The sequence below is a fragment of the Malus domestica genome, chromosome 05 (assembly GCF_042453785.1).
Source record: "Malus domestica chromosome 05, GDT2T_hap1".
In the NCBI taxonomy this organism is placed as follows: domain Eukaryota; kingdom Viridiplantae; phylum Streptophyta; class Magnoliopsida; order Rosales; family Rosaceae; genus Malus; species Malus domestica.
Window position 1 is genome coordinate 19,245,139 of NC_091665.1, and position 72,089 is coordinate 19,317,227.

Genomic DNA, 72,089 nt, shown 5'->3' on the forward strand with positions numbered 1-72,089 from the left:
TCGCATATTTGACATTTATGCAGTGGTTTATAACTCTGTGGAGACATCATTTGTTGTTGTCCTGATGCTAAATAAGGTTGTGACTGTGGTGAAAACTGATTTCCACCATATGATAACTGTTGTGGAGACTGTCCTTGATTACCAGAAAAGAATTTCTTGCCTTTATCCTTTTGTTTGAAATTATTTCCTCTAAAATTATTTTATGTACCGGAACCACTTTGAGAAACAAAAGCCAATGGTCTAAGTAAATGAAGTTGTTGAAACTAAGGAAAGGGTAGTTGTTGAGGAAAAAATTGTTGCTGTGGAAAAGGTTGTGGAAATTGCATAGGTGAGAACGGAGGAACTTGCCGAAATTGCATAGTGGAATAGGATAACGGAGGACCAAAAGTGTGTCCAAAATAACCACTTAAGTCATTTCCAAAACAATCGGCCTTTGTACCAGATGTACCACTAGTGTCATATGTAGAAGTAGAACTATGAGCCATCATAGCAGACATAAGAGGAACTTGTTTAGTGACTTCATTCAATGTGTCTTCTTCAGCTTTTAATTGAGATCTTAGTTCCTTTAAAGACACCAAAGTTTCTCGTCCACGAATGACAGACTTGATAGTGTTATATTCAGAAGGTAAGCCCTACAATGTAACAATAGTAATGTCTTCATCAGAAATGACAACCCCAACAACAGCTAAATGATCCCTAGCATCTTTAATCCTCTGAAGATATGCATAAATTGATTCAGGCCTTTTTTTTAATATTCTAAAGATCAATCTTCAACTGAACAATACTAGTCCTTGTCATATTTGCAAACCTTTCCCGAAGACTAGTCCACATTTCTTTAGAACTTTTGCAACCAATAACGCAAGACAACGCAGCGGTTGACAAGGTAGTAGTAATGAGTGTCATTAATGCCTTATCATGTATCTTCCAAACAATATAGGCATCAAAATCCAACTCAGACTTATCAGGACATGGAATGGAACCATCAAGAAACCCAAAAATGCCATTTCCATCAAGTAGTAACTCCATTTGGAAATTCCAAGTCACATAGTTAGAGTCATCAAGTTTGACAGTAACAGTATTACCCACAGTAGGAATTAGAGATGAAATTGGCGATTGAGTGAGTGCCAATTGAGTAGAGGTAACCATTTTCAACAAGAAAATCACAATCCGTGCAACACAAATACAAAGAATTCACAAACGGAATCAATCCACATACTACAGTAGAGTAGAACAATCCACACCAAAAATTATGCTACAATCTTTCAATTAACAACGATTGTCAAGAGAATAAATTCCCAAACATTAGGGTTTCAGACAAGATTTTATCAAGAAATCAAGATCACAACAACAATCTGTGAGATATGAGGAAGAACAATATCACATTCTTGAAGCACAAAGATGAAAGAGCACAGTCGAAAACCAACTATGAAACGAAGAATCCCAAAAATTAGGGTTCGCGATGATCACTGACGAACGACAACATTGACAAACTTCAACCACTGACAACGATGATGAGCTCCAACACCAACACCGACAAATACAATCAATACAGAAAGATGCGGAAGCAGAGGATCGTCAACCAATGGTGTTACCCGTGATTGGCGATGATACCATGTCAACACTAGCTATGGAAGATGAAAGCTTAGAAATCTAGAGAGAGAGAGAGAGAGAGAGAGAGAGCTCGAAGAGAGAGAAAGAAAATCTGCAACAAAACTTTTCTTATTAGTATGAATGAATTACTACAAGAGTTTTTGTCCCTATAAATACATGTCAGCATAACTAACTCAACTTATACAATCCATTGACACCTGTCACAATCCTGACCACTTATATATTCTAACTAATATATGCTAACAATATCATCGTCAAGATTTAAGGTTAAATTCATCGTATTGATTTTTTTCCAATAAACATATCATTTATGACATTGAGTAATGATCATGTGACTGATCTACAGCCTACATAAAGAAAAGAAAAACACCAAACCCTGCAGTTGTAGCAAACTTTTTCTACTTTTTCCAGTAAGACATTCAATAGCCGGTATTGGCTGGAAAACTAGCCAGACCGAACGGATACCAGTTGTAGGGTAGAACCTAACCATAGCTATGGGAAATGGCTTATCAGAAATTGTATAATAAGGATAATAGCCTAAAGCAATCTCGATAGAACTAGGACTCTATTATCTGATATGTTTATTAGAGTTTTCACAATGATAAGATAGTTTGATAAGGATTAAATAATGGGAAGTGTCCTTACTGAACTCCATCGTTTATAGTATAAAGCTAGGGTCCCTACGCTCTCACAAAAACACAAGCTTTCAGATACTCAAGCCCCATTGATTGAGCCTTGTTTCGAGTAGTGTAGAGCTGCAGAAGAACCCTTTAACTCAAGCAATAATGTTTTCATCTAATGAATGGTTAAGTTGGTATCATGAATTAGTTTCTCATATGTTGTATACTTACAATCCCTTGGCCATGTATATATCAATAATATGTAAGAGTTCCTAAATAAACATTTATGTGAAAGTCATATATATTTGATTAATTGGTATCCCTAAATTTTCGATTTGGTTATGAACCCTCAATCTTTTTAAATGTGCAAATATGTCTTTGAACGTTAAACATATGTATCTATCAAATTAAGGTATTTCCGTTAATGCAAGTGCGCAAAACTGAAATAAAGCATTGATTAATTTGACAATTGGATCAAATTGACACATTATAAACGATTATGAGACCCGTAAGTCGTAACTAAATTGAAAGTTGAGGGTCAAATTAAGAACTTCGTAAATTGAAGGGCATTGCTAAATTTGCTCTTTAAAAATATCTAACAGTACCCGATGAATCGCTAAGAATCCAACGGTGAAAGACTGTCGTACAACTGCGCCACGCCATTCCTCACAAAGCAAAACCCTCACAAAGCCCTCTCTCGCCACTATCGGCAAACAGTAACTCGGAAAATGGCTTGGCGCTCAGCTGGTTCGCTGTCTCGGTCATTGGTGTCCAACGCAAGGGTTTCGTCGCTCCGCTCGGCGCCCCCTCTCCGTCGCCTCCGCCCACCGTCGCTCTCCACTCCTCGTCGCCTCTTCGCTTCTCCCAGGTTCCCCTTTCAATTTCTCCTCTTTATTTTTTCTAGTTTTCTCGTTCACCTTTTCGTTGATTTCTGATTGATTTCTGGAAATTGGAGAAAAGTGAATGCGAATCAATGAATTGTTATTTTCCTATGGTTTCTGTTGATTTATTGATTTGTAATTCACAAATTTAGTGACTTAATTGTACTGGATTTATTTATGTTGGTGATTTGGGGTTTTTAATCTACAGTATGGGAAAAACAAGCGCATTTTTGGCTCACAATTAGTAAAAGAAATGAAATTTAAATGCAAAATCTTGTCTTTCTTTTAATTTTCACTGTTTGGAGTTGATGGGAAGAGAAAATCTTATCTATCCGTTCTTCTTTTTTAGCAATCACCTGGATCATTATTTCTGTGGTTACATTTGCCTTCTCCGATCTCAAGAAGTGGGTTCTTAGGTTCCCAAAAAGAAAATAGCGGTTTCTTACATTTTTCCGGCGCAAAAATGTGTCTTAATTCCTTTCATACTTATTTGTGGTATAGGTATAACAGAAAAATCTTCTCATTTTACTGGCTTTCTTTTGTTTCTTTTAGGAACTTGGGTGAACTGGGATGCATACAATCGCTTTTGCCAATGCACCGCATGACGGCTACAACCTGCCTCACATCTCACCTGGCTGCCAACGTGCGGGGTTGTTGCGAGTTGTCACACGGTACCTTCTGCCGCACTTGTCAGGATCGCTAGTAGTCCCTTTGTGAGTCTTGCTGTTTCTAGGACACATGACAAAAATGAAAGAAATGTTGTTTTTTTACCATTTTGTTTTGAATCCTTCTGCCTATTCCCCAGGAGTGCCTTAGAGTAGAATAAATGTCTTTGCCTCATTTACCTCTAAACAGAGTGCCGTTGAATGATAGAATGATTCATAAACTAGGTAGGATTTGTAAGTATGTTAAGATTGATTAATAAGAACAAATTGGGGTTGGGATTGATAGGGAGGAATGGAAAAGATGGGTGACGCACAAGGACGTCCAATCATCCCATGGCAGAAGAATGATCAATTGGTGTAGGTCTTCTTTCAATCCCTTTTTTGGACATCATAGATATTGAACTTTTCAATTGTGAATTTGAGTAAAAAGAGGGCTGTTTGGTCAAAATAATGCGCTTCAGTAACAGGTTTTAATATTTCTTTTCCTTTTTCAGGCTATTCTAAATAAGCTTTGATCATTTTTTTCCATATTAAGTAGGAAACAGAGTTGTCAATTTAGCAAGCTTTCCTGTGCATAATTTGATTGCTAGTATGAAGAGAGGAGTGGGAATGACTCATTGATTGGACCTATGTATTTGTTTTTTCTTCTCTTGTTTATCAGTTGGAACACCAGCTTTTACTTATTTAATTTTGGTGCTTCATGTTTTATATTTCTGATGCATTCTTAGAGAAGACATATTTATTGTGACCGTTGGATTTTATAGTGACCATTGGATTTTATAGCTGGCACCTTGAACCTTGCTTGCTGGTTTTACTTGTTTATTTATTACCAAATATTTGATTATCGTTGGTGTATGATTTCTTCTGTTGCTCTCACAAATTCAATAATAGAGCAGGAATGTTTTTTGTTGAACTAAAGGAAATGGCAGTGTTTGATATAAGCTTATATGGTTTCATCTTCAATCTGTTAGATGCAACTTTTTAATCTGATACTTTATGTTAAACATAAATGCTTTGCTGCACTCAAGTTATGTTATGGTGCACAAATGATTTTGACATTTGTTATCTGTTTGATTGTTAAAACTTTTAATTTGGAAGAATATCATCCTCACATGGTGAACGTACAGTGGATGGATATAATTTTTTTTTAAGAATGTTATTCGTTTTTAAATTTTAGCATGAAGTTGGGGAATAACCAAGTATGTGTTTGCATATGTTGAATTCTTACACAGTTGTGCACCTCTGCTATTCCATTGCAGGGACTTGAAGGGACTTTTGGATCAGCATAGTTGAGTGCAACTCAACATTGTGGGTGATCGTAGAGTTTGGATGTATCCCGTAGGAACAAGTGCTTTTGGATTAGGAAAACTTAGTAGGAGCACGTCTTTTTGAAAATATCTTCGTAATAAGAAACATGGTAGTTCATCTGATTTGATGACGGTTCCTAGGTGTCCGGACTTCATTACTTGTACGTGGTAAATTTCTTTGTCTCGTAAGCTGTGATTAAATGTTTCAACGTTAATATGTTGATTATCAACCTATTTTAGTCTTTGCTCTTTTGAATAATAATGTCAGTTCTGATAAATTGCAGCATTTGTTATTACTTATTCGATGATAAATTTTTTGATGATACCTCACAGTAATTTTTTTGGTGCAATGGCAAGTGCCTTCGCCCATGAGCGGTAGGTCTCGGGTTCGAGACTTGGGAGCAGCCTCTCCATAAATGGGGGTAAGGCTAGCCGACATTCACCTCTCTCAGACCCTGCGTAAAGCGGGAGCTTTGTGCACTGGGTACGACCTCACAGTAAAGTTGTGCGTGAATATGTTTCAGAGTGGAACATTTTCTGACTATTGATTGCTCTTCCAATCTAAATTGTTTGTTAGATTGAAGAGTTTTATGTCATTTTAAAAGATCTTGCATAGCTCTTACGTATCTGTAACTCGTGATTCTGCTTGCATACTGAAATTATGTTGGGTGGTGAGTGTCATAGACTAGAAAGCACATGGGATCCATAAGTTGTGAGGGAAGAGCACAAGTGGTGCTGTTAGTTTGTGCAAGCATATGGCCCCATTGCATCGACCTGTTTGTGGGAGCTGTAGAAGCTCCAACCTGGAGAAGCAGATTCATGAAACATGTGCTGAAGTTGGTCTTATATTTGGTTTTAGTGGCCAATGTGTAGGCAGGCCTACTGCCAAATTTGGTTATCTTGTGTTGGGCACGACCCGAAACAGTCCATTTTTTCGCGCATTTAGAAGAACTTGGAAGCTTGCTTGAGCTGTAAATGGATGAAGTCAGTGCCCCCTACTCCCACCTGGTTTGGTCTAACTGCTTTACAGGTCAAGATGTTCAAAGCATTGATTAGTGTCTTAAGACCCATTTGAGAATGCTTCTGTAGCACTTCTGCTCTCGAGCGCTTTTGTTAGAATCTATTTGGGAATGCTTTTATAATCTAGAGGTGCTTTTACGATATTTGAAAGCAACTCTAAATGCGGTGTCAAACGAGTCCTTAACGCAACACTTAAAAAGTTTCACGTGTATTTACCAAAAGAAAATAGGTCTTACATACGAACTCTACCAGCTATAATTAAGGGTCAAGTTTTTCTTCTGCTTGTAGCTTTCCTGTCCTTATTTTGATTCAGAAGGGAGGGAGGGAGGGAGGGAGGAAGGCGAGAGTCGAACTTTTGTGTGTTAGTGTTATAAACTAAAACGTTGTTGCTAATGATTGAGTAATGAGTCTAATGACATTTGCACAAATGAAATTGAAACGCCGAGGCACAACAAAACAAAACAATCACGTTGATCTGGCCCAAGCCATGACTTAATGAAGTTTATTACTTGTTTAACTGACTTCATGTACTCACACTCCTCTTTACCCAATCAACTAATCTAACTCACGTTTGGTTACGCTAGTGCATGATCAACTAATGGAAAACACATCTTTGTTGTTCTTATCTGCACTCAGGCCAAATGTTGAAAAAATAAAAAAGTTGAAAGCCGAGAGTCAATGTCAGCAGAGGATACAATTCTGTTAGCATTTGGGGCTACACGAAAGTTGCAACTTGCAGCTCCTTGAGACGTATAATCCAAGCAGGATATAATTATAAAGTACAATTGAACACCAAGAAGTTCTTCCCATTCCCACTTTCTCCATGTTAGATGTGGTCCACTGTTCACAAGGAGCTATTCACCTGGCCCGCCAGCTTTAGCACCAACTACGTTTTGTATAGCTGCATTTAACTCCAAAGACATCGTGACTATGTTTGGGTGAGAGATCTTAGAGTATCAAGGGATTGATGCAAGTTAGAGATGAATGAACAACAAAATGTCAGATAGCAGGGATTAGAAATGAACTTCGCAAGCACATTGCAAATGCCTGTGCGAAGAATTTGTAAATAACTTCTTTCAAGTAGTGGTTTGCCAATTCCTTTCATATGCATTTGTAATGCTCATGAAATACATTTTTAATTCCTCTATCAAACATTTCATGGTTCATTTCCTTAATAAATTGGCCTCAATTCCATGGGACTAGGAAGTCCTTCACCCAAAACTCGCCTAAATTGTGACATTAAAGCAGGGTAAGGAAATACTTGAAGAATAATACCTGCATATCTTTAAGGGTACACTATATGTGTACCCTGGAATAAAACCCGACTAGTTTCACTGTCATAGGATCACCAGCGATGGCGCGGCGAGCTTCGGACCTTTACCAAAGGAATTGACCATCTTCCAATCACTTTTAGACTTTGTGGCAGGTATAAAAGTTGTTACATTCCTGTAAATTTTGATGAAATTTGGAGTTAGTTTGTCTTCTTAAGATAATTGACGCCTTGAATCCATTTTTGATACCCATTTTCTGAGATTTCCTTGTTTAAGCCTAGTCATGTGAATGACCGCCACTTGACCTTTATGGCGGTGGAGATCCGACTGTTAGATCATCATGAAATTATAATGTTGTTATGCGAATAATGTGATGCTCTTAGGAATTTAAAGATCGTAAATCTAATATACAGATCTTCCAGATTGGATTACGTATAGTATTTGACCTTACTGATAACCACATTGACTAGGAAATTGACTTTTGGCCAATATGTTTTGTATTTTTCTTAAATGCTGAAGTTAGCATTACTACAATGCCGATAGAGTCTAGTGAGTCTACCTTGGACAGCGTGCCTCCTAGATGATGTGCACGCTTACGTGCAAAGGACACTTTACCAGGATTTACATGGTTTGGACTTCTAGATGTTAGTAATGATAACATGTGATTGCTAGTATGAGTAAATGAGTCACGAATCATATTAGAAATATTTCGTAGAACTGAACTGATATGCATGTTTGATTATATATTTATTCGTCGTGTGGAATCCATAGTGTATGTGCCGACAATGGGCATTTATGTTGAGTTAACGTATGATGTGGGACGTATCATGCATGATGTGTGATAATATGACTGCGCATATAACAGTGTGGTACATAGATGGTCCTACATGGTGGCACATTAGGGAGTCACTACCTATTTGGTTACATTCTGTTAATGGGTGGTCTTGCTTGGTTAATCTGCATTTAGGGGTAATATTGTTAGATGCATGGCTATAATTTTGCCTGGTTAATCCGCATTGGAGGACCATACACGTTTTAGGGTGACACTGTTTGGTTAACCCGCATTTTGGGGGGGGGGGGGGGGGGCAAGGGGGGACCATACACGTTTTAGGGTGACACTGCTTGGTTAATCTGCATTTGTAGAGGGTCACTACTTATTTGGTTACATTGTGCTCCTGAGTGGCCCGTTGAGTTGGTTTGGAACCCTATATATGATTGATTCCGTTGAGTTGGTACGAAATCCTTCTTAATCGTTTCATTGCATCGATTCTTGGGATGCCATAGAGTTGGTCTGGAATTCTAATTCGTAATAGGTCCCGTTAAATTGGTTAGAACCCTATATTCCTGTGAATAGGAGTAGCCCAAGGTGTATTCTCGTGTTTGTAACTTCGAGTTATAATATTATTGCTTTGAAATCGAAGTAGGGAAATATGACAAAGTCTTATACAGGTTGACTTTATTATATTTCGTGAAGCAATATTTGATATTATGGGTTGATCAATGTGGTAGATGTTAGTATTGTGCATTTTTGGTTCATTGAAACATTATTTATCGGTGATTGAGGACTAGTGATTGGAAAACATTCTGATATATGTGATAGATGAAATGATAATCCTGATTGTTACATGGTCATAAGTAGTCTGGTGATCATACCCGTACATTTCCATTGAGTGATGTCTTGGAAGCGGGGAATGATAGTTAAACAGGTACGTGCTAACATCACGTGTCAAGAATGAACATATTTTGGGATCGAGGCATAACATATAGAGAGAAGAAAGAAATAGACATTGATAGTCGAATCGAGAGAATTGGTTGAGAATTGACAGAACTCTATGTTGATGGTTGGAATGACCGACAAAGTGACAGTAGTGGATGTGTTCGAGATCGCGAAGAGGGGTAAGCTTGTGAGTGCAGTCGCACGTACGACACGTGTAAGAGGCTTTGGCTTGGTGCAAATACTTGTAAAGATGCATTATTGCAAAAGTGTACTTTTGCTTTCATAACTAGTCGCTTGAAGAGAACTGCTCTCAGAAGCCAAGTTGGGAAAAGTGGAGGTCGAACCCACTTTGTACCACTTTTTCATCATCTCATCTTCCTTCTTCGGAAATTCTCATCTGCACGTACATGCTGTGCGCATCTGCTGTGCATGACCCAAAATTCACATAAACGACGATAATATTGCAATTGGTTATCAATGCCGTGTTAACGAAGTTGATTTTTAATAGATGGTAGATATTGTTATTAAGGGGTCGATATCTAATACCACTAATCAATATAACGACGTTAATATGACGTGGATATTCAGTTGTAATGTCGAATCACTCCTTTGTTCCATTAACTCATCATATTCTCTTCAGTTTTCCAGACTATTTGGGTCAGGAATAGAAGTAGCTATCCAGCATCCACTAACCTTATTTTTATTTATTTATTTTTTTTTCAAAAAGGAGATCAACTGATGGTTTTGCAACGGCATTCCACTATTTCGAGAGCTAGAAAGACTCACAAAGACATTTCAACCTTACATAAGAATGAAAGTGGTATCCATACATATCCTAACACTTTAATAAAGCCCAAAATTCATGTCTTAATCACCTTTTTATGAGTGTTTAGTGTGTGCAAGTGAGAGATTTAGGGAAATCTTGTACTCTTGTGCTTGATTTATGTCAGAAAAAAAAGACCCAAGTACAAGTGGCTCTCTGCACTATAATGTAAAGTATTAACATTATATATATATATATATATATATATATATATATATATATATATAATTAGCTATATAAACCATGCACTATAGTCAATAGCATTGATCTAAGTTTTGTTCGATAGAAAACATGGTTTGTGTTAATTTTACATATATAAAATAAATGGGTAAACGGTTACCCGTTTATAACCCCGGTTAATATCCATAACCACCCATTTAAATTTCACAGGTAAACAGTTATACCCATAACCGTTTATTTATCTAAACGGTTACCCATAACCGTAACCATAAAATTTAAATGGGCGGGTAACTGCGGTTATCCATATCCGCGGGTATTTTGCCCATCCCTAGCCCCTCCCCCTTTTTATTGCACTTCTATTGTACATGTACACACACACGCATATATAGGGACGAATTGGTGGCATCATTTTTTTTACATAACTTTTGACATAAGTATTTGTGTGGCCCATTTCGTAGTGTATTTCAACAATCCGTATTCTAAAAGATGATATACCAAAAATCACTCAAATTTGAAATCATATGACCGTTGAATTCAAGGTTCAGGTTTTCTTTGTGAAAGCATATTCGCCAATTTTCTTCACTACAAATGAATGTCTTAATGGTTTTGTATTCTAAAAGATAGACGGTTTAGGTTGTTAAAATACATTATGGAGGGCACCCTACAAAAACTTATGCCAAAAGTTGTGTAAAAAAAGTGGTGCCACGAATCCGTCCTCTACACACACACACACACACACACACACACACCCCACTACAAGTTCCAACAGCAAGGCACCCACACCCACATACACACACACACTCCACTACAAGTTCCAACAGCAAGGCACCCACACCCACATATAGGCCTGGCAAACGGGTCGTGTTTGTCGTGTTCGTGTCGTTTTCGTGTAACACCTGTTATCTTAACAGGTCGTGTCGTGTCACACCCGTTATCTTAATGGGTCCTTAACAGGTCTGGTCACTTTACCATCAGGTAAAGTGATCCGACCAGTTATGACCCATTAAGAAAAAAAAAAAATTCTTCTTAAAATTGCACATACCACACATTACTACATAAATATTACTTCAAAACATTAAAACACATTTGTCGTTTAAGTATTACATCTACACTAAAAAATAAGAGCCTAATAAACAAACATCCATATACTACTAGTCTATTACAAAATATTAAATGTGCAAGGATATACAAAATGAAAGAGTTTTTGTTTTCAAGGTTGTGAAGCCTTTCTCAAAAGTTTAAACCTTGCCAATGGAACTCAAAGCTTGCATGTTATTCCTTTTACAAAATCCTCAATTTTCATCGATCATCATGACATAAGATTTTGTGGTATCTACTAATGTAAATATTTTAAACTGAAAATCGAATTCATTCATTGTATTCATATAGGGTCAAGGAGTGTAGCTATAAAAATCATCAAAATCAGAGTTAAAATAACCGTTAAATTGTGATTTTTCGTTGATAACCGTTGAAAAGTTTTGTCCCATTACTTGATCTCTGAATGTTTGTTTTTTGTGATTTTTGGTGTATGCGATCTTGAAGCATATACAAACAAGTTTGACGGTTGAATCGTTGAAATTAGTTTCGTAGAATGTGTATCTCATCAAAACGATAGATTCATTGATACTTGGAGTTTATTTATACTTTCATTAAGTATAACATAAGATTTTGTGGTATCCACTAGTGTAAATATTTTAAATTGAAGATCGAATTCATTCATGGTATTCATATAGGGTCAAGGAGTGTAGCTATAAAAAAATCATCAAAATCGGAGTTAAATAACTATCAAATCGTGATTTTTCGTTTATAACTGTCGAAAATATTTTGTCCTGTTAATTGATCTCTGAATGTTTATTTTTTGCTATTTTTGGAGTATACGATCTTGAAGTATATACAAACATGTTTGACGGTTGGATCGTTTAAACTAGTTTCGTAGAATGTGTATCCCATCAAAACAATAGATTCCTGACACTTAAGAGTTTGTTCATACTTTCATTAAGTATAACATAAGATTTTGTGGTTTCCACTAGTGTAAATATTTTAAATTGAAGATCGAGTTCATTCATTGTATTCATATAGGGTCAAGGAGTGTAGCTGTAAAAAATCACCAAAATAGAAGTTAAAATAACCGTTAAATCGTGATTTTTCGTTGATAACCGTCGAAAAGTTTTGTTCCATTACTTGATCTCTGAATGTTTGTCTTTTTCGATTTTTTGCTGATGCGATCTCGAAACATATACAAACAAGTTTGACGGTTGGATTGTTGAAATTAGTTTTGTAGAATTCGTGGTATATATATATATATATTAAATTTATTTATTTTGTACGTATAACACTTAGGAAATTGAATGATATGTATATTTAAGCCGATCCAATGGTCACCAATTTTAATATTGAATTTAATATATATATATATATATAATTATTATAGTTTTTATGTCACATCCCGGCCTGAGCCCCTACTACATCCCGGACTCGACTCCGCCGTAGCATGATATTGTCCGCTTTGGGCCCCAACCACGCCCTCATGGTTTTGTTTCTAGGAACTCACACGAGAATTTCCCAGTGGGTCACCCATCCTAAGAATGCTCTCGCGCAAACTCGCTTAACTTCGGAGTTCCGGTGGAACCAGAAACCAATGAGCTCCCAAAATGCCTCGTGCTAGGTTTAGGGGCCCGACATCCTCGTCGGCACACTTTCATGGGCGATGTGGGATGTCACAATCCATCCCCCTTAGGGGCCCGACATCCTCGTAGGCACACTTCCGGCCAGGGATTGGCTCTGATAACAAATTGTCACATCCCAGCCCGGGCCCCTACAACATCCCGAGCTCGACTCCGCCGTAGCATGATATTGTTTGTTTTGGGCTCCGACTACGCCCTTACGGTTTTGTTTCTGGGAACTCACACAATAACTTCCTAATGGGTCACCCATCTTAGGAATGCTCTCGCTCGAACTCGCTTAACTTCAAAGTTCCGATGGAACCCGAAGCCAGTGAGCTCCCAAAAGACCTCATGCTAGGTAGAGATAAGAATATACATATAAAGCTTATATGATCCACTCCCCTGAGCAATATGGAATGTCACATTTTAAGGGTATACAACAACAACAACAACAACAAAGCCTTTTCCCACTAAGTGGGGTCGGCTATATGAATCCTAGAACGCCATTGCGCTCGGTTTTGTGTCATGTCCTCCGTTAGATCCAAGTACTCTAAGTCTTTTCTTAGAGTCTCTTCCAAAGTTTTCCTAGGTCTTCCTCTACCCCTTCGGCCCTGAACCTCTGTCCCGTAGTCACATCTTCGAACCGGAGCGTCAGTCGGCCTTCTTTGCACATGTCCAAATCACCGGAGCCGATTTTCTCTCATCTTTCCTACAATTTCGGCTACTCCTACTTTACCTCGGATATCCTCATTCCCAATCTTATCCTTTCTCGTGTGCCCACACATCCCACGAAGCATCCTCATCTCCGCTACACCCATTTTGTGTACGTGTTGATGCTTCACCGCCCAACATTTTGTGCCATACAACATCGCTGACCTTATTGCCGTCCTATAAAATTTTCCCTTGAGCTTCAGTGGCCTACGACGGTCACACAACACGCCGGATGCACTCTTACACTTCATCCATCCAGCTCGTATTCTATGGTTGAGATCTCCATCTAATTCTCCGTTCTCTTGCAAGATAGATCCTAGGTAGCGAAAACGGTCTCTTTTTGTGATCTTCGCTAGGTTGCTCCGGTCATTAGTGTGGATAAGTATATAAATGGATAGAGATAGGAAAGCAAACACAAGATGTACGTGGTTCACCCAGATTGGCTACGTCCACGGAATAGAAGAGTTCTCATTAATTGTGAAGGGTTTACACAAGTACATAGGTTCAAGCTCTCCTTTAGTGAGTACAAGTGAATGATTTAGTACAAATGACATTAGGAAATATTATGGGAGAATGATCTCGTAATCACGAAACTTCTAAGTATAGGAGTGTGGTGTCGTCTTGACTTGCCTTATCTGTCTCATAGGTAGATGTGGCATCTTCTCTGGAAGTACTCTTCCTCCATCCAGGGGTGGTATCTTTAACTGGTGGAGATGCACAAGGTAATGTATCAATTTCACTTGAAGCTTACTTGTAGTTTCAGGCTTGGTCAAGCGCGATACAAACCATGTAGTAGGAGTCCTCCAAGTCGCCGAGCTAGGGGGTCTGCTGAAAGAGGTGACATACAAGGTAAGCAATCAGAGCTCCAACTGATTGTTCACCTACTCCCCATCTTGCAGCAGCATGAAGGATAAAGAGAAGAAAAATGAGAAGAGATGATATGAGATACTTTTGCTTTTGAAGAAGTAACTTTCCATAGGCTTATTCTTGAACTGAGCTGAAGGGTTTTCTGGTTTCCTCCAGAGTATAAGGCCGACTGAAGAATTTGAGGGTCAAAACAAGTCCATCAAATCTAGAGTACGTTCCACCCTGCTGATATGGGATACTTTTGCTTTTGACAGAGTAATGGATGTATCGGCACGTGTGCTGTTACGCTTGTCTCCACTTGCTTCCTTGTATCCTTCGCACTTGCCCTATCTGTTCCTCAAGCAGATGCGGAATCTTCCCTGGAAACATAAGATGTTGAAGATGAGTACTCGAGAGCAATGCTAGGTAAGTAATCAGGTAAGGGGTTCCAGGCAGTCAGTTCCTGGCTGGAAGCTTGATTCCAAGTGCTGACTGATTGCTCTCTTTCTCCTTGTCTTGCAGGTAAAAACAAGGCCAAAGGAAAAGACAGGGAAAAAGCATGATATGGGATACTCTTGCTTTTAACCCTGATGATATGAGATATTCTTGCTCTAGTATAGCTTGTTTGCAGAGGTATTATCGGGGGGAAAGAAAGCTGAATATTTCGAAAGGCTTCGTTGGGAGTGCCCTCTCAGATATGATGAAGGGTTGAGCATTTTTGCTCTGTCCATTGGGGATGGAGGTCGACATATATAGGAGTCTCCCTAACAACAAGTAGTAATGCTATTCCTTTACCCTGCTTGGTCATAGCACGGTAGTGGGAGCTGCCAGTTTCACATGTTTTAACTCTGTCAGAGCACTTTGAAAAAGTGGTCTGTGGTATCTGGCTCTCGAGATTCGGAGAACGATGCCTCTTCGATTTTTGAGAAAGCAATCATGCTGTGGGTCTGGCTCTCGAGATTCGGAGAGCAGTGTCTCTTCGATTTTTGAGGAAGTAATCATGTTGGGAGTCTGGCTCTTGAGATTCGGAGGGCGGTGCCTCTTCGATTTTGGAGCAAGCAATCTTGTTGGGAGTGTTGTCTCGAATGTGAGTAAAGGTTGGGCATGTTTGCTAGTCTACCTTGCCACGAAGCACAAAGGTTGACACACAGGGACTTTCCAATTATCCAGCAATGGTACTGTTCCTTTACCCTCTCTTTGATTTTGAGAAAGTAGTCATGTTGGGAGTCTGGCTCTCGAGATTCGGAGGACGGTGCCTCGATTTTGGAGTAAGCAATCTTGTTGGGAGTGTTTTCTCGAATGTGAGTAAAGGTTGGGCATGTTTGCTAGTCTACCTTGCCACGAAGCACAGAGGTTGACACACAGGGACTTTCCAATTATCCAGCAGTGGTACTGTTCCTTTACCCTTGTGGGTAATAATATGGTAGCTAGACCTTCAAAATTTATGTGTCTAAACTTTATTAGTGCTGTTTCTTTGCTATTCTTTTACCTTTCTTGGTCAGAGCGATGTAGTGGGAGCTGCAAGCTTCACGTGCTCAACTTTGGCAGAGAACTTTGGCAAAGTTATCTGTGGTACCCATGAGCTATTGTTGCGTGTGGGAAGTGGGTGATTGAACAGTAAGATTCATGTGCTTTCTACTTCACCAGAAGTCTTCGACAGAATGCCCATAATTTCTGCGAAGCTGAGTGTGCGTGTGACAGGTGCTGACAAGGCTAGAAAAGTAGGTGCCTCTTCGATTTCTGAGATCGGCCCTCGTGGTCTCTGAGCAGCCCAGCTTTTGAGAAAGCGAGCGCCTCTTCGATTGATTCGGAGAACGATGCCACATCGATTTTTGAGAAAGCAATCATGCTGGGGGTCTGGCTCTCGAAGATTCGGGGAGCAGTCTCTTCGATTTTTGAGAAAGTAATCATGTTGGGAGTCTGGCTCTCGAGATTCGGAGGACGGTGCCTCTTCGATTTTGGAGCAAGCAATCTTGTTGGGAGTGTTTTCTCGAATGTGAGTAAAGGTTGGGCATGTTTGCTAGTCTACCTTGCCACGAAGCACAGAGGTTGACACACAGGGACTTTCCAATTATCCAGCAGTGGTACTGTTCCTTTACCCTTGTGGGTAATAATATGGTAGCTAGACCTTCAAAATTTATGGGTCTAAACTTTGTTAGTGCTGTTTCTTTGCTATTCTTTTACCCTTCTTGGTTAGAGCGATGTAGTGGGAGCTGCAAGCTTCACGTGCTCAACTTTGGCAGAGAACTTTGGCAAAGTTATCTGTGGTACCCATGAGCTATTGTTGCGTGTGGGAAGTGGGTGGTTGAACAGTAAGATTCATGTGTCTTCTATTTCCCCAGAAGTCTTCGACAGAATGCCCATAATTTCCGCAAAGCTGAGTGTGCGTGTGACAGGTGCTGACAAGGCTGGAAAAGTAGGTGCCTCTTCGATTTCTGAGATCGGCCCTCGTGGTCTCTGGGGAGCCCAGCTTTTGAGAAAGCGAGCGCCTCTTCGATTTTTGAGATCAGCCTTCGTGGTCTTTGAGCAGCCCAACTTTTGAGAAAGAAAACGCCTCTTCGATTTCTGAGATCAACCCTCATGATCTCTAAGCAGCCCAGCTTTTGAGAAAGCAAACGCCTCTTCGATTTCTGAAGCTCCGTCGAGTGCAGATTTTTATAGGGGCTGGCATTAAGTTCCAAAGCACACTTGAATCTCCACCAGTAGAAGCTTCATTCTTGCACTTCTAAGATCTTGATTTGTCCGACCTCTTCTCTCTTCAACACCTTTGAAAATGTCTGGCCCCTCCGACCGTCGTTTTGACTTGAACCTTGTTGAAGAGGCAGCCCCGCCTTCTCCAGACAACATATGGCGCCCATCCTTCGTCTCCCCTACTGGTCCTCTTACCGTTGGGGATTCCGTGATGAAGAATTATATGATCGTTGCGGTGGTGGCCAGGAACCTTCTCACTCCCAAAGATAACAGACTACTTTCCAAACGGTCTGATGAGTTAGCTGTTACGGATTCGCTGGCTCTCAGTGTTCAGTGTGCAGGTTCTGTGTCTAATATGGCCCAACGCCTATTTGCCCGAACCCGCCAAGTTGAATCATTGGCGGCTGAAGTGATGAGTCTCAAACAGGAGATTAGAGGGCTCAAGCATGAGAATAAACAGTTGCACCGGCTCGCACATGACTATGCTACAAACATGAAGAGGAAGCTTGACCAGATGAAGGAAACTGATGGTCAGGTTTTACTTGATCATCAGAGATTTGTGGGTTTGTTCCAAAGACATTTATTGCCTTCGTCTTCTGGGGCTGTACCGCGTAATGAAGCTCCAAATGATCAACCTCTGATGCCTCCTCCTTCTAGGGTTCTGTCCAATACTGAGGCTCCAAATGATCCCCCTCCGGTGCCTTCTCTTTCTGGGGCTCTACCGACTGCTGAGACTTCTCCTAAGCAACCTTTGTGAAGGCTCCCTCTTGTGTGTTTATTTTGACTCATGTATATGTACATATTTGTAGCTTATCGGGGATATCAATAAATAAGCTTTCCTTCATTTCAACGTACTGTGTTAAATACACCAAAGCCTTCTTCGCTAAGTTCTTTGAATTTTCTTTTGTTGAAGCTTGTATGTTGAAGCTTTCTGAGTGGAGCATGTAGGTTGGGGTAGTGTTCCCTTAATTTTCCGAGTGAGGAAAACTTCTCGGTTGGAGACTTGGAAAATCCAAGTCACTGAGTGGGATCGGCTATATGAATCTTAGAACGCCATTGTGCTCGATCCTGTGTCATGTCCTTCGTTAGATCCAAGTACTCTAAGTCTTTTCTTAGAGTCTCTTCCAAAGTTTTCCTAGGTCTTCCTCTACCCCTTCGGCCCTGAACCTCTGTCCCATAGTCGCATCTTCTAATCGGAGCGTCAGTAGGCCTTCTTTGCACATGTCCAAACCACCGTAACCGATTTTCTCTCATCTTTCCTTCAATTTCGGCTACTCCTACTTTACCCCGGATATCCTCATTCCTAATCTTATCCTTTCTCGTGTGCCCACACATCCAACGAAGCATCCTCATCTCCGCTACACCCATTTTGTGTACGTGTTGATGTTTCACCGCCCAACATTCTGTGCCATACAGCATCGCCGGCCTTATTGCCGTCTTATAAAATTTTCCCTTGAGCTTCAGTGGCATACGGCGGTCACATAACACGCCGGATGCACTCTTCCACTTCATCCATCCAGCTTGTATTCTATAGTTGAGATCTCCATCTAATTCTCCGTTCTTTTGCAAGATAGATCCTAGGTAACGAAAACGGTCGCTCTTTGGTATTTCTTGATCTCCGATCCTCACCCCTAACTCGTTTTGGCCTCCATTTGCACTGAACTTGCACTCCATATATTCTGTCTTTGATCGGCTTAGGCGAAGACCTTTAGATTCCAACACTTCTCTCCAAAGGTTAAGCTTTGCATTTACCCCTTCCTGAGTTTCATCTATCAACACTATATCGTCTGCAAAAAGCATACACCAAGGAATATCATCTTGAATATGTCCTGTTAACTCATCCATTACCAACGCAAAAAGGTAAGGACTTAAGGATGAGCCTTGATGTAATCCTACAGTTATGGGAAAGCTTTCGGTTTGTCCTTCATGAGTTCTTACGGCAGTCTTTGCTCCTTCATACATATCCTTTATAGCTTGGATATATGCTACTCGTACTCCTTTCTTCTCTAAAATCCTCCAAAGAATGTCACTTGGGACCCTATCATACGCTTTTTCCAAATCTATAAAGACCATGTGTAAATCCTTTTTCCCATCTCTATATCTTTCCATCAATCTTCGTAAGAGATAGATTGCCTCCATGGTTGAGCGCCCTGGCATGAACCCGAATTGGTTGTCCAAAACCCGTGTCTCTTGCCTCAATCTATGCTCAATGACTCTCTCCCAGAGCTTCATTGTATGACTCTCTCCCAGAGCTTCATTGTATGACTCATTAGCTTAATACCCCTATAGTTCATGCAATTTTGTACGTCGCCCTTATTCTTGTAGATAGGCACCAAAGTGCTCGTTCGCCACTCATTTGGCATCTTCTTCGTTTTCAAAATCCTATTGAAAAGGTCAGTGAGCCATGTTATACCTGTCTCTCCCAAAAGTTTCCACACTTCGATTGGTATATCGTCTGGGCCTATTGCTTTTTTATGCTTCATCTTCTTCAAAGCTACAACCACTTCTTCCTTCCGGATTCGACGATAAAAAGAGTAGTTTCTACACTCTTCTGAGTTACTCAACTCCCCTAAAGAAGCACTCATTTCATGTCCTTCATTGAAAAGATTCTGAAAATAACCTCTCCATCTGTCTTTAACCGCGTTCTCTGTAGCAAGAACCTTTCCATCCTCATCCTTGATGCACCTCACTTGGTTTAGGTCCCTTGTCTTCTTTTCCCTTGCTCTAGATAATTTATAGATATCCAACTCTCCTTCTTTGGTATCTAGTCGTTTATACATATCGTCGTAAGCCACTAACTTAGCTTCTCTGACAGCTTTCTTCGCCCCTTGCTTCGCTTTTCTATACCTTTCACCATTTTCATCGGTCATCTCCTTGTATAAGGCTTTACAACATTCCTTCTTAGCCTTCACCTTTGTTTGTACCTCCTCATTCCACCACCAAGATTCCTTTTGATGTGGGGCAAAGCCCTTGAACTCTCCTAATACTTCTTTTGCTACTTTTCGGATACAACTAGCCATGGAATCCCACATTTGGCTAGCTTCCCCCTCTCTATCCCACACACATTGGGTGATTACCTTCTCTTTGAAAATGGCTTGTTTTTCTTCTTTTAGATTCCACCATCTAGTCCTTGGGCACTTCCAAGTCTTGTTCTTTTGTCTGACTCTTTTGATATGTACATCCATCACCAATACGCGATGTTGATTAGCCACGCTCTCTCCTGGTATAACTTTGCAATCCTTACAAGTTATACGATCCCCTTTCCTCATTAGAAGAAAATCTATTTGTGTTTTTGACGACCCACTCTTGTAGGTGATCACATGTTCTTCTCTCTTCTTAAAGAAGGTGTTGGCTAAGAAGAGATCATATGCCATTGCAAAATCCAAGATGGCTTCCCATCCTCGTTTCTCTCCCCAAAACCATGGCCACCATGAAAACCTCCATAGTTGCCTGTCTCCCTGCCCACGTGTCCATTTAAATCTCCTCCTATAAATAACTTCTCCGTCTGAGCAATTCCTTGCACCAAGTCTCCAAGATCTTCCCAAAATTTCTCCTTCGAACTCGTATCCAACCCTACTTGAGGTGCGTACGCACTAATCACATTGATAAGTTCTTGTCCTATTACAATCTTGATTGCCATGATTCTATCTCCTACCCTCTTGACATCTACAACATCTTGTACCAAGGTCTTGTCCACGATGATGCCAACACCGTTTCTCGTTCTATTTGTGCCCGAATACCAAAGTTTAAACCCTGAGTTTTCTAGATCCTTTGCCTTACTACCAACCCACTTAGTTTCTTGTAGGCACATAATATTTATCCTTCTCCTCACCATAACTTCCACTACTTCCATAGATTTTCCCGTTAAGGTTCCTATATTCCACGTTCCTAAACGCATTTTGCTCTCTTGAACTCTACCCTTCTGTCCTAGCTTTTTCACCCTTCCCCGTCTAATAGGATCAAAGTACTTCTTTTGTGTGTCCCGGGTAAAGTTGATAGGAGCATATGCTCCCAAACAACTTTGAGTGGAGTCGTTCGAAAAGAAGTTTCTATGGCCCCCTTGCTCATTTAACACTGCATCCGGGTGCCGATGGAGATACAGCGACCCTTGCTCACTTATCACTGTGCTCGGGCCACACAGCGCGCCACTTACGGGTGACGCCCTAGCTTTAGCGCGATTTTGTTTTGGATTCATTTTCATAAGGATTCGACGTGATCATGGAGTGCCGGCTGTCGACTACCTGACGCCCTCCCCCTCCTCCTTTATCCAGGCTTGGGACCGGCCATGTAAGACATAGGCGGAGTTATTTTAAGGGTATAAAATTGTTAAATTAATATATATAATTATTATAGTATTTTTTTAGGGTTATAAAATTAATAAATTAATATTTTGTTTATCGTGTATCGTGTTACCCACGTGTATACCTGAACCAACTCGTTATCTTAACAGGTGTTTATCAGATTACCCGATAATGACCCGATTCATTGTCGTGTTGACCCGAACACCTATTAATTTTGTGTTGTGTTGTGTCGTATTGGGCTATCATGCCGTGTCAGGAATTGTCAAGCCTATCCACATAGATACTATTGTCCCAAACGGAAACACCAAAAACTTTGCTACCCAAGATACCACTCTATCTGGTTTTCTGTTTGCTTACTTTTTAAAACCATTATTGCCAATTATGTGGGCCCCTAATCTACCCCACCACAAAAAAATAAAAAAATCAAATCAGTAGGCAATCAAAACAAGGGTAATTTTACCCCCACTTCCATGACAGTCACTAATCTATTTTTTAGCTGCATTCATCTATCTGAAGCTTATTCACTCATCTCCCACTCTCTCAGCATTTCCATATTTTATTGGTAGCTTGGTTCCCTATCTTCAATGCATTTCATACCTACTTGACATGAAGGGGTTATTCCAATCTAACGAGAGGATGGATTCAAACATGAGCGCAGAAGAGAAAAGCAGATGGGGTGTGATATCCTTACTTCTCACACTCCTTTTTAAATTTTGGCCGTCGGATCGGATGAATTGAAGAAGATCAACGGACAGAAATTATCAAAGGGTGTGTGAGAAGTAAAATGAGATGTGTGGATAGCACACCCAAAGCAGATTAGCTAACCAACTTGGCCATAGGCCGTTGTGTTTCGAAAACAAAGTAAGGTGAAGTACTGAGTTACTGCTGATGCCCCTGCAGATTATTCCAGAAGTGGCTTTTCCATTTGTCAATTCATTCTCGATAACCTACAGAATCCTACTGAGAATAAGAAGAGTTTGATACTTGGTGGATAAGAAGCAAAAGTGGCAGGCACTTGAGATAAAAATTTAGAATAATGTTTTTGACTGAGTGATGAGAAGAGTTGTTGATGGATACTGTCAGTTACAAGTCCAAAAGGAAATATAAAGTTGGTGCCATTTGGATTTGAGGAACAGAGAGAGGGGGGGGGGGGGGGGATGAAAGTGGGGAATCCTAAGCTTTACAAGGGCAACACTGAAGATGACATCAGCATTGTCCCCTGGAGCACCAAGCATCACAAGGTGGGGCCCACTTCATCGAGACGGGATAAAATGAAACACATGCTTTCTCCACTTTACATTCTTCTGCTTCTTTCCATTTCTTTCATCTCTCTTCCTCTTTGATCTAACTTTTCAATCAGCCTGTTACAACATACTGCACAACCTTAAAAACTCGTCAAAGAAATGATATCCCAGAGAAAAGCCGAGAGTGAAACCATATTAAATAAAGAGCAAAACAGATTTCTGATCAGCAACGATGACAAAGAAGAAACTGAAGATCTTAATCGAGGAGAGTGGCTGAACCTGAGCCTAGGTAGCATTTCGGCACAAGGACAGATAGACTCACAGGCAAGACCAGCTTCCGGCAAGGTTTTCTCCTGTAACTTCTGCATGAGGAAGTTCTTCAGCTCTCAGGCATTAGGGGGTCACCAGAATGCCCACAAGAGAGAAAGAGGTGCAGCAAGAAGATACCAGTCCCAAAGACTGATGTCGATGATGGGTTTTCCCTTCACTACTTCTACGGTCAGATCACTCAGCGTTCAACCCCACTCACTCGTGCACAAGCCAAGCAGAGAAGAAACTTCACTTGTAGCAAGATTTAGTGATGCCAACGCAAGGTTTGGCACGATGCCCTTCACACTGGATGATGTAATGGATTCTATGTGGCCAGGCAGCTTCCGCTTGGATCCACAAGTATTAGAGCCACAATCAGAGCCATCCAAGCTTGACTTAAACCTTCGACTCTGATCCACCAGTCCCGCTACCCTAGTTTGGAACTTTCTTTTATGAAATCTAGTAGGTGTTAACTATTTCATCTATCAAGTACATAGCTAGCGTAGGTTAGAGGCCTCCTCTGTTTATCTACCCAATGAACCTACGAAGGATACTGAGAAGTTCCTACTGTTTTAAGGATGTTATAATATCAAAGTTATTTCCTAATCAGTGATGCATGCAATAATCTCAGGGGTATTATGTTTCATTGCAATTGAGTTGTTTTGAGGTTTGCTTATTCTTCTCCTGAACATTATCAACTTCTAGTTTCTTGTATCTTTTTTCTATGTTTTTTCTTATTTGAAAGTAAGATACTAGCCTAAGTGCTACCACAACCCAACCAGCTTTTACCACTCAAAGCTAAATCCCTGAGGGTTTGAGAAAGGTCAAAGCATAATAATATTACCAACTCTACACAATCAGAGAATTTGAAAGTACACACTTGTGACAAATTTTGTATGCATGTGAAGTTTCAGTAGGTTGTAGCCAAGGTCAAGACTGCACATCTAGACTGTAACCCAATTATCCAAAACATAAAAGAGTCTTGCACTCATACAACTTTATTCCCTTAGCCTCCACAATGAATCAGATAAATATGAGAATGAAGAAATTCTTCCGCTCTTAACATGCGCGCTACTTCTCCCAACCCCACCCTCAGTGCCTCTATGTGCTGCCTAACTTTTGTCTTCCAACCAAATAGATCGCTAAACACAAATTTCCATGATACCCTGCCAGAAACAGAAAGAATGAGATCCCAAGCACTACCTTTCCAATGAAGTCTTTCCTACCAGGTACCGACAAAGGTGCTTTCGAAGACATAAAAAATCCCAATTTCCCTTTTCCTAGAAGGACTTCTATATGTCAAATACAAAAATATTATTTGTGATGCCTACTTGTTACATGCATCCCCTTCGTTCATCAGGTTTCCTGTACCATTTCCTACAATTGATTTACGGAAAATGATTTGCACACCCCCTTTTCTCCCGATGAACACCCTCGTTCATTCCTAGCCTTTCGATCGAATAAAGCAAGGGAGAATCAATGGACGGGAATAAACAAGGGTGTGCAGAAGGAGACAAAGGTGTGCAAAAATCATTCCCTTGACTAGTATTTAATACCAGAGTACACAGTTTTCATTGTCTTTCTTAAAATATAATCTGATGCTAAAATTATTCTTATGATAATAGAGATGAGATAATAATTTAGTTCCACTTCTGCTTAAGCTTATCTCGAACTCCTCACGGAGTATAAACGCGAGCAATTGTAAGTGGACATTCTAGACTAGTCTGCATTGGTCTTTCCAAATGAGCTGCTTTTTTGGGTTTAAGCTAAGATCTAAATGGACTCGTATCAAAGTTTCAATTTTGCAAATATATTTCTAATTCATGTTTTATCGCTTTTGCTTTCTGATATCAACAGCATTATAATAGAAGCATTGTATAAAGATAGTCAGAGGAATTTTGCATAAAGTACAAATATCTCTCTCTTCTTTTCCAACTTATTAAGAGAACATATTAAACATGACAAAGAGTAAGGAAATATGTGGATGTTAAAAGAAAAGTTTACATTCAATAGAACCCAGCAACAAAGGTAAAAAGAACTCTTGCAGGGAGACAATTTACAGCCTTACATATTACCAGGTACCTTTAGCTTTTGGGTCATACGCATGATCACAGGAAGCCTTTGGCTGATGATGCTTGGATCATTGTAAGCAGCATCTTCAGAAGGGTATCCCTTCTGCACCACTTAATTGAGAAATGAGAAAAGAAAACACTTTACGCAAAACAAAATTTGTTTCTTTTGACATTACCACTAAGAAAGGGGCCAACAAGAGGAAGAATGATAAAGTCACTAGTAGGAACTGTTGGAAAGAAAATACCCTTCAGACGAAAAAAAAAATTGGCATTGGTTAGTTTATTCAGAATCAGTTAACTAACCATCTGAAGTCTATAGGATACAACAGAAATGAAGACAACTACCAGTTAAAGAACTGGATTGTGCACGGCAAAAAAATACATGTGCAGAGGCAGATCCACAGAGGGACCAGGGAGGTCCCAGGACCCCTCGGCGATCCTAAAATGCTGCTATAATTTTTCCGGGGGACCCCTCGACGAGAACACGAGGTCTGTGCTGCAGGTTGCAGCTTGCAGCTTGCAACAGAGAAGAAGACAGCGGGGTTGCGGGGGAGAAGAAAGAAAACAGGGTTTTTTAAAAAGTTGGTCCAAAACGTAGTGTTTTGGCCTTTTTTGTTTTTGTTTTTGTTAAAAGCTAATGAGACAAACGGTGCCATTTGTCAATTGTCCATGATTCTATATGCCTAGCCCCACATGGGCCGTCTTTCCAGAGAGTCCCTTTCCTTTCCCCGTTCCGTTCCTCTACTTTTCCCCCCCTAATCCCCATCTTTCCTATATTCACCCAAAACCCTAAATTTATAATCCCACCCAATCCCGTATTATAATTACATTACTTCAATATCATACCTTCACTTGTTTCAATTCTCCAAGCCATCACTATTTGGTTCAAAATTCAATTAAGTTTTTTGGTATTCTAATCTAATCTCAATTAAATTATATTAGATATTGGTGGAGATTTTTAGTCTATTATTGATATGATTGTTGATATGTTTTATGTTTGTATACTCATTTTATAATTGAAATTTGGATGGAATTTTTGTTTATTGGTTGATTGGTATTTGTTTTGTGTTTTTGGTTAAATGTGTAGTTTAGAATAAGAAATATGGAAAGATTTTTCAAGCCAAAGCCAATAGCACCATTTACTTGTTCGGATAGTTCGAGCTCAAGACAAAATGAGTGTGACATTGATTTTAATAATCTTGAGAGAGACCTGGGAAAAAGAATTCGAATGAAGGACTATCCTTCTAATATTTAAGATGAGGTCTGAAGAGCATATTTGCAAATGGAACCTTGTAGGCCTACAAAGTATGAGTTCCCATACACTTTGAATGAAATGTATTATCTTTTCAATGTTATTTTTATTTATAAATTTTTTTGACCTTTATTATTGGGACCTCTCAAGTTTAAAATCCTGGATCCGCCGAACAAGATGTCCACAAGGGTAAAAATAAGAAAACACACAGCAAGCCAAAATAAAGTTCCCTAAAAAGACAGCTTTCCAATCAAGCCTAAAACTGAAAAAGACGAGTTATAAAATCTATAGAAACCAGAAGCCCATAGTGAAGACCATAAAAAAACTTTCTCCCGCTGCTATTATATTCAGTCTTTAAGACAAAATATTAACTTCTTTGAATGACCGAAAAAAATATTAACTCCTTTTTATTACCACAAGGCACCTGAGTAGCCATGAAGCATTAATACAAATACGAATATATGGTAAAATACGATACCACATTACATGGCGAGACAACTAATTTGTAAAAACTAGAATACGATACGGCAATAAAAATATATATTTAGATTATACTTTTAGTGAGATAAAAATTTGATTAGTTATAAAACTGTAAAAAAGTAGGACGTGGTGGTCTACATCCGGTGGGCTATGGTTTTGTTCTGGTTGTTGGGCTTTAGGCCCCATTTAAACCCAAGAAAAGAAAGATTGTGGTGTCGTTTTTGTATGCATAAACAACAGACGGATACCCGAATCCACCGTACCATGAGGGGATTGACACCCATACATGTCCGTCAAAGCTGTATCTGTTGACCTAGATACGTATACGAGGCATATCGTATACAATCAAGTATCTGATACGGGATACATGACAACACTGCCGTATCCGTGCTCCTTAGCTGAGTAAGAATGAAAGCTTGACATGAAGACAATTTCATCCATAAGTCAACGGGATAAAATCCCTAGTTCAGAATTTTGATAGTGTTACTTTTGATAGTGTTACTTTGCTTATCTTGTAAAAATTTTGATAGTGTTACTTTTGTTTTCGGCTATTTATGAACACATGACAAAATCTAATCATGCATGGAAGCTCGAAACAGGAAGGATTGTATGATATAAACTCCATCTGCCAATGAAGAATCTGAATGATTGATCCTTGATGGATTTCTTAAGCAACCCACCTAACGGAAAGATAGAAATCAAATTTAGAAAAAAATTACTTGATACACTGAAAAAACTTCTTGATGGCGTTTGCTGATATCTTTTTAGTTGACAAACCCTTTTCAAATTTGAAGAGCAGAAAACGCCTGTCCATTTTTAATAAGTTACACTTAATAATTATGGGGAAGTAGGGTTTAGGGTTTTGGGAAGTAGGGAAGGCTCACGAGCATCTCCTTGACTTCCGAGAGTAAACAAAACAACTAATTTATGTGAGATGGTGTTTTGCAGAAAGAAAAGTAGTATCATAATTTGTGTGCAACAACGGATTTGAACTTACTGCAGATAAAGCCTGAAATGTGGCTTCTCTCCAGCACCTTTCTCGAAGAATAATGGGATTTGCATCATCACTAAAAGAACAATGCATTCGAGTGTCCCGTAGTCTCATTAGCGCCCCATCAACTCTAAGCTGTAAGAAGATCTCAATTAGTAAGTCACAAAGTTTCCAAAGAGCTTGGTATTGTCAATATAATTAGTTTAGAATATTTCTTAAATAAGCCCCAGAGCTAACCAGTTAAGATCTTGTTCCAAAACGATTATCTACACAAAATATAAATTGATAAATCGTGTTTGGCTAATATCTATTTGGGGGGAGGCGGGGGACAGAAGTGAATTGAGAGAAATTAACTCACCCAAAATCACAAGAGGAGAAACCAAGAGGTCGGCATGACTCTCTAGAAAATCAAGATGTAACATGATAAGTCCTTCCAACCATCCTCATATTGTTGGAAAAGTATATTAAGACACAACAGACAATAGCGATCAAAGACTTACAACTTTTACTGTTAAAAGTGACACTCCAATATCAGCCAATTCATCTTCATACAAAACTACCTGCACAAGGATGACTTTGGTCATGGCAGGTATACATACAAGGAAGAGAGTGCAGGTAAACACATATATCTGCACAGGCACGGCCTACGAATGTTCTAGTTATCAGCCAGGATGCCCACCTCATCATAAAAGAGAATAGGCTCTTTCGAAGCCAATGCAACTACATCAATTTTTTCTTCACAGTCCTCCCATTGGAGATTTCTGGTCTCCTTAGAGATCTCTCCTCTTTCAATCTGCTACATAAAACAAAAATTAAATATGTTGTATCACTGGCATATAAACATACAACAACAACAACAACAACAACAACAAAGCCTTTTCCCACTAAGTGGGGTCGGCTATATGAATCCTAGAACGCCATTGCGCTCGGTTTTGTGTCATGTCCTCCGTTAGATCCAAGTACTCTAAGTCTTTTCTTAGAGTCTCTTCCAAAGTTTTCCTAGGTCTTCCTCTACCCCTTCGGCCCTGAACCTCTGTCCCGTAGTCACATCTTCGAACCGGAGCGTCATTCGGCCTTCTTTGCACATGTCCAAATCACCGGAGCCGATTTTCTCTCATCTTTCCTACAATTTCGGCTACTCCTACTTTACCTCGGATATCCTCATTCCCAATCTTATCCTTTCTCGTGTGCCCACACATCCCACGAAGCATCCTCATCTCCGCTACACCCATTTTGTGTACGTGTTGATGCTTCACCGCCCAACATTCTGTGCCATACAACATCGCTGGCCTTATTGCCGTCCTATAAAATTTTCCCTTGAGCTTCAGTGGCCTACGACGGTCACACAACACGCCGGATGCATTCTAACACTTCATCCATCCAGCTCGTATTCTATGGTTGAGATCTCCATCTAATTCTCCGTTCTCTTGCAAGATAGATCCTAGGTAGCGAAAACGGTCGCTTTTTGTGATCTTCGCTAGATTGCTCCGGTCATTAGTGTGGATAAGTATATAAATGGATAGAGATAGGAAAGCAAACACAAGATGTACGTGGTTCACCCATATTGGCTACGTCCACGGAATAGAAGAGTTCTTATTAATTGTGAAGGGTTTACACAAGTACATAGGTTCAAGCTCTCCTTTAGTGAGTACAAGTGAATGATTTAGTACAAATGACATTAAGAAATATTGTGGGAGAATGATCTCGTAATCACGAAACTTCTAAGTATCGGAGTGTGGAGTCGTCTTGACTTGCCTTATCTGTCTCATAGGTAGATGTGGCATCTTCTCTGGAAGTACTCTTCCTCCATCCAGGGGTGGTATCTTTAACTGGTGGAGATGCACAAGGTAATGTATCAATTTCACTTGAAGCTTACTTGTAGTTTCAGGCTTGGTCAAGCGCGATACAAACCATGTAGTAGGAGTCCCCCAAGTCGCCGAGCTAGGGGGTCTGCTGAAAGAGGTGACAGACAAGGTAAGCAATCAGAGCTCCGACTGATTGTTCACCTTCTCCCCATCTTGCAGCAGCATGAAGGATAAAGAGAAGAAAAATGAGAAGAGATGATATGAGATACTTTTGCTTTTGAAGAAGTAACTTTCCACAGGCTTATTCTTGAACTGAGCTGGAGGGTTTTCTGGTTTCCTCCAGAGTATAAGGCCGACTGAAGAATTTGAGGGTCAAAACAAGTCCATCAAATCTAGAGTACGTTCCACCCTGCTGATATGGGATACTTTTGCTTTTGACAGAGTAATGGATGTATCGGCACGTGTGCTGTTACGCTTGTCTCCACATGCTTCCTTGTATCCTTCGCACTTGCCCTATCTGTTCCTCAAGCAGATGCAGAATCTTCCCTGGAAACATAAGATGTTGAAGATGAGTACTCGAGAGCAATGCCAGGTAAGTAATCAGGTAAGGGGTTCCAGGCAGTCAGTTCTTGGCTGGAAGCTTGATTCCAAGTGCTGACTGATTGCTCTCTTTCTCCTTGTCTTGCAGGTAAAAACAAGGCCAAAGGAAAAGACAGGGAAAAAGCATGATATGGGATACTCTTGCTTTTAACCCTGATGATATGAGATATTCTTGCTCTAGTATAGCTTGTTTGCAGAGGTATTATCGGGGGGAAAGAAAGCTGAATATTTCGAAAGGCTTCGTTGGGAGTGCCCTCTCAGATATGATGAAGGGTTGAGCATTTTTGCAGGTCTGCCTGTCCGTTGGGGATGGAGGTTGACATATATAGGAGTCTCCCTAACAAGTAGTAATGCTATTCCTTTACCCTGCTTGGTCATAGCACGGTAGTGGGAGCTGTCAGTTTCACATGTTTTAACTCTGTCAGAGCACTTTGAAAAAGTGGTCTGTGGTATCTGGCTCTCGAGATTCGGAGAACGATGCCTCTTCGATTTTTGAGAAAGCAATCATGCTGGGGGTCTGGCTCTCGAGATTCGGAGAGCAGTGTCTCTTCGATTTTTGAGGAAGTAATCATGTTGGGAGTCTGGCTCTCGAGATTCGGAGGGCGGTGCCTCTTCGATTTTGGAGCAAGTAATCTTGTTGGGAGTGTTGTCTCGAATGTGAGTAAAGGTTGGGCATGTTTGCTAGTCTACCTTGCCACGAAGCACAAAGGTTGATACACAGGGACTTTCCAATTATCCAGCAATGGTACTGTTCCTTTACCCTCTCTTCGATTTTGAGAAAGTAGTCATGTTGGGAGTCTGGCTCTCGAGATTCGGAGGACGGTGCCTCTTCGATTTTGGAGCAAGCAATCTTGTTGGGAGTGTTTTCTCGAATGTGAGTAAAGGTTGGGCATGTTTGCTAGTCTACCTTGCCACGAAGCACAGAGGTTGACACACAGGGAGTTTCCAATTATCCAGCAGTGGTACTGTTCCTTTACCCTTGTGGGTAATAATATGGTAGCTAGACCTTCAAAATTTATGTGTCTAAACTTTGTTAGTGTTGTTTCTTTGCTATTCTTTTACCTTTCTTGGTCAGAGCGATGTAGTGGGAGCTGCAAGCTTCACGTGCTCAACTTTGGCAGAGAACTTTGGCAAAGTTATCTGTGGTACCCATGAGCTATTGTTGCGTGTGGGAAGTGGGTGATTGAACAGTAAGATTCATGTGCTTTCTACTTCACCAGAAGTCTTCGACAGAATGCCCATAATTTCTGCAAAGCTGAGTGTGCGTGTGACAGGTGCTGACAAGGCTAGAAAAGTAGGTGCCTCTTCGATTTCTGAGATCGGCCCTCGTGGTCTCTGAGCAGCCCAGCTTTTGAGAAAGCGAGCGCCTCTTCGATTGATTCGAAGAACGATGCCTCATCGATTTTTGAGAAAGCAGTCACGCTGGGGGTCTGGCTCTCGAAGATTCGGGGAGCAGTGTCTCTTCGATTTTTTAGAAAGTAATCATGTTGGGAGTCTGGCTCTCGAGATTCGGAGGGCGGTGCCTCTTCGATTTTGGAGCAAGCAATCTTGTTGGGAGTGTTTTCTCGAATGTGAGTAAAGGTTGGGCATGTTTGCTAGTCTACCTTGCCACGAAGCACAGAGGTTGACACACAGGGACTTTCCAATTATCCAGCAATGGTACTGTTCCTTTACCCTCTCTTCGATTTTTAAGAAAGTAGTCATGTTGGGAGTCTGGCTCTCGAGATTCGGAGGACGGTGCCTCTTCGATTTTGGAGCAAGCAATCTTATTGGGAGTGTTTTCTCGAATGTGAGTAAAGGTTGGGCATGTTTGCTAGTCTACCTTGCCACGAAGCACAGAGGTTGACACACAGGGACTGTCCAATTATCCAGCAGTGGTACTGTTCCTTTACCCTTGTGGGTAATAATATGGTAGCTAGACCTTCAAAATTTATGGGTCTAAACTTTGTTAGTGCTGTTTCTTTGCTATTCTTTTACCCTTCTTGGTCAGAGCGATGTAGTGGGAGCTGCAAGCTTCACGTGCTCGACTTTGGCAGAGAACTTTGACAAAGTTTTCTGTGGTACCCATGAGCTATTGTTGCGTGTGGGAAGTGGGTGATTGAACAGTAAGATTCATGTGTTTTCTACTTCCCCAGAAGTCTTCGACAGAATGCCCATAATTTCCGCAAAGCTGAGTGTGCGCGTGACAGGTGCTGACAAGGCTGGAAAAGTAGGTGCCTCTTCGATTTCTGAGATCGGCCCTCGTGGTCTCTGGGGAGCCCAGCTTTTGAGAAAGCGAGCGCCTCTTCAATTTCTGAGACCAGCCTTCGTGGTCTTTGAGCAGCCCAACTTTTGAGAAAGCAAACGCCTCTTAGATTTCTGAGATCAACCCTCGTGATCTCTAAGCAGCCCAGCTTTTGAGAAAGCAAACGCCTCTTCGATTTCTGAGCAGGCGCCTCTTCGATTTCTGAAGCTCCGTCGAGTGCAGATTTTTATAAGGGCTGACATTAAGTTCCAAAGCACACTTGAATCTCCACCAGTAGAAGCTTCATTCTTGCACTTCTAAGATCTTGATTTGTCCGACCTCTTCTCTCTTCAACACCTTTGAAAATGTCTGGCCCCTCCGACCGTCGTTTTGACTTGAACCTTGTTGAAGAGGCAGCCCCGCCTTCTCCAGACAACATATGGCGCCCATCCTTCGTCTCCCCTACTGGTCCTCTTACCGTTGGGGATTCCGTGATGAAGAATGATATGACCGCTGCGGTGGTGGCCAGGAACCTTCTCACTCCCAAAGATAACAGACTACTTTCCAAACGGTCTGATGAGTTAGCTGTTAAGGATTCGCTGGCTCTCAGTGTTCAGTGTGCAGGTTCTGTGTCTAATATGGCCCAACGCCTATTTGCTCGAACCCGCCAAGTTGAATCATTGGCGGCTGAAGTGATGAGTCTCAAACAGGAGATTAGAGGGCTCAAGCATGAGAATAAACAGTTGCACCGGCTCGCACATGACTATGCTACAAACATGAAGAGGAAGCTTGACCAGATGAAGGAAACTGATGGTCAGGTTTTACTTGATCATCAGAGATTTGTCGGTTTGTTCCAAAGGCATTTATTGCCTTCGTCTTCTGGGGCTGTACCGCGTAATGAAGCTCCAAATGATCAACCTCTGATGCCTCCTCCTTCTAGGGTTCTGTCCAGTACTGAGGCTCCAAATGATCCCCCTCCGGTGCCTTCTCTTTCTGGGGCTCTACCGACTGCTGAGACTTCTCCTAAGCAACCTTTGTGAAGGCTCCCTCTTGTGTGTTTATTTTGACTCATGTATATGTACATATTTGTAGCTTATCGGGGATATCAATAAATAAGCTTTCCTTCATTTCAACGTATTGTGTTAAATACACCAAAGCCTTCTTCGCTAAGTTCTTTGAATTTTCTTTTGTTGAAGCTTGTATGTTGAAGCTTTCTGAGTGGAGCATGTAGGTTGGGGTAGTGTTCCCTTAATTTTCCGAGTGAGGAAAACTTCTCGGTTGGAGACTTGGAAAATCCAAGTCACTGAGTGGGATCGGCTATATGAATCTTAGAACGCCATTGTGCTCGATCCTGTGTCATGTCCTTCGTTAGATCCAAGTACTCTAAGTCTTTTCTTAGAGTCTCTTCCAAAGTTTTCCTAGGTCTTCCTCTACCCCTTCGGCCCTGAACCTCTGTCCCATCGTCGCATCTTCTAATCGGAGCGTCAGTAGGCCTTCTTTGCACATGTCCAAACCACCGTAACCGATTTTCTCTCATCTTTCCTTCAATTTCGGCTACTCCTACTTTACCCCGGATATCCTCATTCCTAATCTTATCCTTTCTTGTGTGCCCACACATCCAACGAAGCATCCTCATCTCCGCTACACCCATTTTGTGTACGTGTTGATGTTTCACCGCCCAACATTCTGTGCCATACAGCATCGCCGGCCTTATTGCCGTCCTATAAAATTTTCCCTTAAGCTTCAGTGGCATACGGCGGTCACATAACACGCCGGATGCACTCTTCCACTTCATCCATCCAGCTTGTATTCTATGGTTGAGATCTCCATCTAATTCTCCGTTCTTTTGCAAGATAGATCCTAGGTAACGAAAACGGTCGCTCTTTGGTATTTCTTGATCTCCGATTCTCACCCCTAACTCGTTTTGGCCTCCATTTGCACTGAACTTGCACTCCATATATTCTGTCTTTGATCGGCTTAGGCGAAGACCTTTAGATTCCAACACTTCTCTCCAAAGGTTAAGCTTTGCATTTACCCCTTCCTGAGTTTCATCTATCAACACTATATCGTCTGCGAAAAGCATACACCAAGGAATATCATCTTGAATATGTCTTGTTAACTCATCCATTACCAACGCAAAAAGGTAAGGACTTAAGGATGAGCCTTGATGTAATCCTACAGTTATGGGAAAGCTTTCGGTTTGTCCTTCATGAGTTCTTACGGCAGTCTTTGCTCCTTCATACATATCCTTTATAGCTTGGATATATGCTACTCGTACTCCTTTCTTCTCTAAAATCCTCCAAAGAATGTCTCTTGGGACCCTATCATACGCTTTTTCCAAATCTATAAAGACCATGTGTAAATCCTTTTTCCCATCTCTATATCTTTCCATCAATCTTCGTAAGAGATAGATTGCCTCCATGGTTGAGCGCCCTGGCATGAACCCGAATTGGTTGTCCGAAACCCGTGTCTCTTGCCTCAATCTATGCTCAATGACTCTCTCCCAGAGCTTCATTGTATGACTCATTAGCTTAATACCCCTATAGTTCATGCAATTTTGTACGTCGCCCTTATTCTTGTAGATAGGCACCAAAGTGCTCGTTCGCCACTCATTTGGCATCTTCTTCGTTTTCAAAATCCTATTGAAAAGGTCAGTGAGCCATGTTATACCTGTCTCTCCCAAAAGTTTCCACACTTCGATTGGTATATCGTCTGGGCCTATTGCTTTTTTATGCTTCATCTTCTTCAAAGCTACAACCACTTCTTCCTTCCGGATTCGACGATAAAAAGAGTAGTTTCTACACTCTTCTGAGTTACTCAACTCCCCTAAAGAAGCACTCATTTCATGTCCTTCATTGAAAAGATTATGAAAATAACCTCTCCATCTGTCTTTAACCGCGTTCTCTGTAGCAAGAACCTTTCCATCCTCATCCTTGATGCACCTCACTTGGTTTAGGTCCCTTGTCTTCTTTTCCCTTGCTCTAGATAGTTTATAGATATCCAACTCTCCTTCTTTGGTATCTAGTCGTTTATACATATCGTCGTAAGCCGCTAACTTAGCTTCTCTGACAGCTTTCTTCGCCTCTTGCTTCGCTTTTCTATACCTTTCACCATTTTCATCGGTCCTCTCCTTGTATAAGGCTTTACAACATTCCTTCTTAGCCTTCACCTTTGTTTGTACCTCCTCATTCCACCACCAAGATTCCTTTTGGTGTGGGGCAAAGCCCTTGGACTCTCCTAATACCTCTTTTGCTACTTTTCGGATACAACTAGCCATGGAATCCCACATTTGGCTAGCTTCCCCCTCTCTATCCCACACACATTGGGTGATTACCTTCTCTTTGAAAATGACTTGTTTTTCTTCTTTTAGATTCCACCATCTAGTCCTTGGGCACTTCCAAGTCTTGTTCTTTTGTCTTACTCTTTTGATATGTACATCCATCACCAACAAGCGATGTTGATTAGCCACGCTCTCTCCTGGTATAACTTTGCAATCCTTACAAGTTATACGATCCCCTTTCCTCATTAGAAGAAAATCTATTTGTGTTTTTGACGACCCACTCTTGTAGGTGATCACATGTTCTTCTCTCTTCTTAAAGAAGGTGTTGGCTAAGAAGAGATCATATGCCATTGCAAAATCCAAGATAGCTTCCCCATCCTCGTTTCTCTCCCCAAAACCATGGCCACCATGAAAACCTCCATAGTTGCCTGTCTCCCTGCCCACGTGTCCATTTAAATCTCCTCCTATAAATAACTTCTCCGTCTGAGCAATTCCTTGCACCAAGTCTCCAAGATCTTCCCAAAATTTCTCCTTCGAACTCGTATCCAACCCTACTTGAGGTGCGTACGCACTAATCACATTGATAAGTTCTTGTCCTATTACAATCTTGATTGCCATGATTCTATCTCCTACCCTCTTGACATCTACAACATCTTGTACCAAGGTCTTGTCCACGATGATGCCAACACCGTTTCTCGTTCTATTTGTGCCCGAATACCAAAGTTTAAACCCTGAGTTTTCTAGATCCTTTGCCTTACTACCAACCCACTTAGTTTCTTGTAGGCACATAATATTTATCCTTCTCCTCACCATAACTTCCACTACTTCCATAGATTTTCCCGTTAAGGTTCCTATATTCCACGTTCCTAAACGCATTTTGCTCTCTTGAACTCTACCCTTCTGTCCTAGCTTCTTCACCCTCCCCCGTCTAATAGGATCAAAGTACTTCTTTTGTGTGTCCCGGGTAAAGTTGATAGGAGCATATGCTCCCAAACAACTTTGAGTGGAGTCGTTCGAAAAGAAGTTTCTATGGCCCCCTTGCTCATTTAACACTGCATCCGGGTGCCGATGGAGATACAGCGACCCTTGCTCACTTATCACTGTGCTCGGGCCACACAGCGCGCCACTTACGGGTGACGCCCTAGCTTTAGCGTGATTTTGTTCTGGATTCATTTTCATAAGGATTCGACGTGATCATGGAGTGCCGGCTGTCGACTACCTGACGCCCTCCCCCTCCTCCTTTATCCGGGCTTGGGACCGGCCATGTAAGACATAGGCGGAGTTACTGGCATATAAACATAACAACAAAAAAAAAAAAAAATCACGGAAAGCCCAGTAGTTCCTATTAGACAAAGTCAGCATGCTGAGGGCATCACCGCAACTTGAGGAGTTTGATTTTAGTTCAAACTCCTTATCCTTATCAGTTATTCCTAGTTTATAGGATTTGTTTAAATCTCTGATGTAATCTGATCTCTTTGGTTTTCTGTTTGTATTTGGGTGTTACACAAACTCCTTGTATCTAGGGTTTTCAAACCCAAACTGTAATCATGAAAGTATTATAAATACATGCATCCCACGATTGTTTGGTGTATGCAATTAAAGTGAAACACTGAGTAGTAAGTTTTACATGGTATCAGAGCCCTTTTTTTGTTCCTTCTATTATACAAAGATAAGTTGCAAGAGAACGGAAAAAAAAACAGAAGAAGAAAGGATTGCATACGAATGGAGTGGGACTCAAAACAAATAGCATTCGCTTAGCCGATGTCTAGGAGAAGCCTGGTCATTGGCCAAGTACTCATGGCATGTCCCAACTTCAGGCACAAAATGATAACAAAACAGAGATTTTTTTTTTTTTTTTTTTTTGAAAATGCTCAATTATAGATAAAGAGAAAATATGCACCTTGTCTGCATCAAACTTAAAGAGTTTCACTTCCAGAGTAAGGCGTTGTGAATGTATAATCATAGTCCATTATAACTTGCTGGGAAGGTTTACTGCAAATTCAGAAAAAAGGAAGGTAACCAATATCTCTAGCAGTAAAAAATAAAAATAAAAATAAAATAAAATGAAAAACATACTCCATCCCTCAAGCAAGTTATCGAAAAGATTCAAAATGTCCATAAATCTCCCTCCCAAAACCAATAATTCAGATTCATGACCAACAGGATTCAACTGGAGTTTAAATCATAACATAAATTAGAGAGAACTAGTCGAGACATATTTCTATCCTTACGTTCGGAATTTCCATTGAGCAGCAGCTGGGACTTCAACCGGCGGCAAAGCTTCCTTCTTCCACCCCACCAGAGCATCAAACGAATTGAAGTGAATCGTGGCGCCGCTCTTCACATGCTCCAGGAACAATCCACTGTCCCCAAACACCATCTCCGGCAAGTGACAAGTATGTAGCTTTTGCTCCCACCTGCAACAACCCACATCACCAAAAAATCTCTAACACCACACAAACCTTGCAAAAATTCAAAATTGAAGGGCTTCAATTGAATTCCCAATTCGAATCCAAGAGCGTACAGTTCGGTATTGGAGGAGCTGAGAATTGAGCGCTTGCGGGACTCGATGTCCCAGACATGGATACGGAGGCCGTATCGCCCGTCGGTCAAAGGCTCGGCTCCGGCGGCTTTCAGCTCCTTATCGTCGACCTCCACTTCCATTTTTCAGCTCAGGGATTTGAGTTGTTCCCGGTTTGCTGCTTTTCTTTTTTCTCGCTCGCTTTGCTTGTTCTCCCTCGTGTCTTTGTGATACTTACTGTCGAGTGTCGTCGACGACTTGGGGTGGGTCTAAAATGAGTATTTATCAAATATAGTAAAAAATTAACCTTTAATTTTAAAAATATTCTTTTTTATAAAAACTTTTAAATATATTCAAAATTTTACTTAAATAGACATAAATACCCTCAACTTCACTTACGCTTCTACACTCCACCACCACAACCCTATCCCCTTCGACCCCCTCATCACTGACATTGAGCGCCGCCGCAATTATCGCAAGTGGGAGTAGCATAATTTCAATCATGCATTCAACGCCCTTTTTCTTACTAATATCATTTTTAGTTTTAAATATAAAAATAGTTTTTAAAGTTAATTCACATGTTGTTATATGATTGTATTTGTGAGACCCACGTGGCGCCACATCATCATACTAACAAAGCAATTAACAGATTTTTCACGAAAAAAACTAAAATGATCACGATGGACAAATTCAAAGAAAGACTAAAATGATTCACGATAAACAAATTCAGGAACATTACTATTGATTATCATTAATTGTTAAGGACCAGATTAAGGAGTTATGTCAATGTCACGAATCATTTTGGCTAAAAAGTCTTTAATTTATTTGGGGTAAATATAAGTTTACTACCCTCAAGTTTCGTGGTTTTCAACATTTAGTACAAGAAGTTTTTTTTGTCTCAGAGTCATACCTAAAGTGTTAATTTTGGGACAGTCTCATACATCTGTTAAGTTTTCCGTTAGAACTTATGTTAACTGATAACGTGGCACCCACGTGGACAATTACTAGACGCCACGTGTCAATATGGGCCCATTTCAAAATAAAAAACCACATCATCTTCTACCTCCCCCTAACCCGTCTCTTCCTTCTTTCCTATGCAACCCCCACCCACCCTCCCTCCCTTCTCTCCTTTGCAACCCACACCACCCACTCTCCCTCATCTCATCTGCAACCCGCACCACCCACCTCACACCAATGGCCCCGCCCACCTACCAAATCAAAATCATAGCATCAACAGAACCCTAACCTTAACCCCCCCCCCCCAAATTATCATCACCCTCATCTTTCCTTCTCTCCCTCTTTTCCTTTTTTCTTTTCCCTCTCAGAGTCGGAGCAGCAGAAAACCCATGCACACTCAAACCATCATTTTCCAATTTCAAATCTCACTCCAAAAAAAAAAAAAAAAAACGAAAGAGAAAAGTGGGATTCTCTCTCCATCTCCGTTCTAGGGTTTCCGCTTCCACCATTGCCACGCACGTTCACGCATTCTTTCCGCCACTGCGACCATTGCTTGCTCCGAGCTCACCGGAGCTTTTGATTGCTGCTAATTGGGATTCTCCGATTCGGTGTCGTTTGTGGTAATTATGAGGTGTTTTGTTCGGACTCGAAGGAAGGCTTCTTATACGGACTGTGGTGTAGGTGAGGTTCATCTGCTGCTTGATTTTTTATTTCAATTGTTTGAAGTGGTTGATTAAGCACTTATGCGAATTGCTCTTTAGGTGGTAGGGTTTTGGGTTGTGGTTTGCACTTTGATGAATTCGATTTTTTTTAGTTTTGTTTTGCTAAATTTGTGTCCGAACAAAATTATCATCACCCTCCTCGCTATCTCTGTCGATCAAATCAGAAGCATCCTCGAGCTCTCCATCCAAATCAAAATCAGAACCAAAATCTTGGTCTGTGTATCTCATTCTTTCCACCAATTCCCCAATCAAAATTTTGGTGCGAGGTGGTTAGTGCTGATAGGAGCATATTTATGCGACTTAGTTGGCTTGTTCTTGTGCATTTATGTCGTGTCTTTTTAGTTATTTTAGTGTTTAAAGTCATTTTCGTGTGTTTTCAGATTTTAAGGACAAAGTAGGCAAGAAGATGCATTTTGGAGCATTTTGGAGCAAAATGGAGCTTGAAATGCATGTCACATATTTGGAACCAAGGTTTGGACGAAATTGAAGAATTAAAGAGGCTAAGAATGTGAAGAATTAATGTACAAAGGATCAAGAATTCAGCCACAAAAGAACACCCACTCCTTGCCGTGTAACCACATAGCATTCCCTTTGGATTCCCATGCATGCTTAATCATCCTTGTCCCCTAAAATATTTCTGATTTCATGCCTCAATTCACTCAATTATCACACTCAATTGCTGCATACCTCTTGTTCCCTTCACCCATTAGATTTCACACAACTTTCACAACCATTCCATGCACCAATTGATGCTCCATCATCCACATTTGGGATCCAATGCTGTGTGCAACACATGTTGCTGCACCTTTGACTAATTTCTGAAACATTTCACCTCCCCTTTTCATTTCCATGCAATGAACACAATCATTCATGCTCCCTAGCTGAAATACCACTCCATTTTACCCTCCATACTTTGCATCATTGCTCCATTTTCATCCTTGGACCATTGCACACCACAAATTCACCCTCCTTGCTGTGCATTTTCCCCACTGCCTAATCTGATTCTCTAGGGGTTTTGGGGCCTATATATACATGTTTACACCCCTTGGCAAAGGGTTCACACTCTCATATTCACCATTCATCACAGAAATTCGGCCATACTCACCCTAGGCAGCAAAACACCCCAAAAACATCATTCTAGTGCCCAGAAAATATCACAGCCACTCCACCTTCTTCCACCCTCTTTGCCGAAGTTCTCCACCACCCTTCCACCATCAAACACTCCTCTACACTCACCATAAACCTTTCTGCACCATAGAACTACCCAAAACCTGTCCACAAACCAATCTGCCACAAGCAAGGGAAAGGAGGAATCTTGGATGCACTTGCTGCCAAGTTGGAGCATTCTAGGTGTTTTCTTTCTTTGGATTTTAATGTCTAATTCATGTAATCTTTGTTTTGCTTTAAGTATGATTGGCTAATTTCGTTTTGGCTAAGGGTGGATTCAAAACCATGATTATATATGTGAAATAAGTTGATTACTTTCAGTTATCATTGTATAAGTCGTGAATACAATTTGCTTAACCGTTTGATTTAGAACTTATTCTTGTATGTTGGTTGAGAGTGCACGCTTAATTTGCATGCTTGAATTTGATGCTAGGATATAAGTTTGTTTCACCTAATCGTTATGAATTTATATTCGTAAGTAGTGAAGGTCGCTAGTCACGATCGTGTTAAGTAGATTCCTGGCAAGAGTATCATGCTTTTCATAGTTATGAATGCCTTGTCGATGCTTATGACTTCCAAAGAACGTAATGATTCTAACTTGTGTCTTTATCATGCTGTTCATATAAAGAACTTGTTGGGGATAATTTGTTTGCGATGCATATTCATCCAATTCAATGATTCTAGGGAAATCTGAAGGTTAATTTAAGCGGACCTAATTAATTTGGAGTGTCGAGATTCATAACTTATTAAATTGATAACTGAAAATTGATTTAGGTTGCATATATTTCATGTGTGGAGAAGAACCCCTTAGCCATTCCATCATCCATTGATTATTCATAACTTTGTGTTACAATCTGTTTCTATTACAATCTGTTTTCCTTGCAATCTGTCCATTTAGTTCATTTTCTTCCAAATCAATTCCCCATTTATTTTGAAGTCCTAGATTAGTTAGAAAGTGTGTTGGTTTATGTTTTTAAATGTTTTGGTACAAGTTAAAACCCAAATTCGTCCAAATTGGTGCTTTGTGTTCAAAACTGCCCAGAAAGTGTTTTTAAGGCAGTTTTGAGTCTTTTAGTAGCTGTTTTGAGTTATTGATTTATTTTAGTATTTTAAACGTGAGTTTTGCATTCTTTGAGTCTAATCTAGTGTTTTAAACTTTGTTTTTACATTTCTAAGTCAGTTTTCAAGTGTTTAACAATCCCTCCTAATCCCCGGTTTAGAACGATCCCTACTTACATACTTTGCTACAATTGATAAAAAGAGGGTTTAATTTTGTGTGTTAACTTATTTTTCACACCAAGTGCGGGTTGCAGAGGAGACAAGGGAGGGAGGGAGGGAGGGTGGGTGGGGGTTGCAGAGGAAAGAAGGAAGGGACAGGTTGGAGGGTGGTAGAAGATGATGTGGTTTTTGTTTTTTTTTTAAATTTTTTAATATTGAAGTGGGTCCATATTGACACGTGGAGTCCATTAATTGTCCATGTAGATGCCACATCATCAGTTAACAGAAGTTCTAATAGAAAACTTAACAGATGTATGAGACTGTCCCAAAATTAACACTTTAGGTATAACTCTAGGATGAAAAAAACTTCATGTACTAAATGTTGAAAACCACAAAACTTGAGGGTAGTAAACTGATATTTACCCATTTATTTGATTGTTAAATTTGAGGGTATTTGTGTCTATTTAGATGGAATTTTGGATATATTTGAAAGATTTTAGAAAAAGTGACATTTTTTTAAATTAAGGGTTAATTTTTGGCTATATTGATAAATAGTTCGAGATTAAATAAGATGTCGTGATATATATTCTAATACATATTGTGATTGCGTAAATCCTAGGTAGAGATAGATTAAGAATCTTTTGGGATCTAGAAGATATTTCTTAATAGACTTTGTATTAATTGGAGAGTAAGTTTCTCTCCTCCTTATCACTATAAATAAAGGTACAAGAACTTGGGAATTAACACACAATTTCTCAAGCCTATTCTCTACATTCTTTCTCTCTATTCCACACCCTCAGTTAAATATAGGCCACAACACGTTATCAGCATACTCTTCATGTTATGCTAAAGAGAATTTATTCGTCTTCAATCAGGGGAGTATCGTTTCAATTATTTTTAATTGATTAAATTTTGATTTTATTGAATTCATATACTTTTATTGATTCAATTTACAATTTTTTGTGTTGAACATGATACAAGCTTTGGAGATGGAAAACCGAAATTGAAGACACAACCTGTTCACAATATTAATCACGCAATCCAGGTTCTTGAAGGAAAAAATTTGTCCTAGCTAAGAACATGTGAGAACATTTAAACACATAAGCAAACTAATAACACTTTAAAGTAGGCATGCATTAAAAAACAATTCTAAAACCCATGACTTTTAAAGCCTAGTGAATGGTGAACCAAAAGACTCTTTAACAACTTAAAGAGAAGAGAGAGTTTGAGTTTCATTGCCCTTGAAGCTCATCCTTGTTTACACAAGGGATTCACCCAAGTGGAGGGCCTTCAAGTCACCTCATTTGCTCCTTGGATGGTTGCTTCTTTGCTTCTCCTTTGCTCCTTGAGGATTTGAGGAGAGGAACTCCAAGAACACCAAAAGTTTGGTGTCTCTAAGTCTCCACACCAAGGATGAGGTGTGAAGATGAAATGGACGACTTGGAGGAAGGAAGATTGCTAGCTATTTTTCTCTAAGTGTGGCCAACCTCTTTGGAAGACAAAGAGAGAAAGAGTTTTGCTCTTTTGCCTCAAAGAAAACCCTTGATGTGATAAAGCTATAAAGTTCCTTTTATAGCAGCTCACATTTGAGTGGCAAACTTGCAATTATGCCAAGTTCACTACCACTCACCCTATGGCCTGCCATCCTTTAGTTATTGGGCTATTTGCCCATTTTATTTTAGTTGTCATACAACTTAAACATAATGGGCCTTGTGGACCAAAACCCTTTTGGGACCCGAGACCCAAAACTAACTTGAAAGCCCAATACGAGCCTCTCGTATAATTAATTAACTAATTAATTAATCTTGACCATTCTCAATTAAACCATTTAATTGCTTATCCATCTCATTTATATTTCTTCACTTTCATCATTACTCGGTCTACGATCCATTATGTTCCAATTAGCAAGGCAGTGGGTGATTGTTACCCTTAACGATCGATTGTGAATTGAAACTACATTTCAATTCTCCTTTTGATCAAGATTAGTGTTTGCTAATCTTCAGGGCTTCCACAAACCATGAGTGACACCTAGGAGTATGTCATGGCTACCCAAGCTAAGTAGAAGTGGTTGGAGAATCTATCCAGTTACAATTACAATGCAATACAGTCATTCTTTAATACAATACTCTTAATCACATTGTTTAAGATAGTTTGTTTCATGTCTACTATCCAATGTGATACTTCTCTATATGATTCAATTGAATATGATTTGGAACAAACTTCCTAAGTCATATTCATATGTTTTAGCCAAAGACTCCCGAATCATATCTCAAAGAATTCTCCCTCCACCATGGAAGGTTAGAGATCCTTTGTTGTGCATTCATATACCTACATGACTAGATAGCTTGACCCTAACAATGTCGTGGACACTCTCGATAGAATGCCCTTGACATGATCAAAGATCAAGGACCTAACCATTAGACATTTATAATGCCTCAGGTCAAAGGACTACTTTGCATATTGCAACTTACAAGTTCTTATAAGACATGTATGTTCGAACTCTATTTTGATTGTAGTTCAGTGTACTCGATTACCATTTTGAGCACCTATGTGTTTGTCTCAGTGTCCAACACTAAATGACTTGAGACTAGTCATACTTACACTTGAGTTATTATAACACATACTAAACTTAGCGGATTGCCAATGCCTAATTGGCAATCTTATGGCTAGGAACGTTTTATGAATGAACATAAGAGAAATGTCTCGTTAATTTAACTTACTTAGATCACTTCTCTCTTAGATTAAATACATTCCTTGGATTCCCTTATTGCTTAAACACATAATACAATAAATAGTGATTAACAGTAAGCTTTGCCCTTCATTAAACATATAATAGTTTAACACAATAAGTATTCCAAAAGCTATTACATCAAATGAGTGGCTTTGTGGGCATACTTCCAACAGTTCTTCCAAAACAACGGTGTTTATCTCAATATTTTTTCAGCCTTCATTGCATGAACCTTCACCATAATGCCCTTTATTAAACATATAATAGTTTAACACAATAAGTATTCCAAAAGCTATTACATCAAATGAGTGGCTTTGTGGGCATACTTCCAACAGTTCTTCCAAAACAACGGTGTTTATCTCAATATTTTTTCAGCCTTCATTGCATGAACCTTCACCATAATGCATGACCCAACTTTACGATTTATGAATTTTAGATTCTACATAAATTGTTTATGCATTATATCCATAATATCGCTATTATGTGAATTGAATATGTGTGAATAAGAAAGAAAAAACCCTAGAACTCGAGTTGGGCCTAGAAACATGACAAATACGTTTTTGTTTGGCCTGACCCAAAAGCCCAGTGCTTGAGTACCTAACTCGTGCTGGAGCCGCGTTGAACCATCGTGCCAAGTCGTTGATTATTACAAACCTAATCTGCAAAACCGACGTGCTCCCTGAGATTGGGTTGTTGTTTAGGTGGCATGCAGCTTACCTCACCACCATTTTTCACTAGAACATGGTGTAATCGATTTTCTTTGTGGACCTGCAATCGTCCCGTGGCTCATTTCAACAATTGGTAGTCATCGCTCAAGCCCACATCTTCATTCCCGATGAGAGCCATTCGGGTTTTCCTTTAAAATCTCCACGGAGTTCGAGATTTCTCACTCCTCGGATATTCGGAACCCTTCCCCATTGAAACTCCGTTTGATTTTGCTCCGAAATCGCCGCCACCTGTAGCACCATGCCTGGTTTAATCGACGGTAAAACACCTAGGTTTTGCTGGGGTTTCCTAACCTAACCCGAGGACTTGGGCCTCCTCTCGATCCTCAGCCCACTATCTTAGGCTTAAATAGACTGTCCTTAAGTTTTTAGGCCTTTTTTTTTAAACCGAATGGCCTCAGTTCCCTTTTTGGGCTTATAATTTCTTTAGGTTTTTCTGGTTTTTTTAGCCTAGTTTTCCTTTATGGACCTGCAATCTACAAAGTGAAAAATGTACATATATATATATATATAATTTTTTTCTTTTCTTTTCTTTCAGGCCTATTTACTTAGCCTATGAAAAACTGCTCCATTTAATGGGAGTTGTTTTTCACTTTTTCTTTCTTAGCCCATATTTAGGCCTGGGTTCCATTAACCCAATTCTTCTCGCTGGATAGCAGCCCAGTCGATTAAAATAATATTATTGGACTTGAAGCTCCATCCTTTTAGGGCCATTTCCTTAAACTTGCACATAAAGGGTCCCAAAGCTACCACCTATTAATATATTTGTTTTCTTTTGCTTTATATATTATGTCTTGTATATATTGCATTTGTTTGTAGGTACTACGAACTTGAAGTTAATAATTATGAACCCGAATTTCGGAAAGTGCGATAGAAACCTGAAGTTTCTTAATGCGTAACACTCATGTTGAGACCCGAAGTTTTCCATGCTTAAATCCGTTTAAACTAAACCATGTCTTAGAACTTGAATATTCTAATTTTGATGTTTATGGAAATTCTATTTCCTAAAGCACCAATCACATTCTTGTTTCCGCCATTCAGCATATTGTCAAACAGTAACAAGTTCGATTTCACTGATTTGGAAGTTTCAAACAAGAAACTACTTTATGTGGATACAAGATGTGACACCCCGCTTGACTACGACTAGTTGCGAAATCATTATAGCCAGTTATGGTGTGGAAGAGATGAATAAGCCTTCATCATTATCTTAATTCGAAGAATTATGCTTGAAGCATATCAAATAGAAGTACCCAACTGCCGATGACTTCATGGCTCTTTGGCTCACTATGGACCATTTCAAATCATGCAAATATGAATTCTTCCCCGAAGCAAATCATGATTGAAACCTTTTTATGTTCATGCATAGGTACAATTATGAAGTTTATATCCGATCGATTTTGACTGGAAGAAAATATTTCTCGTCCTTCTATATCTAAATTGCTCTTGAAGTAGCAGTATAGAGAGTGGAAGTTTATCAAATTCTCATATCTGATTACTACCATGTTGGAAATGTGCCGTAAAACCAATCATATGATGATACTTTACGGACATTTCACATGTTAAACTAATCTAGTTTAATATCAAGGGCAAACATTATTGTTTGAGCCGTCTCATATAAATGTTATATGCTTAAACGATAAGTCCAAGGAATATATGATTGGGAGAATGCAATCTAAAGAAGTTAGATTCATGAGACCATTCTTTCGTAGACACATCCTAAACGTTCCTGATCATAGGATTGCCAATTGGGCATTGACAGTCCGTTAAGATCAGTACGTGCTGTGTCTTCTCTCAGGGAGAGTGACTAGTCTCGAGTCATTGGTGTGTATGACATCAAGACAAGTACGTAGGTGCTCAATAGAGAATGAGTTCACTGAACACGATCAACGAAGAGTTCTCATATTCATGTCACATGAGAACTCATGGTTGGGATAATGCAAAGTAGTCCTTTGACCTGAGGCATCATAGTTGCCTTGTGGTTAAGTCCTTGATCTTTGATTATGTCAAAAGTCACTCTAAAATGAGGGTGTCCACGACATAGTTGGGGTTAAGCCACTTAGCCATGGAGGCAAGTGAATGCGCAACAAGGGATCTCTAACCTTCAAACTGTTTGAGGGAGAATACTCTATGATATGATTAAGAATCTCTGGCCAGAGTATGAATGAGATTTAGGAAAGTCGTTCCAAATCACATTCAAGGTAATCATATAAACACACGAATCACATTGGATAGTAGACATGAATAAACTATCAAACCAAACAATGTGGTCAAGAGTATTTTATTCGAGAAAGACCGTATTGCATTTGTAATCCTAAACTGAATAGGTTCTCTACCTCTTCTGATTAGCTTGGGTAACCATGATATGCTGCTAGGTGTCACTCTTGGTTTGTGGAAGCCCTAAACGTGTATAAACACTAAAGGGAGAATTGAAAGTAAGTTTCAATTCACAATCGATTTGAAAGAGTTTTAATCGCCCACTGCCTCGCTAAAAGGAACCTAATGGATCGTACACCGTGTAAGGTGGAGATTGAAGAAACAATGGAGATGAGTAAGAATAATTAAATGGTTTAATTATTTATGGCAAGGATTAATTAATATGTTAATTAATCAAACGAATAAGTTCGTTAAAGACCTCGGGATAGTTTTGGACCTTAATGCCCAATGGGCTTCGAACGTCAAGCCCATTGACTTAAGTTGTATGACAATTTAAGGAATAAAGATTCACAAAGGCCCAAAAGCCCAAATCCCTTATGTGGCCGGCCATGTGTGTTGAATTAGGGTTTTTGGTTCTTAAGTCATTTAAAGAAGTGACTATATAAAGAACTTTATAGCCTAAAATTCATTAAGGGTTTCTTTTAGGAAATTGGAGAGAACACAAAGCTCTCCTTTCTCTCTAAAGAGGCCGGCCCCCTTGGAGGGATTAGCTAGCAATCCCACTCCTCCAAGGTCACTCGTTTCTTCTCCAATCTAACCTTGGTGTAGACACTTAGAGGTTCTCAATTTTGGGAACTTGGAGAACCATATTCTTCCATCCAAATCCATGGATCTAAGAAGCAAGGAATGAAGGCCCTCTCTTTGGGTGATTAGCCTTTGCTTATGCAAAGAGGAATCTACAAAGGTATAAATTTCTCAACTCACTTTGATTTGAGTTGAGTCTTGGTTCACCAATCTACTAGGCTTTGAATTTCATGGGTAATGTTTTGTTTTTGAATGCATGCAAGCATGATTCCGCCTTTTAATTGTTAAATGCATGCTATTGATGTTATTCAAATGAACATGTTTTCACAAAATCATCATTCATACCACACTTGTGAAAGAATGTTACTCTAGCAATTTGGCTGGGAGCTACTGAACGGTATGGACCCAATTTCGGCTAGAGTCTACCGAATGATGGTGCCCTGTTTTGGCAGGGATACATGGATATGCATGCTCTGCTTCGGCAGAGGTGCACCGAACGTTATTGCTCTAATTCGGCAGAGGCTACCAAACAGACCCCAGTCTGGGTTTGTCTCTCTCTCATAGAATCTAATTTCGAGTTTTTTTACAACATACGATAGAATCAGGCCTGCCAAGAGGTGGTATCACACCCAAAACATGATCATTGGCACCTCAAACTTCAAGAATAAGGGATAGTATTCCCGAACCTCAACCCTGCATAATCTAACTTCGTTTTGATGGAATAGATTATTGGTTATGCATTTTTATGTGCTTTTACCAATGTTATTGAGGAGTACCATTCCCGTAGTCAATCTATGAGATTAATTTTGCTTCACCTAACACATTTGGAAGAGTGAAATTTGACATGGAATGCTGTATTGGCCAAACCCCCTTGTATATTGGGTTTGCTTTGTGAATAATTTATTTTGTTCTTGGATTTAAGATTAGTGTTTGGATGTCACGATTATTCTCAAATAATAGTTAATTAACGAAAATTACCACGTGTGACTAATACAATTAACTCATGCTTAGGTATGTTTTATGGGGAAGTTAGGAATTTGGTTTTATGCTAACTTCATACCTAATCATCCTCTAACAACCTTTTGGGCTTATCCAATCTAATTGTGGGGCATAACATTGCCCTATATTGTCCAATGGTACTAATTTTACCATAAGGGGAAGCCTTATATTCACTTGTTCTGGAAGAACACCTTTTAAGCTTTAAGGATATTCAAGAGCATTATTACCATATTCAAACCAATGTAGAAAATGGAGTAAAATTCCTTGGCATATTACCATATTGCACTTCCTACCAATATAGCCAGAAGAGTATTCTAGAGAAGATGGAATGTTTAACGAGTGGATTACACCCATTCAGGCCCAAAATGGAGTAAAATTCCTTGGCATATTACCATATTACCATTTATATACTTTATAGTAATGGTAGATGCTTCTACACATTGGTCACACGTGTGACTGTTATCCACAAGCTGCATTCTCCACACTGGTAGCTCAAATTAACAAGCTCATGGCTCACCACCCTGATTATCTAATCAAATCTATTTGATTAGATAAGTTGTAGAATTTACATCGAAAACTTTCGATGGATATTGCATGTTGGTTGAGTTTTTGAAGTTGAACATCTAGTACCTTATGTTCATACCCAAAACGACCCAGCAAAAGAATTCATTAAACGTTTAGGTAGAGCTGTCACATCTTAGCCCGGACCCCCACCAAATCCCAGGCTAGACTCCGCCGTAGCACGATATTGTCCGCTTTAGGCCTTGATCACGCCCTCACGGTTTTGTTTCTAGGAACTCACACGAGAACTTCCCAGAGGGTCACCCATTCTGGGATTGCTCTCGCGCGAACTCGCTTAACTTCGGAGTTCTAATGGAACCTAAAGCCAGTAAGTCCCCTAGGTGATGTGAGATGTTACAATCCACATCCCTTAGGGGCCCGACGTCCTAGTCAGCATACTTCCGGCCAGTGATTGACTCTAATAGGAGCATTGGCGGACTCCTAGGCGAACTAGGCGATTTTAAGTAATTTATTGTATATCTTTATATATAAATGAGTTGGACTTAAAAAAATTAATAAAACATTGCTAAAAAAAATAAAAAAATAAAAATATAACTTGTTAGGTCTTAGTTTATCATTAAAAAAATTGTACCCTCTTTAGTTTAGAAAATGCAACTTGACCCTTATAAGATAGATGGACGGTTTGTCTGGGTTTTAACATTAAAGATATATAAATTGTCAAATTAGTTTTGGTTTTATCAATCCTTTTATGTTGTGAATGATAGGAGCATATTTATGCGACTTAGTTAGTTTGTTCTTGTGCATTTATGTTGTTATTTCTTAGTCAATTATGTATTTTAAGCTATTTTCGTGTGTTTGTAGGTTCAAATAACAAAGTTAGCAACAAAGTACTATTTGGAGCATTTTGGAGCATTTTTGGGCCAAGATTGGATAGTGCAAGCATGGAGACATGAGGATGGACGTTTTTGAAGATTTGAAGGCTAGAAATCAGCATGTGTGTGTGCAAGTGTGTTGACCTACGACTCTAAACATCCATCCACTACACTCATTACATCCACTCATTACCAAACATCCATCCACTACACCCATTACATCCACTCATTACCAAACATCCATCCACTACACCCACTACACCCACTACACCCACTACATCCACTCATTACCAAACTTCCATCCACTACACCCACTACATCCACTCATTACCAAACATCCATCCATCCACTACACCTATTACATCCACTCATTACCAAACACTCATCCACAACACCTATTACATCCACTCATCACCAAACATCCATCCACTACACCCATTACATCCACTCATTACCAAACACTCACCCACTACACCCATTACCCATTACATCCACTCATTACCACAACACTCACCCACTACACCCATTACATCCACTCATTACCAAACATTCACCCACTACACCCATTACATCCACTTATTACCACAACATACACCACTACCACCTTAATTAGATGGTGGTCCTCTCCTAGCCTATAAATACATCCACCCTTCACCATAATAAGGGGAGGAGAAAAGATCCATCAAAAGACACTACATTCACATCTCACAACTCCATACACTTATACTTTCATTCCTTGCCCAAGAGAACACAATCCACCCATCCACCCTTCACCATAACTCACCTATATCCATCCACCACCATAATTTACCACTCATCGATCAAACCACACCTTGTGCCGCAACAAAGAGAAGAAGGAGGATCCTTGGACGTGCTTGCCATTCAAGTTGGATGTTGGAGCGTTTTTAGGTGTTTTCATTCTTTTGTTTTCAATGTCTAAATTTGTTTATCTTTGCTTTGTGAGTATGAGGAACTAAACCCCCATTAGCTAGAGGGGAATTCGAAACCATGTTCATGCTTGCAATATGATTTGATTACCTTTAGTTGTGATTTCGTAAGTTGTGAATTCAATTTGTTTAATTGCTTGATTGATAACTTATTTGTGTATGTTTATTAAGAGTGCACACTTAGTTTGCATGCATGAATATGATGCTAGAGTATAAGGGAGTTTCACCTAATAGTTACAAACTTATATTCACAAGTAGTGGAGGTCGCTTATAAACGATCGCGTTAAATAAATTCTTGGCAGGAGTTTCATGCTTTTCATAGTAACGAATGCTTGGTCAATACTTATAGTTTTCATAATGCTTAATGATCTTTGATTGTATCTTTATTGTGCTGTTCACGTAAAGAACTTTTAAAGAATACTTGAATTGTTGTATGCACTTTCCCATCCGATTCAATAACTTAAGGAGAACTTGAAGGTTAATTTAAGCGGACTTAATTAACTTGGGGTGTTGAGTTTCATGATTGATCGAAAGAACAACTGAAAATTGGTTTATGTGCAAGTATGTCATGTGTGGAGAAGAACCTCCTAGGTAGCCTTCCATCCATTCAATTTACTCAAATTCGTGCAGATTTCATTAGTTCTTTAATTTACTTGTTTTGTTTTCAAATTCGTCAAAACCAAAACCCCATTTACTTTAAAGTGTTTTATTAGTCAAAATCTGTTTTGATTTGTGTTTTTAGGTGTCCCAAAAGTGTGTTAGAGTCCAAATCTGCCCAGTTTGTGTTTTAGGCAGATTTGAGCGTTTTTAGCTTGTTTTGAGTCCTTTGAGTTTGTTTTGAGTCCTTTGAGTTTCTTTTAAGTTCTTTGAGTCTAGTTTAGTGTTTTTAACTTTGTTTTTATGTTTTTAAGTCAGTTTAGAGGTTTTAGCAAGCCCTTCTAATCCCCGGTTTAGAACGATCCCTACTTGCATTTATACTACAATTTGACAACAAGAGGGTTTAATTTGTGTGTTAATTAAATTCATCGCATCAGTGAATAATATGTGGATGGCCCACATGAATAGTTTGTTACTATTTATGCACAGTATTTTCACAATTCATTTGTGGAAAATTTGTAAAGTGAATAGTGTTCTCTTTTGTTTATAAAATGAATGAGAGGTGAAGAAGGTAGATAGACTCATGGAAAGATAGGAAGGAAGAAAGGATGAGAGAAAAAGAGAGGAAGAGAGAAAAGAGAGGAAGATGAGAGAAGATAATAGAGAGAGTTATCTTTGTACTCCTATTATTCCAAATTATAATGAAAGCACTACTGCTGCCCCGATGACGTACTCCAGTCATATTGATTGTAGAGGAACCTCGTAAATTTTGTGTCTTGTTTCATTTATTCCACTGCACCTACCGTCAATTTTACAACACGTTATTAGCACGAGAAGCTCTCATGTCGGTGGAAAATACTATCTACCTCTCACCTCCGTCAACTAAAATCTCACAGAACAAAAGGTGTCCATTTTCTGTCTCTCCCTCTGCGCCTGAAGCACCCCACCGAATTCCGGTGAGAATTGAAATTTACAACGACCTGAAGTCGTCACGAGATAAGAAAACTTGTACTTGACAACTGGTTTCCAGAGATCCAAAAGAATCTCATCAGACTTGGAAACCTAGATCACATCGTTTTCGACAGATCTCGAGAACTCCCATGAATACTTAATTGTCTGAGATGGTGATGGCAAGAATGAATCCATATAAGCCTCCCTCTCTTGTGCCTCCATCAACCTCGTTGTCATCTATGTCTCTGTATGAAGGTTCTTGCTTCGCGATGCCATGTTCCCTGGGTCTTGCAAGAACAACGCCAATCTCTAGTAGCCTTTTTGGATTGAATTAGTTTCGTGTGACCTCCATAACAACCCAACCGGTCCTGGGTTTTGAGACTGGTAGAGACAGACAAAGAAAAAAAAAAGGGAAGTTTATGGAATATGTATGGCACCATCTGAAAAAGTCAATAGTACATGGCACCATTTGAAAAAGAAAGAAACAAAAGGTTTTGGTGCCTGGTGCATCTGCACCATCTAGATAATAAAATAAAAGGAATAAAACCAAAAGTTTTTGGAATAGTACAACATGTGAATGAATAAGAAGAAATAATAAAACAAAAAGGGGACAGAAAGGTTGTTGTGATGGCAACAAATTTCGAACACATCCGTAAGTGGAATTGTCAAACTCCACCAACCACAACATTACAAGCTCTTTACTGCAATTTATTTATGTGAATGGTGTTGGTTTAAAATCTTTTCACAAGTTCGATTTACTTTAAAGCAATTTATTTACCATGGACGGTTTTACCGCCTACTGCTTTAAGTTTTGATTTATATGAATGGTGTTGGTTTAAAATCCTTTCATAAGTTCTATTTACTTTAAAGCAATTTATTTATCATGGACAATTTTACCGCCTACTGCTTTAAGTTTTGATTTATGTGAATGGTGCTGAATTAAAGCCCTTGTCACAAGCTTTATTTACTTAAATGCAATTTGTTTGTACCATACTTAACCAATCCTGAAACTACTGAGCACCGGTCAACGTTATACCGTCAAGGACTCAGAAACGTTTCCCTACAACCAGGAGGCCAATCACAGCGCGACACGTGTCGACATCAGAAGCCAATCATAGCGCAACACGTGTCAACATCAAAAGCTAATCACAACACGACATGTGTCAATATTAGAATGAAACTAGAAACTCTCTTCTATAAATAGAGATCATTCTCTCACAATATTTCCTAATGTCATTTGTACTAAATCATTCACTAGTATTCACTAAAGGAGAGCTTGAACCTATGTACTTGTGTAAACCCTTCACAATTAATGAGAACTCATCTACTCCGTCGACGTAGCCAATCTGGGTGAACCACGTACATCTTGTGTTTGCTTCCCTGTCCCTATCCGTTTACTTACTTATCCACACTAGTGACCGGAGCAATCTAGCGAAGGTCACAAACTTAACACTTTCTGTTGTACCAAAGTCCTTGCTGATTTTGTGCATCAACATTTGGCGCCGTCTGTAGGAACGACACTTATTCCCACTCTCTTCAGCTTTGTCAAGCTGGTTTCCACCATTCGTACACTCTCTTTTGACCAGGCATCCCTCTCTAACATAGGGAGCGAAGGAAGCCACAACACACAGAATGACACCCCTCTTGCACCTAGTGCGAAGCAATGAAAGAATGAAGGAAAAAGGGTTGCTCTTCAAGCTAAAGTCGATGAGCTAGAAGCTCAAAACAACAAGATAGCAATGAAGAATGAGGTCCTCCAAGAGCAGTATGAGAAGCTCTTTAAGATGCTCCATGAAACTATGCGTACTCAAACACGTGAGCTTGTTGCCCCTGTAGACATCAACCATCATTTGGGTGCCCCCCAACACGGAGGGTCACCTTCTTTTGACATAGGTATCCCTGATGAAGAGCGAGCTAATCATCAAAACATTGATCAACATGAGACTTCTCTCAATCCAGCTGCTTCGACCCGAAGCAGGAGAAGTGGAGGAAGACACCTCCTTGCAGAAAGGTTGGAAGGATCGAAAGCCATTTATCGTGACTGCCGAGACTTCCTAAAGCAACGTCGAGAGAATCCCCTCCACATACGCTCGAAGATCAATGACCTAAGGGTTTCTGAAAGACTCGGTCCCCTTCCACGACCCAGGCCAGCTACCAATCTAGGGAAGGAACGACATGTCCAAGAGGAACATGAAGGTACATGGGACTTTGAGGTATTCCGACAGACTCGCCCTAGAAGTCAGTACGGCGAGTCCAAGGAAAAATCACACGCCCTTGCTCAAACTTTCCTACTTCCAAGAGGCGATGGAGACTTACGAAAGAAAATCCCAGTGGTACATGACTCCACTCAAGACCCCCTTGTCCTACAGCTCCTTGAGGAAGTAAACAAGTTGAAGGCCGAACGTCAGGCCGAGATACCTGACTGGAACCAACCCAGGCCTGGCCCTCTCACAAGGAGGATCCTCGACACCCCTTTCAAGAAAAGACAAAACAAAAGCTTGGTTTACAACTCTATATTGTAAGGGAGGACCCAATTGAACACCTTAACCTCTTTGAGTCCACCATGGCATATCGGATGCACACCGACGAAGAGCGGTGTCTTCTCTTCCCCTCCACCCTCTCTGGCGGAGCTCTAAACTGGTATTGCCGTCTTCCACCTGAGACAGTAGACTCATTTGAGGAACTAAGGAAACTGTTTGTCTCTTAACACATCTTCCAGACCGATCGCTTGCATTCTACAGATGACTTGTACACTATTTGCCAGAAGCCAAACGAGTCACTACGAGAGTATGCTGGTCGTTTCAGCCATGAGTATTCCTGCTGCACTGAGGTAGATGACAAGACCGCCCTCAAGGCCTTCACGGCAGGCTTACGTGATTGTTTCTTCAAGTACATGATGAATGCTAACACTTGGAAGACTTACTCTGAGGTGATGGCACATGCTTACAACCATGCCTCCGCTGAGGCAAGGACATATCAAGGGAAACTCCCCATAACTACCCCTTATCAGTAAGTAGGGAGTGGAAGCCAGATCCAACCAAATAAGAAGACCTCGACCTTCCAAACGGCAGCGGTGCCTTCCTCTGCCTTACTTAATACTTTGCCAAGTCAATAGACATATCAATCTCAGGGCAAAAGGAAAGATTTCCATCCTCACCAGTCTCATTTTAGTAAAAGGAATAAGGGACACTACTGCGATAACCAAGGGTATCGCCATGATAATCCCCGACCCATAGGCAGTCAACACAGTGGGTTAAACACGTGTCTACCCTAAGGATCTAATATGTTTCTACCCTGAGGAAGAAAGAGGTATCAGCTACCCTCACAACGACCCACTGATCGTGGAAGCTCACATAACCAACTTTGAAGTACTACGAATCCTAGTAGACACGGAGGCTTCAGTCAATATCATGTTTGCTGAAGCTTTCAGGGCACTTAATGTAGCTGAATACTTGCTCGATCGCTCGATTTCCCCTCTGATAAGCTTCTCCGGTGATGTCGTGCAACCTTTGGGGAGCATACATTTACCTTTCACCATTAGTATAGGCCCTTACACAGTTACCATTACCACTAACTTCCTAGTGGTTGATTGCCCAACGGCATACAATGTCATCTTGGGACGCACAGGCATTAATGATCTCAAGGCCATGGTATCCACACATATGTTGTTGATGAAATTTCCAACCCCCTTATGGCAATGGTTACATCAAAGGAGATCAACTTAGTGTACGATCATGTTACAACACTTTGGTCAAGCAACAACATCTGCCTGTGCCTAAGGAAACCCTTTCTATACATGACCAAGTCATAAAGACCAGCCCAGACGAAGTTAACTTGGATTTTCACAGTGGCAATAGTCAACCCTACGATCCTCGAGATGACTCTTTCACCCAGCAAGCACAACTCGCTAAAGAGTTGGAGAAGGTCTCTATCTCAAAAGATTATCCGTATCGCATGGTGAAGATTGTCACCACCTATTCGGTTGGCATTGATCTCTTTTTTGCAAGAGAACACTGAGGTCTCCGCCTGGTTATACGAGGACATGCCAGGCATCTCTCCCGATATCATCTGTCGTCGCTTAAGTATTGACCCCAAGACCAAGCCAGTGAGATAGAAGCGAAGATCCTATGACGCTGAACGGTATGAAGCAATGAAGGCAGAAGTTGAAAAACTCAAAGGCATAGGCTTCGTCCGTGAAGTCAATTATCCAACGTGGGTAGCAAATGTTGTCCTTGTTAAGAAGAATTCGACCAAGGAAAGTCTCCTGCTCCAAAGGGTCTTATGGAGAATGTGTGTCGATTACACCGACCTAAACAAAGGATGCCCGAATGACAACTTTCCTCTTCCTCTCATAGACAGACTTATAGACTCTACAGCAGGGTGTGAACTTCTGAGCTTCATGGATGCTTACTCAAGATACAACCAAATCTTCATGAACCCTTCGGACCAAGAACACACAGCCTTCACTACTGACTGGGGATTATATTGCTATAAAGTCATGTCTTTCGGCCTAAAGAATGCAGGAGCAACTTATCAGAGACTGGTCAATTCAATGTTCGCCGAACAGATTAGGAAGAGCATGGAAGTTTACGTTGATGATATGCTAGTCAAGAGCAAACATGCTGACGAACACATCACCAACCTATCTGAAACTTTCACCATTCTGAAGAGGTATCAAATGAGGCTAAACCCCAACAAATGTGCCTTCGGCGTAGGCTCTGGCAAATTCTTAGGCTTCATGATAAGCCAACGAGGCATTGAGGCTAATCCCGAGAAGATCAAAGTAATCCTCGACATGAAGGAACTGGTAACTTCAAAAGACATCAGAGTCTTACTGGCAAGGTGGCAGCCTTAACTAGGTTCATCTCTAAGGCCACAGACAGATGTGCTCCTTTCTTCAAAGCACTTAAAGGAAGTAAGAAGTGCATTATATGGACTGATGAATGTGTTGAGGCATTCAAGAACCTCAAAGACTATAAGAGTAAAGCCCCTTTGCTCTCCAAACCTAAGGTTGGTGACACTCTCATTATCTATTTGTCAGTATCGGCTTCAGAAGTAAGTTTCGTTCTCATTCAAAAGGATGGTAATGTCGAACGGCCTGTCTACTACACTAGCAAGGCCTTACAAGATGTGGAGACACGATACTCTAACATTAAGAAATTGGTTCTAGCATTGGTCATGTCTGTTCGAAAACTTTGCCCTTACTTCCAAGCACACTCCATCATCGTGCTTACCAATCATCCTCTTCGACAGATACTCCAAAGTTCTAACACTTCTGGGCGAATGATCAAATGGGCGATAGCATTAGGTGAGTTTTATATCTCCTACCAACCAAAGCCAACTGAAAAGGTCCAAGCAGTGGTAGACTTCATCGCCAACTTCACATATTTTGTTAACATTGTTTCTACACCTAAAGAAGTGGTTTCATTACCCTCGAGAACTCAGAAAATAGAACCAACAACCCCAGCATGGAGTTTATATGTTGATGGCTCGTCCAACCAATAGGGTTGTGGAGCAGGACTAGTTCTTACGACCCCTAACAAAGTGGCGATGGAGTATGCTCTTCGTTTCAAATTCAAGGCGTCAAACAATGAGGCCGAATATGAAGCCCTCCTAGCAGGCTTACATTTGGCCAAACACCTTGGGGTTAAACGAATTGATATATTCAGTGACTCTCAATTGGTGGTTAACCAGGTCACCAACAACTTTGACGCTAATGATTGCTCCATGGCAGCATATCTGGCAAAAACACAATTGTTGCTCAAGCACTTCCACTACCAGATCACCCAAATTCCTCAAACGGCAAACAGTCATGCAGATGCTTTGGCTCGCCTCGCCTCAGCGGTGGAGGACAAGATTGGGAGAAAAATTCAGATCGAATTGTTGGCAGCACCAAGCATCATGGTTGCGGAAGTGTGCAACTTACAACAAGGAGATAGTTGGATTACCCTGATTTATAGATTCCTTGCTCATGGCACCCTTCCAAATGACAAAGTCCAAGCTAAGCAGATTCGATACAAGGCTACCCGTTACTTGATCATTAATGACCAACTCTACAAGCGGGGTTTTAACCTACCATACCTAAGATGCCTTATGCCAGCAGAGGCGAAAACTGTCCTTCGGGAATTACATGAAGGAGTCTGCGAAGATCATGCTAGATCTCGATCCCTAGCACACAAGGCTTTTCGCCAAGGATATTACTGGCCAACACTCCACTAAGATGCCATCAGAATATCCCGCTCATGCGATAAGTGTCAACGCTACGTAACTATTCCTCCCTTCCCTCCCGAGCCGCTCACTCCTATGATCAGCCCTTGGCCCTTGGCCCAATAGGGACTTGATTTCATCGGCACAATACCTGCAGGGAAGGGCAAGGTTCGCTATGCAATCGTTGCAGTTGACTACTTCACAAAGTGGGCCAAAGTAGAACCATTGGCAACCATTACTGAGGCAAAAATAGAAGACTTCGTATGGAAGTTCATCCTTTGTAGATTCGGCATTCCCAATGCGATAGCCACTGACAAAAGGCGACAGTTCGACAACAATAAGTTCAGGATGTTCTACTCTAAGTTCAACATCAACTTATGTTTTTCCTCCCCAGCTCATCCCTAGTCTAATGGACAAGTTAAAGCCATCAACAAAATAACCAAGCGAACTTTGAAAACCAGCTTGGACAAGGCTAAAGGTTATTGGCTAGAATTTGTACCCCAAGTTCTTTAGTCATACCGCACTTCGTATTGGACATCAACAGGAGAAACCTCATTCTCACTTGCCTTTGGTATAAAGGCAGTTGTCCCAGTTGAGCTTGAGTAAGCAACGTTCCGAGTCCAGAACTACGTGTAAAGGGAAAATGACAAACAACTTACCCTCAACTTAGATCTAGTCGAGGAACACAGAAACCAGGCTCACTTGAGGAATGTCGCCTACAAGCAGCGCATCTCCAACTACTATGACTCAAGGGTCAAACCTCGTTCTTTCAAAGTGGGGGACTGGGTATTGAAGAAAAGATTACTCTGCGATAGAGTCTCGAGTGAAGGAACACTTAGTCCAAACTGGGATGGACTGTTTGAAGTTGTTGGCTTCAGTCGCCCAGGCTCCTATAAGCTTAGAAGCTCCGATGGCAAGACCCTTGGCCATCCATGGAACGCTGATCACTTGAAGTACTATTACAAGTAAATTCACATTGTACAAGTGTTAAGCTTCAGCCGTTCGGCATCCTATGTAACGAAGACTATTTTGCATGAATTCAATAAAGAGGTGATTTAGACAACTTGATCCTAATCCTCTTACATTCCTAGCAATGAAACATTCGGGTTCAAAGCTTCAACATGAATGCTTCCAACATGAAACAAAGTCCAAGTATATGTCAACAAGACTATACAAATAATCGAACAGCTTTACAGTATATTCGTTCAATCATACATTCCAACACATTCATACATAAGCCAACTGTGCTTTGAAAGGGTTCAACATATTTTGTGTCATTCGACACTTGCTACAATGTGCCTAGACACCTTGCCCTTATTCTCACCAACCAGGTGATGAAATGTGAAGAAGGAACTCATCTTCATGTCACCAACCAGGTGATGAAATGTACAACCCGTATTCTCTTTCATGCCACCAACCAGGTGATGAAATGTACAACCCGTACTTTAATATCATTTGGCAACTTGCCACTCATGCCACAAACCAGGTGAAGAAGGAATTCATCTTCATACCACCAACCAGGTGATGAAATGTACAACCCGTGCTCTCCTTCATGCCACCAACCAGGTGATGAAATGTACAACCCGTACTCTAATATCATTTGGCAACTTGCCATTCATGCCACCAACCAGGTGATGAAGTGTACAACCCGTACTCTCCTTCATGCCACCAATCAGGTGATGAAATGTACAACCTGTACTCTCCTTCATGCCACCAACCAGGTGATGAAATGTACAACCCGTACTCTAATATCATTTGGCAACTTGCCATTCATGCCACCAACCAGGGGAAGAAGGAACTCACCTTCGTACCACCAACCAAGTGATGAAAGCAACTCACCATTCATTCCACCTACCAGAAGACGAGTGATACAACTTGTACATGTGAACTCCTAGCATTCACAAATAATCAAAAACCCTCAAGCTTGACAACTCAACTAGGGGAGCACTTATGCCCAACAAGAGTTATAGTCACCAACAAAGTCTTATTGCAAGCCAACATCAACTTCAGTGCATGGCATACGAAGATCAAGCTATTCAGCTCTCTTGCATCTGCTTCAAACATTTCCCCTCTGAAACAATGCAAACACCACAATTCTCAAAAGCTTCACACACTCTTGATCAAGACATTGTGAAGTAAAACCAATTTATGGTGCCAACAAGAGCTTCATCAATAGAGGGCAAACACAATTCTCAAAAGCTTCACACACTCTTGATCAGAACAGTGTGAAGCAAAACCAATTTATGGTGCCAACTGAAGGAAGATTTTGTGAAAACATGTTCATTTGAATAACATCTATAGCATGCATTTAACAATTAAAAGGCGGAATCATGCTTGCATGCATTCAAAAACAAAACATTACCCATGAAATTCAAAGCCTAGTGGTTTGGTGAACCAAGACTCAACTCAAATCAAAGTGAGTTGAGAAATTATACCTTTGTAGATTCCTCTTTGCATAAGCAAAGGCTAATCACCCAAAGAGAGGGCCTTCATTCCTTGCATCTTAGATCTATGATTTGGATGGATGAAAAGGTTTCTCCAAGTTCCCAAAATTGAGAACCTCTAAGTATCTTCACCAAGGTTAGATTGGAGAAGAAATGAGTGACCTTGGAGGAGTAGTATTGCTAGCTACACCCTCCAAGGGGGCCGGCCTCCTCGAGAGAAAAGAGAGAGACATGTTCTCTCCAATTTTCTCCAAAAGAACCCTTAATGAATTTTGGCTATAAAGTTCTTTATATAGTCACTTCTTTAAGTGACCTAAATAACCAAAAACCCTAATTCATATCAAATGGCTGGCCACAAAAGGGATTTGGGCTTTTGGGCCCTTGTGAATCTTTATTCATTAAATTGTCATACAACTTAAGTCAATGGGCTTGAAGTTCGAAGCCCATTGGGCCTTAAGGTCCAAAACTATCCCGAGGTCTTTAACGAACTTGTTCGTTTGATTAATTAACATATTAATTAATCATTGCCATAAACAATTAAACCATTTAATTATTCTTACTCATCTCCATTGTTTCTTCAATCTCCACCTTACACAGTGTACGATCCATTAGGTTCCTTTTAGCGAGGCAGTGGGCGATTAAAACCATTTCAAATCGATTGTGAATTGAAACTTACTTTCAATTCTCCCTTTAGTGATTATACACGTTTAGGGCTTCCACAAACCATGAGTGACACCTAGCAGCATATCATGGTTACCCAAGCTAATCAGAAGAGGTGGAGAACCTATTCAGTTTAGGATTACAAATGCAATACGGTATTTCTCTAATACAATACTCTTGACCACATTGTTTGGTTTGATAGTATATTCATGTCTACTATCCAATGTGATTCGTGTGCTTATATGATTACCTTGAATGTGATTTGGAACGACTTCCTAAATCTCATTCATACTCTGGCCAGAGATTCTTAATCATATCATAGAGTATTCTCCCTCAAACAGTTTGAAGGTTAGAGATCCCTTGTTGCGCATTCACTTGCCTCCATGGCTAAATGGCTTAACCCCAACTATGCCGTGGACACCCTCCTTTTGGAGTGACTTTTGACATAATCAAAGATCAAGGACTTAACCACAAGACAACTATGATGCCTCAGGTCAAAGGACTACTTTGCATTATCCCAACCATGAGTTCTCATGTGACATGAATATGAGAACTCTTCGTTGATCGTGTTCAGTGAACTCATTCTCTATTGAGCACCTACGTACTTGTCTTGATGTCACACACACCAATGACTCGAGACTAGTCACTCTCCCTGAGAGAAGACACAGCAAGTACTGATCTTAATGGACTGTCAATGCCCAATTGGCAATCCTATGATCAGGAACGTTTAGGATATGTATACGAAATAATGGTCTCATGAATCTAACTTTTTTAGATTGCATTCTCCCAATCACATATTCCTTGGACTTATCGTTTAAGCATATAACATTTATATGAGACGGCTTAAAACAATAATCTTTGCCCTTTATATTTAAACTACATTAGTTTAACTTGTGAAATGTCCGTAAAGTATCATCATATGATTGGTTTTAGGGCACATTTCCAACACCAACAAGAGCTTCATCAAAGGAGTTCAACCACAATTCTCAAAAGCTTCACACACTCTTGATCAAGACAGTGTGAAGCAAAACCAATTTATGGTGCCAACAAGAGCTTCATCAATAGAGGGCAACCATAATTCTTAAAAGCTTCACACACTCTTGATCAAGACAGTGTGAAGCAAAACCAATTCATGGTGCCAACAAGAGCTTCATCAATGGAGGGCAACCACAATTCTCAAAAGATTCACACACTCTTGATCAAGACAGTGTGAATCAAAACCAATTTATGGTGCCAACAATAAGAGCTTCATCAATGGAGGGCAACCACAATTCTCAAAAGCTTCACACACTCTTGATCAAGACAGTGTGAAGCAAAACCAATTTATGGTGCCAACAAGAGCTTTATCAAAGGAGTTCAACCATAATTCTCAAAAGCTTCACACACTCTTGATCAAGACAATGTGAAGCAAAACCAATTTATGGTGTCAATAAGACCTTCATCAATGGAGGGCAACCATAATTCTTAAAAGCTTTACACACTCTTAATCAAGACAGTGTGAAGCAAAACCAGTTTATGGTGCCAACAAAAGCTTCATCGAAGGAGTTCAACCATAATTCTCAAAAGCTTCACACACTCTTGATCAAGACAGTGTGAAGCAAAACCAATTTATGGTGCCAACAAAAGCTTCATCAATGGAGGGCAACTACAATTCTCAGACCTTTGAAGTAAATTCAATTTATATGGTTCACCCAAACCTTCGACTACTACAAGGTGTGGCTTACATCACACTCTCTTGCTCAACAGTGTGGAAGCAAAATTTGTATATGTTGTCGTTCCCACATTTTCAAATTTCTAGTTTCCCAAAAAAAAAAAAAAAACAAAGGGAAATTCAGCAAAGCTTCATCAATGGAGGACAACTACAAATTCTCAAAAGCTTCACACTATCTTGATCAAGATAGTGTGAAGCAAAAAACAATTCATGGTACCCAACAAAAGCTTCAACTCCAAAGCTTCACCTACAAAGCTTCAACTCCAAAGCTTCACCTACAAAGCTTTAACACAAAAGTTCACCAACAAAAGCTTCATCAATGGAGGACAACTACAAATTCTCAAAAGCTTCACACTATCTTGATCAAGATAGTGTGAAGCAAAATCAATTCATGGTACCCAACAAAAGCTTCAACTCCAAAGCTTCACCGACAAAGCTTCAACTCCAAAGCTTTACCTACAAAAGCTTCACCCATAAAAACCTCACCAACAAATGCTTCAACTCCAAAGCTTCACCAACAAAAGCTTTATCAATGGAGGAAAACTACTAATTCTCAAAAGCTTCACACTATCTTGATCAAGATAGTGTGAAGCAAATCAATTCATGGTACCCAACAAAAGCTTCAACTCCAAAGCTTCACCTACAAAGCTTCAACTCCAAAGCTTCACCTACAAAAGTTTCAACACAAAAGCTTCACCCATAAAGGCTTCAACTCCGAAGCTTCACCTACAAAAGCTTGACCCACAAAAGCTTGACCCACAAAAGCTTGACCCATAAAAGCTTCACCTACAAAAGCTTGACCCACAAAAGCTTGACCCACTAAAGCATGACCTACAAAAGCTTGACCTACAAAAGCTTGACCCACAAAAGCTTTACCCACAAAAGCTTCACCTACAAAGCTTTAAAATATATATATATTTTTTTTTCAGAAATTCGAAAATTCAAAAATTCGAAAATTCGAAAAATCGAAAAAAAATTTCAAAAAAAATAAAAATTTGCCTAGGCCTCAACTTCTTTAGGCCAAACAACTGTCATAACAAATATATATGAAGAAGGAGTTTTGGACTATCACTTAGAAAGGAAGTGCCTCATTCGTCAACTCCCTCGACCGGAGACTTGGGGAACTCCTATCATATGCTACTGTACCTTGATACTCGAAAGTCTCACGACCACTCAGTGACTTGGATTTTTCAAGTGTCCAAACGAGAAGTTTTCCTCACTTGGGAAATTAAGGGAGCACTACCTCAACCTACATGCTTCACTCACAAAGCTTCAACATACAAGCTTCAACAAAAGGAAAAATTCAAAGAACTTAGCGAAGAAGGCCTTGGTGTATTTAACACAATACGTTGAAATGAAGCAAGGCTTGTTTATTGATATCTTTGATAAGTTACAAATATGTACATATACATGAATCAAAATAAACAAACAAGAGGGAGCCTTCACAAAGGTTGCACAGAAGAAGTCTCAGCAGCCGGTAGAGCCCCAGAAAGAGGAGGCACCAGAGGGTGATTATTCGGAGCCTCAGTACTAGGCAGAACCCCAGAAGGAGAAGGCACCAAAGGTTGATCATTTGGAGCTTCATTACGCAGTACAGTCCCAGAAAACGAAGGCAATAATTGCCTTTGGAACAAACCCACAAACCTCTGATGATCAAGTAAAATCTGACCATCAAATTCCTGCAGCTAGTCGAGCTTCCTCTTCATGTTTGTAGCATAGTCATGTGCGAGCCTGTGCAACTGTGTATTTTCATGCTTGAGCCATCCGATCTCCTGTTTGAGACTTATCACTTCAGCCGCTAATGATTCAACTTGGCGGGTTCGAGCAAATAGGCGTTGGGCCATATTAGACACAGAACTTGCACATTGAACACTGAGAGCCAGAGAATCCTTAACAACCAACTCATCAGACCGTTTGGAAAGTAGTCTGTTATCTTTGGGAATGAGAAGGTTGCTGGCCACCACCGCAGCGGTCATATCATTCTTCATCACAGAGTCCCCAATGGTAAAATGACTAGTAGGGGATAAGAAGGATGGGCGCCATATGTTGTCTTGAGAAGGCATGGCTGCCTCTTCACCAAAGTTTAAGTCAAAACGACGGTCGGATGGGCCAGACATTTTCAGAAATGATGAAGGAGAAATGAGGTGCAATAAATTAAGGAGAAAATTCCTACAAGCAATAACTCTCTGAATGTACTTCTTGCACACAATTGGTGCCCTTATAAAAGAAAGGGCAACAAGGCCGTTGGTTCAAAAATCGAAGAGGCACCACTTTCCACATGCAACATCAGCTCCTCAGGTACTATAGATAACTTTGCCAAAGAACTCTAACAAAGTTTAGACACATAAATTTTGAAGGTTCAGCTACCCTACTATTACCCACAAGGGTAAAAGAACAGCACCACTGCTTGATAACTAGAAAGTCCCAATGTGTGTCAACCTCCGTGCTCCATGGCAAGGAAGACTGGCAAAAATGCGCAACCTTTACTCACATTCGAGAAAACACTCCCAACAAGATTGCTTGCTCAAAAATCAAAGAGGCACAACTCTCCGAATCTCGAAAGCTAAACTCCTAACAGGATTATGTGCTCAAAAATCGAAGAGGCACCGCCCTCCGAATCTCGAAAGCCACACTCCCAACAAGATTACTTTATCAAAAATCGAAGAGACACTGCTATCCGAATCTCGAGAGCCAGACTCCCAACAGGATTACTTTCTCAAAAATCGAAGAGACACTGCTCTCCGAATCTCAAAAGTCAAACTTCCTAAAGGATTACTTTATCAAAAATCAAAGAGACACTGCTCTCTGAATCTCGAGAGCCAGAATCGCAGCAGGATTACTTTCTCAAAAATCGAAGAGACACTGCTCTACGAATCTCAAGAGTTAGACTCCCAACAGGATTGCTTTCTTAAAAATTGAAGAGGCACCGCTCTCCGAATCTCGAGAGCCAGACTCCCAATAGGATTACGTGCTCAAAAATTAAAGAAGCACCGCCTTTCGAATCTCGAGAGCCAGACTCCCAACAGGATTACTTTCTCAAAAATCGAAGAGACACTGCTCTCTGAATCTCAAGAGTCAAACTCCCAACAGGATTGCTTTCTCAAAATCGAAGAGGCACCATTCTCTGAATCTCGAGAGCCAGATCCCCGACAGGATTGCTTGTTTGAAAACCGAAGAGGCACCGCTCTCCGAACTTCGAGAGCCAGATTTCCTTGGATAAAGCTTGTCTGCAATCTTCACACGCAACATCAGCTTTCCATATATCACAGACCACTTTTTCAAAGTGCTCTGACAAAGTTAAAACATGTGAAGCTTGCAGTTCCCATTACATTGCTATGACCAAGAAGGGTAAAAGAATAGCACTACTGCTTGTTGTTAGGGAGACTTCTATATATGTCAACCTCCATTCTCCATAGCCAGGCAAACCTGCAAATAAAAAAAATGCTGAACTTTTCTTCACATCCAAGAGGGCATTCTCAGCAGAGTCTCTCAAAATACTCAGCTTCTTTTCCTCCCGATAATACCTTTGCAAACAAGCCACACCAGAGCAAGAGTATCTCATATCATCAGGGTTAAAAGAAAGAGTATCCCATATCATGCTTTTTCCCTGTCTTTTCCTTTAGCCTTGTTCTTACCTGCAAGACAAGGAGAAAGAGAACAATCAGTCAACACTTGGAATCAAGCTTCCAGTCAGAAACTGACTGCTTGGAACCCCTTGCCTGATTACTTACCTAGCATTGCTCTCGAGTACTCATCTTCAACATTTTATGCTTCTAAAAAAGATACCACATCTGCCTGAGGAACAGATAGGGCAAGTGAGAAGGATACAAGGAAGCATGTGGAGACAAGCGTAACAGAACACATGCCGATTCATCTATTACTTCGTCAACAATAAAAGTATCCCATATCATCAAGGTCCAATGCACTCTTAATTTGATGGACTTATTTTGACCCTCAAATTCTTGAGTCGGCCTTATACTCTGGTGGAAACCAGAAAACCCTCCAGCCCAGTTCAAGAATAAGCCTGTGGAAAGTTACTTCTTCAAAAGCAAAAGTATCTCATATCATCTCTTCCCCATTTGCTTCTCCTTATCCTTGTTGCTGTTTACGACACAAGGAAAAGGAGAACAATCAACCGGAAGCCGAAATCGAACCTCCGATCCAGGTTGCTTACTTGGAAGTCTGATTGCTTACCTTGTCTGTTACCTCTTTCGGCAAATCTCCTAGCTTGGCGACTTGGGGGACTCCTACTATAGGGTTTTGTATCGCACTTGACCAAGCCCGAAACTACAAGTAAGCTTCAAGTGAAATTGATACATTACCTTGTGCATCTTCACCGATTAAAGATACCACCCCTGGATGGAGGAAAAGTACTTCCAGATAAGATGCCACATCTACATATGAGACAGATAAGGCGAGTGAAAATGATACCACATTTCGGTACTTAGAAGTTTTGTGATTACTCAATAGCTTGGATCTTGTAAGTCCCCAACCGATGAGCTTCCCTCACTCGGGAACTTAGGGGAGCACTGTTTGTACCATACTTAACCAATCCCGAAACTACTGAACACCGATCAACGTTATACCGTCAAGGACTCAGAAGAGTTTCCCTCCAACCAGGAGGCCAATCACAGCACGACACGTGTCGACATCAGAAGCCAATCATAGCGCGACACGTGTCAACATCAGAAGCCAATCACAACACAACACGTGTCAATGTCAGAATCAAACTAGAAACTTTCTTCTATAAATAGAGATCATTCTCTCACAATATTTCCTAATGTCATTTGTACTAAATCATTCACTAGTATTCACTAAAGGAGATCTTGAACCTATGTACTTATTTAAACCCTTCACAATTAATGAGAACTCCTTTACTCCGTGGACGTAGCCAATCTGGATGAACCACGTACATCTTGTGTTTGCTTCCCTGTCCCTATCCGTTTACTTACTTATCCACACTAGTGACCGAAGCAATCTAGCGAAGGTCACAAACTTAACACTTTCTGTTGTACCAAAGTCCTCGCTGATTTTGTGCATCAACACAATTTATTTACTATGGCTAGAATTACCGCCTATTGCTTTAATTTATTTATTGTACTTACCTTTTGTTACAATAAGTATATATAGGGCCTAAAGTTCTTTGATCGGATCAGAACCTGAAGTTTCTTGATCCTCATCACATAAAATGATTGGACTCGAAGTTCCATCATACAAAAAAAATCGGGCATGAAGTCCCTAGATCCTCAAGATTGGACATGAAATTCCTTGATGAGTACCTTAAGTTTGAAATGTCGTAGTGCCTCAACTTAATTATAATAAAAGTCATAAGAGTCTCAGTATACAGACTATTAAATAAGGACCAGAAGTTCCTTATGTCCATACTCAAAATGGTTTAGCAGAAGCATTTATTAAGCGGATGAAATTGATTACTCGCATTCTGCTCATGAAAACGAAATTGATAATTTTCTACATGTGGACATGCCATTTTACATAATTCACTATTAAGTTTGGTTGAGACCTGTTGATGCACAAAATCAGAAGGACTTTGGTACAACATAAAGTGTTAAGTTTGTGACCTTCGCTAGATTGCTCCAATCACTAGTGTGGATAAGTTTGTAAATGGATAGAGACAGGAAGCAAACACAAGATGTACGTGGTTCACCCAAATTGGCTACGTCCACGGAGTAGAAGAGTTCTCATTAATTGTGAAGGGTTTACACAAGTACATAGGTTCAAGCTCTCCTTTTGTGAGTACTAGTGAATGATTTAGTACAAATGACATTAGGAAATATTGTGAGAGAATGATCTCTATTTATAGAAGAGAGTTTCTAGTTTCATTCTGACATTGACACGTGTCGTGTTGTGATTGACTTCTGATGTTGACACGTGTCGCGCTATGATTGGCTTCTGATGTCGACACGTGTCGCGCTGTGATTGGCCTCCTGGTTTGAGGGAAACTCTTCTGAGTCCTTGACGGTATAACATTGACCGGTGCTTAGTAGTTTCGGGATTGGTCAAGTATGGTACAAACAGTGCTCCCCTAAGTTCCCGAGTGAGGGAAGCTCATTGGTTGGGGACTTGCAAGATCCAAGTTATTGAGTAATCACGAAACTTCTAAGTACCGAAGTGTGGTATCATTTTCACTTGCCTTATCTATCTCATATGTAGATGTGGCATCTTCTCTGGAAGTACTTTTCCTCCATCCAGGGGTGGTATCTTTAACCGATGAAGATGTACAAGGTAATGTATCAATTTCACTTGAAGCTTACTTGTTGTTTTGGGCTTGGTCAAGTGTGATACAAACCCTATAGTAGGAGTCCCCCAAGTCGCCGAGCTAGGAGATTTGTTGAATGAGGTAACAGACAAGGTAAGCAATCAGACTTCCAAGCAAGCAACCTAGATCGGAGGTTCGGCTTCGGCTTCCGGTTGATTGTTCTCCTTCTCCTTGTGTCGTAAACAGCACCAAGGATAAGGAAAAGTAAATGGAGAAGAGATGATATGAGATACTTTTTCTTTTGAATAAGTAACTTTCCACAGGCTTATTCTTGAACTGGGTTGGAGGTTTTTTGGTTTCCTTCAGAGTATAAGGCCGACTCAAGAATTTGAAGGTCAAAACAAGTCCATCAAATCTAGAGTGCGTTCGACCTTGATGATATGGGATACTTTTGCTGTTGACAAGGTAGTGGATGTATCGGCACGTGTTCTATTACGCTTGTCTCCACATGCTTCCTTGTATCTTTCTCACTTGCCCTATCTGTTCCTCAAGCAGATGTGGTATCTTCTTTGGAACCATAAGATGTTGAAGATGAGTACTCGAGAGCAATGCTAGATAAGTAATCAGGCAAGGGGTTTTAGGCAGTCAGTTCTTGATTGGAAGCTTGATTCCAAATGCTGACTGATTGCTCTCTTTCTCCTTGTCTTGCAGGTAAGAACAAGGGCAAAGGAAAAGACAAGGAAAAAGCATGATATGGGATACTCTTGCTTTTAACCCTGATGATATGAGATACTTTTGCTCTGGTGTGGCTTGTTTGCAGATGTATTATCGAGAGGAAAAGAAGCTGAGTATTTCGAGAGACTCTGCTGAGAGTGCCCTCTCGGATGTGAAGAAAAGTTGAGCATTTTTTTATTTGCAGGTCTGCCTGGCTGTGGAGGATGGAGGTCGACATATATAGGAGTCTCCCTAACAACAAGTAGTAGTGTTATTCCTTTACCCTTCTTGGTCATAGCAATGTAGTGGGAGCTGCAAGCTTCACATATTTTAACATTGTCAGAGCACTTTGAAAAAGTGGTATGTGGTATCTGGAAAGCTGATGTTGCGTGTGAAGATTGCAGACAAGCTTTATCCAAGGAAATATGGCTCTCAAAGTTCGGAGAGTGATGCCTCTTCGGTTTTCGAACAAGCTATCCTGTCGGGAATCTGGCTCTAGAGATTTAGAGAACGGTGCCTTTTCAATTTTTGAGAAAGCAATCTTGTTGGGAGTCTGACTCTTGAGATTCAGAGAGCAGTGTCTCTTCAAATTTTAAGAAAGTAATCCTGTTGGGAGTCTGGCTCTCGAGATTCGGAGGACGGTGCCTCTTCAATTTTTGAGCACGTAATCCTGTTGGGAGTCTGGTTC

The 72,089-nt window shown here is 40.3% G+C and overlaps 2 protein-coding genes and 1 pseudogene across 5 annotated transcripts; 2 read left to right on the plus strand and 1 right to left on the minus strand.

The window, feature by feature from the left end:
- The first annotated feature begins 2,707 nt into the window (after positions 1-2,707).
- LOC103444201 (protein NONRESPONDING TO OXYLIPINS 2, mitochondrial) lies at positions 2,708-5,362 on the plus strand. 4 transcript variants are annotated; one of them, XR_001790776.3, is made up of 4 exons: positions 2,785-3,099; positions 3,665-3,825; positions 4,064-4,134; positions 5,037-5,362. XR_001790776.3 is itself a non-coding variant. In XM_070822329.1 (4 exons), exons 1-3 carry the CDS (start codon positions 2,960-2,962, stop codon positions 4,084-4,086), a joined length of 282 nt encoding a protein of 93 aa, XP_070678430.1. In that variant the 5' UTR covers positions 2,785-2,959; the 3' UTR covers positions 4,087-4,134; positions 5,037-5,362. The 4 variants fall into 4 exon arrangements, 3 of the variants coding, with proteins under 3 accessions (XP_070678431.1, XP_070678430.1, XP_070678429.1); XM_070822329.1 differs by having other exon boundaries at positions 3,665-3,783; XM_070822330.1 differs by lacking the exon at positions 4,064-4,134 and having other exon boundaries at positions 2,708-3,099; positions 3,665-3,783.
- Positions 5,363-22,467: 17,105 nt separating this feature from the next.
- LOC114822998 (zinc finger protein 7) lies at positions 22,468-23,506 on the plus strand. Its single transcript, XM_029098257.2, has one exon. It carries the CDS (start codon positions 22,711-22,713, stop codon positions 23,272-23,274), a length of 564 nt encoding a protein of 187 aa, XP_028954090.2. The 5' UTR covers positions 22,468-22,710; the 3' UTR covers positions 23,275-23,506.
- A 1,313-nt stretch (positions 23,507-24,819) lies between these two features.
- LOC114822997 (TIP41-like protein) lies at positions 24,820-38,340 on the minus strand (annotated as a pseudogene).
- Positions 38,341-72,089: the final 33,749 nt, after the last annotated feature.

Coding starts and splice junctions, on each gene's coding strand:
- LOC103444201 (XM_070822328.1), top strand. CDS start 2,960: ATGGCTTGGCGCTCAGCTGGTTCGCTGTCTCGGTCATTGGTGTCCAAC. Junction 3,100..3,664: donor CGCCTCTTCGCTTCTCCCAG/GTTCCCCTTTCA, acceptor TGTTTCTTTTAG/GAACTTGGGTGAACTGGGAT.
- LOC114822998 (XM_029098257.2), top strand. CDS start 22,711: ATGATATCCCAGAGAAAAGCCGAGAGTGAAACCATATTAAATAAAGAG.